Source organism: Cryptomeria japonica, unplaced genomic scaffold (assembly GCF_030272615.1).
Source record: "Cryptomeria japonica unplaced genomic scaffold, Sugi_1.0 HiC_scaffold_813, whole genome shotgun sequence".
In the NCBI taxonomy this organism is placed as follows: domain Eukaryota; kingdom Viridiplantae; phylum Streptophyta; class Pinopsida; order Cupressales; family Cupressaceae; genus Cryptomeria; species Cryptomeria japonica.
In genome coordinates this window covers 1-56,188 of record NW_026729560.1, presented here as the reverse complement: position 1 = coordinate 56,188, position 56,188 = coordinate 1, and the positions used below count along the sequence as shown (strand labels likewise).

The 56,188-nt window shown below is 34.2% G+C and overlaps 1 protein-coding gene across 1 annotated transcript; it reads right to left on the bottom strand.

Moving 5' to 3' along the window:
- Nucleotides 1–39,332: 39,332 nt before the first annotated feature.
- Nucleotides 39,333–42,701, bottom strand: LOC131040398 (receptor-like protein 47). Its single transcript, XM_057973309.2, has 2 exons — nt 42,321–42,701; nt 39,333–42,230 (listed from the first exon to the last, which is right to left on the bottom strand). The coding sequence occupies exons 1-2, from the start codon at nt 42,664–42,666 to the stop codon at nt 39,361–39,363; spliced, it is 3,216 nt and encodes a 1,071-aa protein (XP_057829292.2). The 5' UTR covers nt 42,667–42,701; the 3' UTR covers nt 39,333–39,360.
- Between the last annotated feature and the right edge of the window lie 13,487 nt (nt 42,702–56,188).

Here is a 56,188-nt window from a genome sequence, read left to right as displayed (position 1 = left end):
CCCATTTGTTGGCAGAGCAAGAAGCAACATGCTATTTCTCTCTCTTTGACTGAGGCTGAGTATCGAGCCACTGTTAATGCAGCGACTGAGACAATTTGGCTCCAACAGATTCTCACAAAGTTTGGATTCACCACTCCATGGCTGACAGTTCTACATTGCGATAATCAAAGTGTTATTGCAAACTCAAAGAACCTGGTCCAACACTAGCAGACCAAACACATCAAGATTCATATGCACTATATCCGAGAGCTCATTCAGGAGTAGGTCATTGATTTGCAGTATTGTCCTACAGCAGAGCAGGTTGCTGACATATTCACCAAACCTTTCACTGAGAGTAAGTTCCAGCAGTTGTGAGCTCTCTTGGGGGTGCAGGATGTGTCATTAGGGGGGGTCAGCTGACTTCTCCTTCCTCTCTTATGGGGGGGACTTTTTCCTCTTTGAGGTTTTGTCCTTCTTCTTTGAGAGTCTTTTGTACATTCATCTCTCTTTTGGGGGGGAGTTTTTTCCCACTGGGTTTTCTCCCTTTCTCCATTTGTGAGAGATTGCATTGCATTGTTTTGCTTGCATTTGCATATTGTACATGGGTACCTATCATGGCCTAGTAGCTGGGACCCATCTTGCATTGTTGACTTGAGTCTTCATTCCCCTAAGTTGCACTTAAGGGGGGGTGTTGGTGTAAATAAATATTCATTTTGGATATTATTACACTTTACTTAAGTTAACTTAGGATAATGCATCTCTTCGTAGTTTGGATTTGAGACACTTAGGGAAGTGTGCACATAGGGATAGAGCTTGTAGGAGAAATTCCACCTTTTGTGCTCTTATTTTGCTGTTACACTCCACATTCAGTGGGTCATCCACCTCTTGTGGAATATTATATTATTTCTCCTACCTACCCCTAGTATTTCTTACCTACCCTTGTTTCTCATTGAGCCACATGTCATAATTGTGTGCTCGTGCATCCATATGGCCTTGCCTATATAAGTAGGCCTATATTCATTGTATTGGTTAATCTAGTTGATTATTTGCATATTGATGAGAATACAGTTTGTTCTTATCATTCTATTGTCTCTCTTTTTATGCTTTTCATTGTCCCCTTGATCTTGGCAAAATCCTACAATATCATATGATTGTGCTCACATGATGATCTTATGATCATATCTTGGTTTATAGAGCAGAATGATCTTACATTTCAATATCTTATTTTAAGCACTTATCATCAATCCTTATATATTCTTACACTAGAAGGAGGATCATCTTATTTCTCACTTCTTTATTGATCTTATGTATGAAATATTTTATATTGATTTTAATAGTTGATGCATTTTACAAGAAATGGATTTATTAAATTGAATATATAATAGATTTATGATGTTTCATTGAAAGTTTTTATTAAGTTTTGTGCGCAAATTTTATATTTAAAGATTCAATAGTATGTACATGTATATTTTTTTAAGTTCAATTTTATATTATATATTTCATGTGTATCTCATTCAACAACATAGAAATGTTACTATTTATAAATGTTTTTTTTAATCTAGTAAAATAGATTCTTCTTTGACATAGAGTTGTATATAATTCATGTATATCTTTATATATGCAGGAGCTCTTTGTTATCATGTATGTCTTTGACATAGATGAACTATTAGGTAAAAATCCCCCACCACAACCCCCTCCTCCTCCTCCTCCACCTCCACCACAACCACCACCTCCACCTCCACCCCCTAGATTGGATGAAATTTGTTTAAGAGAATGAATTAATGAAAACCTACAAGTGATTGAACAAAACATTGCTGCTATCCAAAATGAGCAAATCACGCCACCCCATCTTGTAGAGTTTGCAAAATCAACGCAAATTGTTGTCAAGTCAGTTAGATCTATTGATTCTCAATTAGATCAATTTCATAGACAACGACAAGAGTTGTGTGATTTTTATGTCGATGGTTTAACTTATAGGCAAATCACTGATTTGAAAATAACCAAAGCTCATTTATGTCCATATTTTACCAACCCAAAAACAAGAGAACCAATGCAACCTAACCAGAAAAGAATTTCAATTAGGTGGTGTGTGCATCCAGAAATGGCTAGATACTTTTGGGATAGATGGTGGATGGTTTTTGATTATCCACCACATCGTAATTATGAGGTCCCTTTTTATTTTTTGAAGAAATTATGCTGTGAGTTTGTAATGAACCAAAAACCAAATTATTTTGACATTAAGTCATTCCAGGGTGTTGGTCATGGAATTCCACAGCATAGATTAGGGGCATGGAGTAATAATCCCCTACTGGATCCACCCATAGTTCCACTTGTTGCTCCATCGATTCCTGTAGATGTCTAAAATACATCATTCATTTCGACATTAGATGCTTTGACTTCCCTCACAGGTAACTTGAGTGAGCAAGTTGCTCACATAGCATCTTCTCCTTGATGGATGCCACATATGTGTTCTAGTTGTCATGAGACATGTGTAGGTCCTACTGCTACTGCAGGATCTACTTCAATTCCAGCTAAGCATGATGCAGTAGATGATAGTATGATGACATCTTATATGGATTTTCTTTGCTTGGATGTTCATCTTGACCAAGTATAGATATATATACATGTACATGTCAATATTTTTATACTTCATTAAATATAGGTATAAACTAAGTGCATCTCTTTTTTTTATACAGTCTAATACTTCATTAAAGAAATTTTGTTTATGTAGATAAGCACTACAAATAATATTAGAGTCAATATTGCATCTACTGGAACACATCTCGGCACACCTTATGGGGTATAGTATAAATTTCTATCTAGACATTGTACTATCTTTTTAAGTTAATATGTTATCATCGTATACTATATAAATTTTCATGTTGATACATCGAATGCTTCTTTCTCCAAGATTCAGGTCATGAGGGACCCTCTACATCACATCGAGAAGAGGGTCTAACTACTGTGACACCATCTATGGTATGTATCTTATAATTCTTAAATTAAATATGAACTCTTACAATATTGTAACTTAACTTGAAATTATTTAGTACACATATATATGTTCACTAAATATGATTTCATTAAATGCATGTATGCAGGTGGACACTACCATTAGGATAGGTTATACTCATAATTTTTATCAGAGCCAATTTGAATGCACATTGACATCCTTTGAGGTATTAATATGTAATACTTAATTTGATCTTATTTTGACTCTTGATTTTAGATTTAATTGGACACTTTGAATTTGACCTTGTGCAGGAGTTAGCTAGCACTACATTTGGTGTTGATACTGCTAGAGGATTTGATGAGCATGTGGTAAGTTTGTAACTTAATTTATGAATTCTACTATATTTGATAAATGATTCTTTTAATAGTTAATTTCAAGTAATATTTTAATATTATTTTTTTATTGTACAACATGAGACGGGTGGATCTGGACCATGTCCCCGGGACAAGAGAAATACTGCTAGAGGATCTGATGAGCATATGGTAAGTTTGTAACTTAATTTACAAATTCTACTATATTTGATAAATGATTCTTTTAATAGTTAATTTCAAGTAATATTTTAATATTATTTTTTTCTTGTACAGCATGAGACAAGTGGATCTAGACCACGTCCTCGGGACAAGAGACCATGTGATGTTATTGATGATAGCACTTAGATTTTACTATTTATATGGCTTTGATATGTACTTTTTTATGGACTTTACACATTTGTTTACACGTGCACATACTTTATATATATGGATAGTTGCATAATAGGATTAGATCATATATATTTTGTACATACTTTATATATATTGTGCACATTAGATATTATGTGGAGTGAACATCATGTTACCATCTAGATATATATATGGATTAGATATTATATGGATTATGTGGACTTGAAATTTTACTGTTTATTTGGCTTTGATATGTACTATTTTATGGGCTTTACATATTTGTTTACATGTGCACACATACTTTATATATATGGATAGTTGCATAATAGGATTAGATCATATATATTATGTGCTTACTTTATGTGTATTGTGCCCATTAGATATTATGTGGACTTGAAATTTTGTGCATACTTTATATATTATGTGGACTTGAAATTTTATTTATGGAAGTTGTGCTTAAATAACTTTATAGGCATTATGTGGACTTGTAATTTTATTTTTGGAATTTCATTTAAATAGTTCTTGTTATTAGATAAACTAAAGCTGCATACATCATGAACTAAGTATCGAAACATATCTTATAATTATAACATATTCTAAATTAAAAAGTATCAAAACAAATATAATGAATAGAACTTGATTAAAAAATAATTATCTCATTCATAAATTTGACCAATAGTCTCTCATTTATGTATATTGTACACAAAATGTAATCAAGAAGACATATCTAAAATAAAATAAACAGTCTATTTAAATTATAATAATAAGTATTTATATCTCTCAAAATACAACATAAAGTATGCACAAACAATAGTAGTCATTGAGGCCAAGTCTACTCTGAGAGACCTGGAAAAAATAAATACATATGATTAATTTTTATAATCAGGATGCATTGAATTTAAAATACAAAGGGATTTGCCTTAAGGGTACCAAAATTTAACTTGTAATTATTCAAAATGAAACATAAAGTATGCACAAATAACTTTGTTTTCATTGATGCCTTCTACTTGTGGTAGACCTGAAACAAAATTTTACTAGATTAGATTTTATAATTATGATGCATGATATAAAATGTTATATATAATATGCATCATGACTTTTAAAAGGGAGGTGGATTAAGGGTTTAAATTATAACTTACTTGATATTCATTCCATTATACCATCTGCATCCTCTCTCTTTTGCAAAGCATCTATAATTGTCTCGTGCTCTTCCATAGAGAGAGTCCATAATTGTTTATTAGCAGGCCTGCCATGATATCTATCCAATTTTATATTAGTTGCCACTACCAAATGCGAGTAATGTATAATTTTCTTCTCTAATTCATAATCTTCAAATGCGGGCAATCCATTCTTTCTTCTTAGATATTTGTATGGCCAAGTGCCAACAACAACCATAGATCCTATTGGATAGTCATAACCATCATCATCTACTCGAGGAGTGGTTAGCTTATGTTTTGGCTCTACACATTGAGCCAACCAATACTCTATCCCCTCTTCATTGTCATCTGGTGCAACAACAACATATACATGTCCTGCGCACAAAACAATTTTATTTTAATATTTAATGAGAAATAAAAACAAAAATATACACTGTAAGATTTCATAAATATGTGCTATTTAATAAATCAAAACAAATTTCAAGAATAATTTTACCTTGTTGTATAAGATCTGAAATGCGATCATAGTCATTTGATGCAAACATTTGATTCATATCTTCATTAGTTCTTTCATGCGGATCATTTGCATCTATGGGTGTCAATGATCTTTTTTGCCATTCTTCAACCCATTCTTTATTCTCACAAAATTCCCAATCTCTGGAAACACAAAATTGACAAAAGAAAGCAAGTTGCCTTGTGAATATAGTCCATGTGTTTGAATTAGAATTCTTAAATGAATGCCATTTAGTTGATCCAATGATGGTATTACAATCATGCCGAATAGGAATACTATCTTCCTCTATCAACCAGAAGAAATGTCGAATTGCAGAGTTTTTAGTTGATCCTTTTGACAACTTTGAATTGCACCAATCTACAACTGCACGAGCATCTCTGAATTTCACTACATCCTCGAATTTCAATTGTTCTCTAGCAAGAGCTCTTTTTATACAGGCATCGGCTCCATCATGTTCCCCCTTACCATGTCCCACTTCAAAAAAACTCCATAAATGTTGGACATTGGTTATCTTGTGAACTTTGCATAGCCAATAAAATATTCTTGCATTTTTTAACTGTCTAGTGCAGTTATCTGACCATATCATATGTTGTTTCATGTTAATTTCTCTTTCCTTGAGATTATCATAAAATACCTCAAAGCAATGTTGAACAAACTCTGAAGAGTGTAATCGATTATCACTAACATAGAAATGATACTCCCTCAAAAATTTTCTGTTATCTTCTGTACTGCCATGGTCATGTCTATATATAATGTGCACAAATATGGCCACTTGCACTGAGTTGTAGTATTGTGATTGAGTTTCCTCTTGTGGTTTTAGAGTATAATTTTCAGCAAAATCCACAACTGATACTATTGTTCCAACTGGAAATGTGTTCTTGCATATGCAAAATTGTCCATCAAGCCATCGGGCATGTTGGGAATGTTTCACATATTTTGGAACAATATGAGTTTTAAACTCACAAATAAATGCATTCACACTATTATGTTATGTAATCAATTCTAAACGTTTCCCCATCTTTCCATCCTTTAGAGGGTATTCTATATTTTTAAATCTCCTAACATCAACCATTTTTTGTCCAAACTCAGATGAAACATGTTCATGCAAACATTCACCTATTGAAGAATAGTTCCCACATAAATTTCAAAGGCTATAAATGCATGAACTAGAAAGAAATAATTGTTCATTAGGTGGTTTACAAAATAAACTTCTAATAAAATCTTTTATAGTTTCAGGTGGAACATAAACACCACAATCCTGCAGAAGATCATTACCATGTAAAAAATATTAAAAAGTACTACCAAATCATGTAAAAAATCTTTGTCAGTACGGATTTCAATGATAGTGTGGTAAATCGATGCAATCTTTTTTTTTTTTACAGTAACGGTTATTTAGAAACAGGGGCCCGTTATTTAAATAATGGGTCCCTGTTTTAAAAATGGGGGCTTGTTATTTAAATAACGGGCCCCCGTTTTTAAAACGGGGGCCCGTTATTAAATAACAACGGGAAAAAAATGGAAGGGGCCCCCATTTATAAAACGGGGGCCCGTTATGTAAAATTTGAATTCACAACCCACCACTTGCCTTGGGATTAGGCCCAAGATAGGCCTGGGATGGCCACACCTGAGACATGAACCTGCAAATTCAAAGCTCCATGAATGAAAGCACAAATATGAACTTTTGAAATAGTTTACGTGCCTCTAATCAGAGAATTTTTATACGAAATTGAAACCCATTTCAGATTATACCGTCTAGATTCTAAATATGTAAATTAATTTAAAAATTGATTATTTTAACTATTTTTCATTTAATTTATACTAAATCAGGTCCATAAATTTGAAATATTAACTAATTTTCTTAATTTAATAACTTTTTTATTTTAATGAATTTTGAAAAAAAAATTATATGTCATCAATCTACACAAAATTCTTTTCTACTTAAAAAAAAAAATTCAAAAAATGCTAAGTTTACGTCAAATTATGTGGGTCGTACACGTCAATTTTTTAAAAAGATAATTACAGCCATTAAAAAATTAATTAAAAAATAATAATTGAAAAAAAATACAAAAAAATATGCTCATCAATCTTCAGTGTGTTACAAACCATTTCCCAAAATGGTTTGAGAAAATAATTTTAATTGTGTCAAAAAGTGTGGGTCGTACACATGCATGGTATTGTCCTGAAACAGACATTTTAAAAACATAGTTTTTAGAACTCCATTCAAAAAGTTATTTTTTATTATGTGGGTATTAAAATAAATTTCATATTTGAAAAGTACACTCAGAGAGCTATCTGTTATATTACTGACTTTTTCCAAGATTCAATCTCTAAGTGTTTCAAAATTTAAGCTCAAATGAGATAAAATCTGAAAAACAGGGAAAACACTTCCACTTTTTGGCCAAAAAGTGGACTCATCTTCTTGCACTGACCCTATTGACCTTACTGTTAAACACCCAACACGAGTGAGAGGGGGGTGAATCAGTCTGAAACTTCAAAAACAATTATTATTTCTTATTTAACAATGACACTTTAACAATTAGCACATAAACATCAAGCGTCAACACATGAAAACATGAACACTAAATTTGCGTGGAAAACCCAAACAAGGAAAGTCCACGATGAAAATGTAACTCATAATATGAATTATAACAATGTTAACAACATTTTAGGCATATCACCAAAGAGCACCAACACCTGAAGGACTTTCAAAACTAAGGCACACAACCTTAGGAAAGATGCAAAGAGGACTCAAACAGCTGAAGAACACTTCTTCGGGACAAGATATAAAATGGTGTTGAAGGACTCAGTGCTATCAATCAACAACGAATGAAATAGATGAATTGAAATTGAGAAGTATTCTCCTAATCATGAAATTATCCTTGAACAATTGAATCAAGTGACCAACATCATGGCAAACATCTCTGATATTCCCCACTATCACAACACATTGTCTTGTAGAATATATTACTTTCAAAGCTCTTCTCAAACTGATTTTTACATTGTCACAAACTCAAATCTACTTGCAAATCATTCACATAAAATTCTCACATAATTTACTTCTCATCCACACATAATTCATCTATCTACACATCTTAAATATGAGATAAAACATTGAAAACCTGATTGAGGGTAAACCAAAATAGAATAAGCAATATTATACAAAATAAGGTACCCAGACCTAAAATACTTAGATCGGTCTACTCTAGGAGAAAGAGGGACACAAAACATATCAGATTAGATTATTCCATGAATGATCTAATAATTTGCAACCACTAACACATATTCCAAAGGGCATTACAAACTGTAACGTGTAGATACAATGAACCAGTCGGCCATATAACCACTTCCAATGCAAAATACTCCATGTAGATCTCTACATGCCAAGGTGAGACCCAAATTATAATCTCAACACATCTTTGAACACATATCCAAACCAAAAGAATATGATCCATTAAACTGCAATGCAATTAACAACATGTCCGAAGGGTACCAAAAACATTCCAAACCATCCTGAATGCAGGATGACACAACCAACACCAAAAGCATATATGGGCCAACATCCATCCAAATAATCAAGTTTGACATCAATGACAACCATACAAGCTCATGCTATCAACAAAATCTGACAATCTCCCCCTTTGTCATTGATGGAAACACCAAAACAATTGTAATACCAAAATAACAACACCAATGATAAATTGATGATCTCATAGAAACTCTCTCTTCCCAAATCTTACAACAACTCTCTCTCCCAAATCTTACAACAACTCTCTCTCCCAATCTAATAACAACTCTCTCTCCCACTTTCACAATAACGACAAAGGACGTCAAAAAAACCATACTAACCAATTTAAACCATTGCTCCCCCTGAGAGTAGCAACAACATCAATCCAAGAAACAAGAATAAGCACTAAGTCTCCCCCTAGAAAGATGCACCACTGAAAAATGCATCTGGTTAGAAAGGGGAGGGCCAGTAACCCCTAACTTCTGCCTAAGATACTAGAAAGCATCCTTCACCAAAGTCTTAGTAAAAATGTATTCTAGTTTGACTTCTTTCTTTGCAACCTTCTCTCTTAGAAAAAGATAACAGATTGAAATATGTTTAGTTCTTGAATGCATAACCAGATTCTTTGAAATTTTTATAGCACTAGTATTATCACACATAATAAAATAGCTTCATCTTACACTACTCTTAAAATATTAAGAGCTTCATCCATAAAACTTGAGTGTACAACAAGATGTTGTGACAATATATTCATCTTCTACAGTGGATAATGATATTGATTCTTGTTTCTTACTTATCCATGAAATCAATTTGTCTCCCAAAAAGAATGCACCACCACTAGTACTTTTCCTATCATCAACACTTCTAGCCCAATCAGCATCTGAATATGCCTTCAACATGAAATCTCTATCTTTCTTGTATCATAAGCCAAAATCCTGAGTACCTTTCAAATATATGAAAATCCTCTTTACTACTTGATCATGAGTTTTCTTCGAACTTACCTGAAATATTGCAACCAAACATACAACTTGCATAATATCTAGCCTAGAAGTAGTAAGATATAACAATCCTCATGGTGCAGTCATCGATTAGGAGAAACCTTGAAGAGATCAATCCAGACTAGGAAACAAGAGTAAACACAATAGAAACAAGAAACTATGATGTAGGCAATGTAGAACTGAATGAATTAGATCATGAAAATTGATTACAGATAACCGGTAACATCCGAGTTACAAGATCTGGCTCACTGGCCTGCTACAAACATGTTAAATTATAGAACAAGTCACTCCCAGACCTCCAAACCTAAGATCTATCTACTATAGTCTATCTAATTTACTTCTTACTAACTTATAATGCTAAATTATACAATCCAAGGGGATCCGGTTGGCAAAAAGGAATCAAGTGCCGAAGAACAAGATCAAACGTGTAAAACCAATTGGTCGGCCTCCACCAAAGAGATTCCTTCAAAAAATCTAAAGGATGAAGTGTGGATCAAAGGGAATGTCATTCACACACCAAGGAACATCAAAATCAATGCACATGGATCCACAAATTACAGAAGGGATCTGGTAGATTCACCAATGCAAATATGTCGAAACAGTTTCGGTTCCAAAAAACTGTCTTGGAATCTGGAATCAATAACTTGCCAGAAAATGATCCAAATGCTCCATGGTTTAGGAATAAGGACTATGATCGTGTCCTTAAGGAAAATCCAACTTCACAAGATCCAATGAGCTAATGCAAGAAAATGCAGAATGAAATGTCGAAATTGCAAAACAAAAAACAAACTAAAAAAAATTATTTTTTGGTTGATGCAAGATTGCCAAAAATCAAGGATGCTCCTACATTAGACATCTGGGGTTGTTGAAAAAAGTGAGTCTCTTACTTTGCCAAGGTTAGAGGAAAACCAAGGTGATCTACCTCTGCCTAAGAAATCCAAGATGAATCTTCAAATGGTATGTCCTTCCATTTTACAAGATGCTCCTTATACTGACTGCTCTGGGTGCTACCCCCAATCCTACTATCCAAAATGTCTTCAATCTGATATGGCTCCTTCTAGGGAAACTGTTTCTGCAAGTCTGCAATATTGTCCTCACTGAATTCTGGTTCATGATACTGATGTAGATCTAAAATGTTAAATGTAGGTGAAATACTCAAACTATCTGGTAACTCCACTTCATATGCATTTTCGGAACTGAACTTCCCCAAGATCTTACAAGGTCCAAACTTCCTCATCTGCAACTTGTTATAGGTTCCAACTAGAAATATTTCTTTTCTTAGATACACCATCACTTCATCACCAACTTCAAATTCCTTTTGTCTTCTCTTCTCATTTGATTTCTCCTTATACTTGTTGTTCATGTCCTCCAAATGCTTCTTAACCTGAATATGCAATGCCTTCATGTGATCTGCAAATTCTTTTGCCTCTACACTCTACTTGTCTTCATTACTAACATCTCTTAGTTTTGATATACCTCTAGGGTGTGCTTTGGTAACAATCTCAAAAGGTATTCTTCTGGTACTCCTATTCACTGAATTATTGTAGGAAAACTCTGCTTGTGCAAGAATCAAATCCCAACTTCCAATTTTCTCTCCAACCAAGCATCTCAACAAATTTCCCAAGCTCTTTTTTACTACCTATGTCTATCCATCAGTCTATGGGTGAAAAGTAGAACTGAACTTCAAATCTGTCTTCATCTTCTTCCAAAGTGTTCTCCAAAAATAACCAACAAACTTAGTATCTCTATCTGAAACTATGCTCTTAGGTAATCCATGCAACCTTACACTTCCTTGAAAAATAGGTCAACTATATGCACTGCATCTGATGTTTTCTTACAGGGTATGAAATGAGCCATCTTTGAGAATCTATCCACTACCACAAATATCGAATCATTCCCTCTATGTGTCTTAGGCAATCCAAGTATGAAATCTATGCTTATATCCTCCCAAGGTCTTTTTGTTACTATCAAAGGCTTATACAATCTCACATTCTAACTACTCACTACTGCCTTTTGTAACTTGATAAACACTACAACTCTGCACAAATTTCCTAACATAAATATGAATCTGAGGCCAAAAGTAACACTCACTCACCAATGCTATTGTCTTGTCAACACCAAAGTGTTCGACTGATCCTCTACTATGTTTCTCCTTTATTAGATTATCCCTCATTGAAATCTTAGGTATACACAACTGAACTCCTTTTAATAACATTCCATCCTAAATGAAGTAATCCAACCACTTGCTTCTGTCTACTATAATCGGTTCTCTACATGCTTTCCAAGGTTCTGCAAAATCCAAGTCATCATCATACAAGGTCTTCAACTCCACAAACCCTAATACTATCACTCTCATCTATGTCAGGAAATTTGATACAGAGAATTAGGAAACAAACCATCCATATATAACTATCACCAATCCTTTAAGTTCTTTTGAGTCCAAAATGCAAAATAAGACAAACAATCTTCCATTTTTTATGACTGAAATATTGTCCTAATTGTGACAGTCAACATAAAGGTCTTTTGTTGATCTCTTCTAATAAGTTCCAAAGCACATCAAGAGGGGTTTATCTGCATGAAAAATAGAAACTAATAGTGCCTTAAAATATTCATAAACATAGAGAGGTCCCCTTACAACAAAGTGAACAAACCAACCCATCATTGTCCCAAATCTTAATTTGTCTGATTTTCACAATAAAATGCAGACTAACAGTCATTAATATCTTTTGAAAATGGAAACATTTAGCCAATCTCTTCAACAAACCTTTAGATAACCTCAATACAGACCTTCCATAAAATTTATAGAAATATCCAACAGTTCAATCCAAACATATTGCATTGCTTGTAAAACTGGTAACCCTCATTGAAGGTTTTGTTAATTTTCACCAAAACGTGCATACCTTGCTTCAAAGTGATTCAATTGAAATGAAACCAAAGGGAAAAAAATTTAACTCATGACATTATCATATCCAATATATTTCCAATAAAGACAAAGGATTTTCCATAAAGAAAAACGTGAATGATCAGACATCAATACCCAAAAAACAATGTGCAATGTGTAACAACTTCAAATGTTATTCATTTCCTTCCTCCAATCATACACACCCCCATTGGATTCAACCAAATGATGGATTTTATAACCTTCACACATCCATATGGAAGTTACAACTTCCCAAGACCAATTACATCCCTGGTTTGCAACATTTAGAACATGGTTTGTTGCTTGAAAACACTTTACATCATTGACAACTTTCACATTTTAGAAAAATGACCTCTAAATTTCACTTAGACACTTAGAACACCTTGTAATGGACTCAAAACAACCTTTTACATCATTGATACCCTTTCATGACTCTTTTACACAAGATTGACCTCCTTGACCATATTAGGACCCAAATACTCAACTTGAGTAACTTGTTACAAATGAGTGGCATTGCCTTACAAAATGACTCATCATGCCTTTAATTACATCCAAATGACCTTAAAGACAATCATAGACTAAAAATCTTATGAAATTACTCATGACATGACTGTTGACAAGGTGCTCCTGCACTGAAATTCCTCCTTCTACTCAATGCATCAGCAAATTTGTTAGATTTGCCACTTCTATGCTTCAACACAAAGGTGTAACTGTGCAAAAGCTTTACCCATCTCATATGTCTCTGATTCAACTTACTCTGACTGTTCAAATACTACAAGGCTTGATGATCGGTATATAACACAAACTCCTTAGGCAATAGGTAATGTCTCCATTTCTTCAAGGCTTGAAGTATGACATAAAATTCCTAATCATACAGTGAATATCTTCTCCTGGAATCATTCAACTTCTCACTGAAATAAGATACTTCTCACCCTTTCTGACTCAATACGGCTCCAATTGCAGTTCCACTTGCATCACAATATACTTGAAACACTTTGTTGAAATATGGTAAAGCTAACATAGGTTTCTCAGACACTTTCTGCTTCAACAATTCAAAACTTTTGTTTACTCTGGTTGTCCACTTGAATTCCTTCCTATCTCCCCTCATTGTCTCAGTCATAAGGTTACAAAGTGAACTGAAATTTTTGATGAACTTCTGATAGAAACTAGCCAATCCATGAAATGATCTTACCTCTCCAATGCTCTCTGGTGTAGTCCATTCAACAATTTATTTTACTTTCTCAAGGTCCATCTTCAATCCATCCGCAAAATCACAAATCCCAAATAGACTAACTCTTCCTTCATGAAAGTACACTTCTTAAGGTTTATCAGAAGATTTTCTTCTCTCAACCTCTGCAAAACTTGTCTTAAATGCAACAAATGCTCCTCTTTTGTCTTACTAAAAATCATAATGTCATCCAAATATACAATAACAAACTTATCCAAGAATTTATTCAATACCCCATTCATCAACCTCATGAAAGTACTAAGTGCATTAGTCAACCCAAAAGGGATCACCAACCATTCATACAATCCTTCATTTGTCTTGAATGCTATCTTCCACTCATCTCCTTCTCTGATTCTAATCTTATGATATCCACTCTTCAAGTCTATCTTTGTGTAACATTTGGCTCTACTCAAGCATTCCATTATGTAATCCATCCTAGGTAAAGGAAACCAGTACTTCACTATGATCTTGTTTATTGCTCTAGAATCGGTACATATCCTCTGTTCTCCATTCTTCTTAGGTGCTAATAATGTTGGCATTGCACAGGGACTCAGACTTTCTCTGATCAAATCTTTCTTCAGCAATTCCTGCACTTGTCTATTCAACTCTTCATTCTCTGCTGGTGTCAACCGATGTGCAACTTTGCTAGGCAAACTAGCTCTGGGAATCAGGTCCATGCAATGGCTGGTACTTCTCATAGGTGGCAATCCATCAGGCACATTATCTGAAATGATGTCTTCATACTCTGTTAGTAACTACTTTATCTCTTCTGGTTGTTCTTCATGCTCTAGGTTCTTAGTCTTCTTTGGAACTAAGGCAAAACTCACATTCTCATGTCTCATTCCATCCATGAATTTCCTTCCATCCACTAAATAGATTCTAGCATTCGTACAGACTTCACTCTTCAGGGGTTCCTCCAAGGGTAACAAGGTTTGTTTCATACCATTTGCTACAATAGTGTATATGTTCTTTCTCCCATCATGTATTGTTTGTCTATCAAACTGCCAAGGTCTACCAAATAAAAAGGTGACAAATATCCATAGGCATAATATCACACAAGACTTCATTATGATAATTTCCAATTTTTAATTTCACTAAACATTTTCCACTTACTAACAGCTTATGATCATCTTGGATCCATGCTATCTGATAAGGCTTAGGGTGTTTCAATATTTCCAACTTCAACTTATTCACCATTTCCTCTGAAACAAGATTATCCAAACTACCACTATCAATAACAACTTTACAACACTTATCGGATACCTTACATCTATTCTGGAACAAATTTTGCCTTTGCAAGGGCTCCTCATCTTCTCTGGTATGACACAAAGCTCTCCTCATTATCAATAGTTCTCTAACTTCCCAATTGTTAGTTGATCCAGTGGGGCTTTCTTACACCAATGTTGTTTTCCCAATGTTCTATTTTTTCTTACATTCGAAAGCATGATGTCCTTCTTGTCCACACTTACAGCAAGTTCCTCTAAACACTCTTTTCTTGTCTTTTGTCATCCTTTGCAAAGTTTTCATTCTGGTAGCCATCATGTTCTATCCTCTGGTAGAAATTTATGTCATCCTTCCAATATGAATTACCTTCTTTGCTTACTTTCTTGTCCTTATTATGATCCATATAGGTTCCTCTTCCTCTGGCGTATCCTCTTCCTCCTTGAAATCTTTCTCCAAAAAACCTTCCACCTCTAACTCGTTGTCTTTGCTCATGTCTTTTGTTCAGCTTCTCTTCTGCTTTCAAGGCATACTGGTACACTTCTTCAACACTATGCAACTTGATCAAACTATGTTCATCTTGTATAGACATTTGTAGTCTATTCAAATATCTTGCAACCTGTTCAACCTCATCATCGACATGTCTGAATCTAATATTAAATTTGTAGAATGCTTTGGTGTACTCCTTCACACTAGATTCCTTCTTCTTCAAGTTCTGCAACTTTCAGAACAAATTTACTTGATAATCAACTGGAATAAACTTCAATTTTAACTTAGCAACCATCCGCTCCCATAATTTGATCTTCTTTTTACCTCTTCTCTATCTATCAACCTACAAATTCTCCCACCAAAGAGATGCATGACCTTTCAACTAGGTACAGGCATACTTCACCTTTCTTTCCTATGCAGTGTTCTAAAAATCAAAATACTTCTCCATCTTCAAGATCCAATCCATCAATTCATCTAAATCCAACTTTCTATCATAATTTGCTGGGGTAAAATATGGTTTAGTGTTCGCCCTACTCAAAACCCTCAAGAACCTTTCTTCATCTAGATCAATCATCGGTGGATTTGCTACTTGTTTTGTCGGGGCCTCTTCTTCCTCATCTTCGCTCACATCTTCAATATGTTGGCCTCTTCTCCAGGCTATCTCAACAGCTTCCAACCAGGCTACAATTACTCACAATATTTCCATCATAGTAGGGTCTGCATTCCCACGTGCTCCACCATTCCTATTTCCTCTTCACAGCAGTCCTTTGCAGCTACAAGTTGAATCCACAGTTTATCACCCTACAACAAAATTCTCAAGACAACGGAATCTCTAGAATGAAATCTCACTTTGATACCACTTGGTGCTATCACTGTAGAAGGGACCTCAAAGAGGTCAATCCAAATGAGGCAGAAAGAGTAAACACAATGAAAAAAAAAAACTATGATGGAGGCAATGTATAACTGAATGATTTAGATCATGGAAATTGATTAGAGATAATCGGTAACATCCGAGTTACAAGATCCAACTCACTGGCCTACTACAAACATGCTAAATTACAGAACAGGTCACTCTCAGACCTCCAAACCTCAGATCTATCTACTATATTCTATCTAATTTCTATATTACTAACTTCTAATGCTCAATTACAATGATTTATACAATCCAAGGGGATCCAATCGACCCAAAAGGAATCAAATGCTGAAGAACAAGATCAAATGTGTAAAACCAATTGGTTGGCCTCCACCAAAGAGATTCCTCCGGAAAATCCAAAGGATGAAGTGCAAATCAAAGGGAAGGTCAACCACATGCCAAGGAACATCTGAATCAATGCACAAGGCTCCACAAACTACGGAAGGGATTCAATAGATTCACCAATGCAAATAGGTCTAAATGGTTCCGGTGCCAGAAAACTATCTCGGAATCTGAAATTGATAACTTGCCGAAAAATGATCCAAATGCTCCACAATTTAGGAATAAGGAATATGATCATGTCCTCAATAAAAATCCAACTCCACAAGATCGGTGAGCCAGTGCAAGAAAATGCATAATGAAATGCTGAAACTGCAAACTAGAAAACAAACAGAAAAGAAATATTTTTTTGGTTGCTGAGAGATTTCCAAGAATCAGGGATGCTCCTGCATCATCTCCAATCATAGATCTTTACTTCTAAGATCAACATCTAAAGATGTATTATCTTTTCCTAGCTTCCATCTAACATATAAAGGGGTAGTAATAGGTTTGCAATTCTCTATATCAAACTTCATTAACATCTCTTTAATATACTTAGCTTGAGAAATAAAGATTTCATCATCCAACTGAGTAACTTGAAGACCAAGAAAAAAAGACATTTATCCAAACATAGACATCTCAAATTATTTTTACAAATTCTTTACACAAACCATCACTTCCTCCAAAAATAATATCATCAACATAAACAACAACAATCAACAACTTAATGCCTTCAACCTTAAAATAGATATTGTTGTTTGGAGTACCTTTCCTAGAATTTTGTTGTAACATATATTTGTCCATTCTTGTATACCAAGCTCTAGGTGTTTGTTTTATTACATACAATGCCTTCTTTAATCCGTAGACAATGTTTGGATCATCTAATAGTCCAAATCCATCTAGTTGTTCAATGTATACTTCTTCCAATTTTGCATTCAAAATTGTTGATTTAACATCCATTTGATATACTCTAAAGTTCTTATAGGTAGAAAACACAAGAAACATTCTAATAGCTTCCATCCTATCAACTGGGGAAAAAGTTTCTTCAAATTCAATACCTTATACCTAAGAGTAACATTTACATACCAACCTTGCCTTATTCTTGTGACTTGTCCTTGCTTATTCAGTTTGTTATGGAACACCCACAAGTAGCTCCTATCATGCATTTTTATTGTGTGGTCTAGGTACTTGCTCCCAAGCCTAATTCTTTTGTATCTAATTCAGTTCTTCTTCCCAACTTTCTTCTTTTCTTTCTTCTTCATATGATTTAGGTTCAATGAGTGAAAGAAAATAGCAATAATTTTTCTCATTTAGCTATGTAATACTTCTTCTTGTCTGAACTCCTTTATTCTTGTCTCTAATTATTTGATCTTCTAAATGATTCCTCTACACATATTCTGGGGTTTTGATTGTTTTCTCTAGTTCTTCTTTGTCTCCTTCTTCATCTTCATTTGATTTATCTTCATTGCTTCCTTCCATAGTTGACTTTTCTTCTACAATAGCAGGAATGGTCTCAAATTAAATCTCTTAAACAAGTTCAAGGGCAGTCTAATCCCATGCCTTGCATATTTTTACATTTGTACTCTCCACTATCTTGTTAAATATTTTATTGTAATACCAATAAGCCTCATTGTTCATAGTGTATCTTGAGAATATTCCTTCATTAGCTCTGGTATCAAACTTTTTGAGGTTATTTCTGAGGTCATTCTCATCTCTTTTGATATATCACTTAATCTCAAAGATTTTGAAATATTTCATAGTAGGTGGTCTTCCATACCACAACTCATAAGGTGTCTTTGTGTGACTTATTCTTATCTAAACCCTGTTAAAAATGTGAACAGCAAGGTGCACAACTTCTTTCCAATACACATTAGTCAAGTTAGCATCTTTCGTCATAGTTCTAGTCATCTCAATAATATCTATATTCTACCTTTCTAGCACACCATTATGTTGAGGAGTTCTCAGAGGAGAAAGATGTCTTCTAATACAATATTTCTCATAGAAATTTTTAAATTCATTTGAAGTAAATTCTCCACCTCTATTAGATCTCAAACATTTGATCCTAGCATCAACTTGATTTTCTATCATTGACTTGAATACTTTAAATCTTTCAAAAGCTTCATTTTTTTCTCTCAAAAATGTAATCCATGTCATTCTAGAATAATCATCATTGAGTAACATATAATACCTTTCACCATTAAGTCCACTTGTCCTTGTAGCCTGGCCACACAAGTCTTTATGAATTACCTCCAACAGATATGATGTAGAATACTCCTTGTTCTTGAAAATTCTCCTTGTTTGCTTCCCTAACTGACATTCTCTACACACAATGTCAATAGGCTTGATAACTCTTGGTAAATCTCTTATTTCCTTAAAGTTACTAATATTTTTCATGTTGTCAAATTTAACATGTCCCATCCTCTTATGTCATAACCACATTCGTTACTCTGACTCAAATAACAATGTTTCCACTTTTGTCCTTTATGTAATAAACATTTCCACTTAACCTAACTCATTTTGCTAACAACTTTATGGTTCTAACTTTTCTAGTCATATATACATCTAGTTTCTATAAACACAACTTCATAACCTCTATTGTGTGCATCTGACTAACACTCAACAAACTTTGTCTTAAACCTTCTACATAATAAACACCATCAATTTTATGCTTTCCATTAATCAAGATACTTCCTATTCCACAAATTGGTGTCACTTTCTCCTACAAATTTTATCGATTCAACATCGTACTTCTTCAAAGTGATAAATTTGTCTGTCTCCAGTCATGTGATTCTAGCATTTGGAATCAATGATCCATGATCTTGGTTTAACTTTAGCATGAAGTGTAATCTTCTCTTTTAGTCTTTTGGATCTTTCCTATTACTTCTCCTATATAGCCAGAAATAAAGATTCTTCATTCGAGTATTCAGTAATCTCTTCTTCAAATGAATATGCCTCCATAGAGGAAAAAACTCTTTTTCCCTTTATCTCTATCATATGTTATTTTCTTAAAATCATTTCTTCTATATCTACTTTTCTTTTCATCGTCATCAGATTTTGTATAATCTTCTTTGTATATAAATTTAGAACCACAATGACCAATTCTTCTACAATTAAAGTATTTCAAGGGCAAATTTCCTTTGTACTTTCTAGTTCCTCTCTTTTGTCTTCTTACAAAGTTTGCTCCAATCAAACACACTTCTTGGTGTTAGGTCTCGAAGACAAGTAAGAGGGGGGGGTGAATTAGTTGTCAAATAAATTCAAACCAAAACAACTTAACCAAACTTAATACTTAATACTTAATACTGGCAAACCAAACTTAATGCCGGTAGACAGTTTATTAGTTAAGTGTAGTACCAGTAAAGAATAATGCATGAAACAGAAAGACAATAACATCCACAACACATAACACCAATATTTGTACGTGGAAACCCTGTAAGGGGAAAAACCATGGTGGGAAACCTTACCCACAATCAGATGATACTACTGCAGATAGTATGTGTATATAAATGGGGTTTGCACATGCAGAAAGGCCAAGTGCCTAGAGCTCACTGCTCAAACATAAAATGGGAGTCACATTGACTACAATTGGATGGTTTCAATCCAATAAATATGTACTGCTCAAAATAGCATCTTTCTATGTTGGATTTAGTACCAGTGTAGTTCTGATATGTCTTCACAAAACCTTCCTTCAACCTTCAAATGATGTCTGTGTGTATAGCTCTGCTTATTCTCAAATATATTTTATTATTCCTTCCTTCACATTCACATTCTTATTCCCATCATGATCTTACAAATAAGATCTTACATTTATACCATAACCTAAGACCAATTTTAGTAGGTCGGCTCTAAAAGATATTACAATAAAAACAATTTATAAGTAAATCAATAACCAATGCAATATCCAATTCAATATGTCATCTTAATGCATTTACAATAATAATAAATCATCTGCATAGCGTGTCATGTTGATCTGGAATAGATAAGCCTGTCGGTGCTTATCCAAGACCCATTTTCTGGTAACAACAAATATGCAAATTCGAATATACCAACTAACAAATCTCCAAGACAAAGTGTCCAAAATGATGTCTTTGACATAACCAGGTGTTTTACATGTTATTCCAAGTGTTGGTGAACAATATATCCCATCGGTGTACCAGATACCAGTGACTGTGCATAAAGTCAATTGCTTGCCGGTGAACATTGTCAATGCTCCAAAGTGCCAGAGTTGATAAGTGCTAGTAGGTGTTGACATCAATGACAAAACCATATCAACATTACCAAAATACCAACAATCTCCCCATTTGGCATTGATGGCAACACAAGATGGAAAAACCATCAGAGTGCCAAAACAAAAATGCCAAATACTAAAACCCAACAATCTCCCAAAAGAGATCATAACCAAAAATCAAAATAATATAGATACAGAGAGTAACAATCTCTCCCCAAAAGATAATGTGTTTTTCGATAGATATCTCTCCCCCTTTGACATCAAATGCCAAAGCAATACAAAAACCAGATTCAAATACAAAATACCAACTTATGTAGTATACCAACTACTCTCCTTGAGAAGTAGCTCTCCTCTTTAAAGTCGGAATAAAAGATTTCTCTGTTAATTATGTCGGTTGATGACAAACATCAACTATCTAAGTTTCTATCAGTGGGGGTATGACCTGAAGCTGATCTCTGAGATATTCAAAATTTTCCTTAGGCAGAGGTTTAGTGAAAATATCTACAATCTTCTCTTTAGTATTCACATAAACCAGTTTTACTTCTTTTGCTTCAACATTCTCTTTTAGAAAATTTAGTTTGATAGAAACATGTTTGGTATTAGAATGTAGTACCGGATTCTTAGATATATCAATTGCTACAGTGTTATCACAATAGATAGTTATAGGTTCTTTGCATTTTACCTTTATGTCCTTCAACATTTGCTTAAGCCATAATACCTGTGTATAGTTGGTTGTTGCTGCAACATATTCTGAGTCAGCTGTTGATAAAGATGTGCAACTTTGTTTCTTACTCATCCAAGAAATTAATCTGCTTCCAAGAAAAAATGCTCCGCTGGTGATGCTTTTTCTGTCATCCACATCTCCTGCACAATTTGCATCTGTGTATGCACATAATTCAAAGTTTTCATCTCTAGGATACGATAAGCCAAGATTTGTAGTGCCTTGTAAGTACCAGAAAATCCTTTTTACTGCTGATTCATGATTTTCTTTAGGATTACTTTGAAATCTTGAAACAATGCATATTGCATTCATAATATCATGTCTTGTTTGTGTCAAATACAGTAGGCCTCCTATCATAGATTTGTACCTAGTCGAATTAATAGGTGTAGATTCATCCCTTAGAGATAATTTGTCATTTGTATTCATAGGTGTGCTTACCGGTTTAGAGTTTTCCATTCCAATTTTTTTAGTAACTCCTTCAAGTACTTGGATTGACTCAAGAATATACCTTTATCAGTCTGTGAAATCTGCAATCCTAAGAAGAATTTTATCTCTCCAATCATAGACATTTCAAATTCTTGTTGCATTTCAATAGAAAAGTCTTTACATAATCCATCTTCTCCTCCAAAGATTATATCATCAACAAAAACTTCTATAACCAAGATGTCATCATTAGTTACTTTATAGTATAAATTTATATCAGCATTACCTTAAGAAAAACCAATCTTCAAAAGACATTTATCCAATCTTCCATACCAAGCTCTTGGAGCTTGCTTCAACCCATACAAAGCTTTCCTTAACCTGCAAACCATATCTTTGTTATCTGTCAAAGAAAATCCAGAAGTATGTTGAATGTAAACTTCTTCCTCAAGATCTCCATTCAAAAATGCACATTTAATATCCATTTGATATACTTTGTAGTTCTTGTGTGCTACAAAAGCCAAGAATAATGTGACTGCCTCAATTCTGGCTACCAGTGCAAAGGTTTCATTGTAATCAATTCCTTATTTCTGTGAATATCCCTTACACACTAGTCTTGCTCTATTTCTGATTACCTTACCATCTTCATTAAGTTTGTTTCTGAATGCTCATTTAGTTCCAATTACATTTTTGTCTTTAGGCCGGGGAACTAATGTCCATGTGTTATTCTTTTCAATTTGTTCTAATTCTTCTTCCATAGCTTTAATCCAGTGTTTGTCTTCACATGCATCATTAATTGATGATGGTTCAATTTGAGAAATAAGACATACCTATTTATTTGCCAGTATTCCTCTTGTCATAACTCCTTGATACTTGTTCTCAATTATTTGATCTTCAGAGTGATTCAGTCTTACATACCAGGGTGTCTTCATTTGTTGTTGTTCCTCAGTTACAGTGGAATTTTCAGATGATACCAGTGTAACTAGATCTTCATTTTGTACCAGTGGGTTCAATGTAGGCTCATTTTTTAGTATCTTTGTTGTTGGTTTAGTGTCTATATACCTTGAAGTTCCTCTAAATTGTTCATCAATCTTCACATTTGTACTCTCAACAATTTTCTGCAATCTCTTGTTAAAACATCTATATGCCTTTCTCTTAGATGAATAACCAAGAAATATTCCTTCATCACTTCTAGGATCAAATTTGCCAATATACTCATCTCTTCTAATATAGCATTTGCTCCCAAATATTCTAAAATATTTAAGAGTAGAAGTAATACAAAACCATAGTTCATGAGGTGTCTTACCAGTTTCACCTTTGATGTGAACTTTGTTGAATGTATAGACTGTTGTACTTACTGCCTCTCTCCAATATACATGTGGTGTATTTGCTTCAGATAACATACTTCTAGCAACATCCAAGACAAATCTATTTTTCCTTTCTACAACTCCTTTCTGCTATGGTGTCTAGGGTATTGATAACTGTCTTCTGATTCCATTTACTTCACAGAATGTATTAAATTCCTTAGATGTAAATTCAGCTCCTTGATCTAATCTCAAACATTTGATTTTCTTACCAGTTTCATTTTCTACCATTGCCTTGAATAGTTTGAATTTCCCAAGTGCTTCTGATTTTTCTCTGAGAAAAGTAACCCAACACATTCTAGAATAGTCATCAATGATTAGCATGAAATATCTATCACCTTGTAAGCTTTTAGTTCTAGCTGGACCACATAAATCAGTATGGATTAAGTCAAGAGCATTATTAGATTTTTTTGGAATACTTTTAAAAGATTCTCTAACTTGTTTTCCAAATTGACATTCCTTACATACTAGATTGTGAGGTTTAACAATCTTAGGTAAATCTCTAACTGCCTTAGTAGTACTGATTTCCACAATGCAATCAAAATTTACATGACAAAGTCTCTTATGCCATAGCCAACTTTCATGAATGTTTTCAATCAAGCATATCTTTCAATTGTTATTCAAATGAAAGATATTACCTCTAGTTTGATTATCAGTTGCAATTTCCAAACCAGTTCTCTTCATAATTTTGCATTTCCCATTCTTGAATTATAACTGAAATCCTTTCTCAACTAATTGACCAACACTCAATAGATTGTGCTTTAGACCTTCAACATAGTAAACATTGTTAGTAGTATGCTTACCATCAAGAGATATAGTAATTTACCTTTGATCAAACAAGATTTATCATCTCCAAATCTTACTAGACCTCCATTATATTCCTGAAAAGTCAAGAATTTACTTTTATCACCAATCGTGTGATGTGAACATCCCGGATCAATGATCCATTCATATTTTACTTCAATTTAAGTTGTCAGGGCCTGCTCTACTAGTTGAACAGTAGGTGTCGGTTGATCTTTTGTTATAGCAACAAAGACCCATCCATTGTCTATCGGATCCTCATCAGAATCATCAGTGACTCCTTCATCAGAAAGATAACAAGATTTTTCTTTATTCTTCTTAAATCTGTATCTCTAATATTCAGGATTAGGCTTGTATGTCCTTCTAGCTTCTTCTATTAGTCTAGCATGTCTATCAGGGCAGCTTGAAGCCATATGACCAATCTTATTACAATTAAAACATTTAAAGGGTTCTTTACCTTCATACTTACTTCCAACTAGACCTTTAGGCCTTTTCCTTGCAAATAATGCATCAAGTTCTTTAAGTTCTTCATTTTCTCTCCTGCTTTCCTCAAGTTCTCTTGAATAAAAGGATTTCCAATTAGACTTGTCAAATGATGGTGCAGATGATGTTGATGCCTTAAAAGCTAAATTTGTCTTTATAGTAGCAATAGGACTGAATTCCTCAATTTCAAAAGATGAAAGTTTTCCAATCAATGTATCCCTAGTTACTAATGTATTAGGCGTTGTTCTTAACTCATTTATAGTAGTAACTTTCATTTTGTATGATGGTGGTAATCCTCTTAAAACTTTTGAGACAATTTCATCTTCACTTAAGGTTCCTCCACAACATTTAATACCCAAAACAATTTCATTTACTCTTTCCATAAAAGAAGAAATCCTTTCATTTTCTTCCATTTTCAAATTTTCATACCTGACCTAGAAGCATTCAAGTTTTGCAATTTTGACTATGGAATCTCCTTCATTCAATGTTTCCAAATGGTCCCAAATATCTATAGTAGTAGACCTATCTGATAATCCCTTGATTTGTTGATCTAATAATGCGCTTCAAAGTGCTTCTCTTGCTTTGCAATCATTTTCCTCATCTTTAGTCAAGTTAGGAAGATTAGGCTGATTCTGAGTAGGAGCAGTATAGCCATTTTTTGTAACTTCCTAGATGTCCTTCCCAATGTAATTCAAATGTGTCTCCATCTTGATCTTCCATATGCCATAGTTGGTTCCATCAAGTTTAGGACTGTCCTTCCTGAAATAGTTTGAAGACATTGGATCTCCTCAAGTTGTTAAACTTCTACAAAAAGAGGACTCATCTCTGATACCAATTGTTAGGTCCCAGAGATAACTGAGAGGGGGGGGAAGGGGTGAATCAATTGTTAAATAAATTCAAACCAAAACAACTTAACCAAACTTAATACTTAATACTGGTAAACCAAACTTAATGTCGGTAGACAGTTTATCAGTTAATTGTAGTACCGATAAAGAGTAACGCATGAAACAGAAAGCCAATATCATCCACAACACATAACACCAATATTTGTATGTGGAAACCCTCTAAGGGGAAAAACTACAGTGGGAAACCATACCCATAATCAGATGATACTACTACAGATAGTATGTGTATACAAATGGGGTTTGCACATGCAGAAAGGCCAAGCACCTAGAGCTCACTGCTCAAACATAAAATGGGAGTCATATTGAGTACAATTGGAAGGTTTAAATCCAATAAAGATGCACTACTAAAAATAGCATCTTTCTATGTTGGATTCAGTACCGGTGTAGTTCTGATATGTCTTCACAAAACCTTCCTTCAACCTTCAAATAATGTTTGTGTGTATAGCTCTTCTTATTCTCACATATACCGAATTTTTCCTTCCTTCACATTCACATTCTTATTCCGATCATGATCTTACAAATAAGATCTTACATTTATACCATAACCTAAGACCAATTTTAGTAGGTCGGCTCTAAAAGATATTACAATAAAAACAATTTACAAGTAAATCAATAACCGATGCAATATCCGATTTAACATGTCGGCTTAATTCATTTACAATAATAATAAATCATCCCCATAGCATGTCATGCTGATTTGCAATAGATAAGCATGTCTGTGCTTATCCAGGACCTATTTGCCGATAACAACAAATATGCAAATTTGAATATACCAACGAATAAATCTCCAAGACAAAGTGTCCAAAATGACGTCTTTGACATAACCAAGTGTTTTCCATGTTATTCCAAGTGTCGGTGAACAATATATCCTGTCGGTGTACCATATACCGGTGACTATGCATAAAGTCACTTGCTCGTCGGTGAACATTGCCAATGCTCCAAAGTGCCAAAGTTGATAAGTGTTAGTAGGTGTTGACATCAATGACAAAACCATATCAACATAACCAAAATACCAACACTTGGTTCTCCAATCTACTTCCCATGAGGAAGAATAGAGAGATAAGGCTATGTGTTGACCGTAGGGACCTAAATAGTGATTCACTCAAATATTATTACCCACTACCCTCTATGGAACATTCTTTTTCCTTTTCTCAGGTTTTGTGAGTTTCTCACTCCTTGATGGGTATTATAGTTATAACCAAATTTTGGTGAAAGAAGAGGAATTATACATGACATCTATTAGCAACTCAAGGATTAGAAGCAAATCTGACTTTAGGCTACCACAAATTATCTACAGTATAGAAATGGATCATCAACCAGCTTTAAGAGACATAATCCTTCATTGAAATTTCCATATATAATGGTTGTCAATTAAATCCAAAAGATAATTAAATGCTAATTCAGAGATATACTTTAAGATATGCATGAAGTAGAAAATAAGACTTGCATTTTGATGATGATCTATAGTTGTGTATTATGATGAAAGAATGTTTCTTTTGTTGATGATGATGTCTAAATGGTGTATTCTATTAAGTCACTTTTGCATATGATGATTTCCCTTACTATTCCTTCTGGGGTATAAAGTTACTACATAAAATATCTTTGGGGTACAAATCTTTGGCCTGTACTTTCCAACATTGGGGCAACATTTCAAAGAGCCATGGACACCAATATTTAGGGATTAATGAACAAGATTGTTCTTGTTTACATTGATAATATAACTATTTTTTTTAATGATACTAAAGAACATTTATTATCACCTGAAATAGGTCTTTGATATGTGTAGAGAGTATGGCATATAACATAATATAGAATATCACTTAATCTAAAAAAATAAATCTTTGTTTTCTATCAAATTAAACTCCTTGGCCATATTGTCTCAAAACATGGAATTAATATTGATCTAGAAAGGGTAAGTTCTATACTAACTTTTCCTTTACCCATTCATAAGAAGCATTTGAAAAGTTTCCTTGTTGATTAATTTTGTAAGAAGAAATATACTTGATATAGAAAACTTCTTGAAGGCACTAAATACTATGTTGAAAAATAATATGTCCTTCAACTATACAAGAGAAGGAAAGAGGAAATTTAAATCCACTCATGAAGTTATAGAAAAAGAAAGTACACTTATTAATCCTAATTTTTGTAAGTACTTCATACTATATTCTTTTGGGAGCCGAGATATCTTCTCAGCAATGTTAGTACAATAGAATGAAGATGTGTTGGATCATCCAATATCATTCTTCAGCCAAGGCCTAGAAGTTTATGAAGAGAGTTATAATTTTGTTGAAAATCATGTAGTTTTTGTGATTAAAAATCTCAAAAAAATTGAACATGTTGTTTCAAACAATAATATTTATTTGATGGTTTCTCACATAGGTGCCAAAGAATTCTTTTAGTAAGGGTTTGAGTGATAAAAGGGTAATTTGAATAACAAATGTAATGGAATATGACATGGAAATCAAAGTGACAAAGCTAGTAAGAGTTGAGGGTCTTTGTGAATAGCTAGATGTTTTGTTAGGAAGTGACCAAGAAAAATAAAACAGAGCCTTTCCTTTTACTTAATAATGAACCTCAAATTGATACATCTACAAATAATACAAGTTGGATACATGATATGGTTAATTATCTTCAAATAGTTGAATGTCCAAAGGGGCTAAAAAATATAAAAGAAGCTATTTGATATTGTAAGTGATTCCTTATTTCCTTATAAGTGTAATTTTATTTAAAATTTATTTTAATCCCGACTCTATGGGAATTAAGAGTACATTGATTAACAGTAGTTTGGCCTTAATATTTTTAATAAATAAATACATGTTATTTTTTTTATTCTCAATAATTCTAAAGTATTCATTAAGATCCATTCGTGACCATTACTTTACCTTGATACCATTGTACCCTATTATCCTTCGTACATTATTTTATGTCATACCATCGAAAATCATTATAATATTCTTCTTGACAAATCATGTATTTATGTCAATGTTTGTACCATAGTCCTCTCCTATTCGATAATTGACAGCATTCCTCTATGGAAAGAAATATTTAATAATAAAATTATATACTAGCGTATTACTATATTGTTATCATTATTCTTTATATTCCAATTACTATATATGATACATTTTGTATTAGTCATACTAGATACACCACTAGTATCTCCTCAATAACTCTTCACCATAGATAAATCATTCAAATTCTTCTAACATATATATTGGTGATGAAATGACCTCTGTAGAGTTTAAGCTTCTTATTCTGGTGAATGTAAGGCTTACTCTACTCATTTTGACATCCCTCTATAGATAATGGATCCACATTGTTATGATAAAATAACTTCATTATCTTCTATCAATTATAGGACTAGTACCATATATCATAATATATTTCATTTCAACAAGGCCAATTATGTGGACCCTCCTCTTTCTAAATTAGAAAATAATTACAAGCCTAGATTCAAAATACTTTTTAAACATGGATAAAATGGAAATGGCCTTGGGATCATAAGGTAAGGATTTAGAATCCTTCTATAGCATACTTGTATATTTCTAGAATTTTAGTTTAAACTACCAATTGACCTTCTTTTTTATCTAACATACTCTTTTTCTATTTGTTCATACCTCTATGAGTTCTAATTTACCTAGATCACACCTTTCTCCGTAGCAAGAAGTGTTAAATTCCTATTTCATATACTCCTCTTTCATCTAAATACTTGGATGATAATTCCTTCATGTAGATAGTTTATCCTCCTAAATATATCTTACCTATTCTTTGAAAACCCCACTTAATGACACAAATCACTAGTTCACATCATCAACAAATTCCTTACAGTTTAGTAGTAATAGGTGTCTAAATGTGAAGTTTTTTTTTCTAAAAATGAAAATTGCAGTGTCAAAAGTTGGCGAAAAATTGTAACCCACTCTTGTGGGTTCACCCATGAAGGACTTAGGCAGTGCAAATTACATTCTTAGAATGAGGATACATAGATACAAAAACAACAAGAAATTATGGTTGTCACATTAAACTTATGTGGAGAAAGTTTTGCAACACTTCAATATGCAGAATGCACAACTAGTTAGTACTCTATTTCCCATTTTTTATTAAATTGTCTTCAAGACAGTTCCCTAGCACAGAAGTAGAGAAGACACATATGTCTCATGTACCATACTCATCAGCAGTTGGAAGGCTTATGTTTTCCATGGTGTGCACCAAACCAAACATTTTACAAGTAGTGAGAGTTGTTAGTAGGTACATGGTGAATCCTAGTACTAATCATTGGACAACTATGAAGTAGATTCTCAGATATTTGAGAGGCACTTCAAATGCTTCTATCTATTACAATGGGAGTAGTCTTCAATTTAATGGGTATGTGGATACATATATTGATGGAGACAAAGATAAGAGAAAGTCTAGAATAGGTTAAATGTTTTCTCCTTCGTTGGAGGTGTTATTAGTTGGGTGTCAAAATTGTAGACAATGGTGGCATTATCTACTACTAAAGTTGAATATATGGCAACAACACAAGCTAGAAAGGAGGAAATTTGTCTTCATAGAATTTTGGGTGAATTGCAAGTGAACCAAGATAACATGGTCTTGCATTGTGACGATCAAACATGCTTTACACTTAGCACGTAACTCCACATACCATTCCAGAACAAAGCATATTGGTATTCAATATCACTTTGTTCATGAAGTGGTGGAAGGAGGAGAAATCTCCTTGGCCAAGATTCACACTGATGTAAACCCTGTAGATATTATGATGAAACCTATTAGTAGAGAGAAGTTAATTTGGTGCAAAACTTCTCTTGTTCTGTAGATTATGAGATGGTAGATATCATTGGCAATGGTCTTTCAGTAGAGGAATTATTCATGAGTTTGAAATTTGACTTCAATTGGGAGAATGTTGGAATGTGAATTCCAAATTGGGTTCTCATCTAGCAATGGTTGATTCATCTTGGATTCTCATCTAGATGTGGTTGAGTCATTATGGACAAGGACTCTGCAAATCGGTTGTTTTATGCTCCTCGAAGTCATGTTTTAATGTGTAGCTTTGAGATTATTGTAACTTTATAATTCTTGAGAATCAATATGAAAGATATTTTGCTCAAGGCTTTTTACTGGTATATTTTTACTAGGTTTTTCCATGTAAATCTGATTGCTATGCAATTTTGTTCTTCTCTGCAATTTTTTACACTTGTATTTTTTCTTACAGTAGAAATTTACTTGTTATTCTTGTAGTGATGTTGGATCATTTATTAAGATGCATGAAAAACATAGCAATTGAGTATATAAATATAAAATTAAGGTTCTTTCTTATTTTATGAGGTTCTAGGAATAATAGATTAAGAAAACTTTGTATGTGAGGAAGCATGAGATAATGATGGACCCCATAATATAGCTTAAGCAACAATGAAAATTATAAACATGAACTTAAGTAGTGTCAAGTGAATATTAAATGAGTTATTTACATGATTTGAGAAAATGTAGTAATAGTTTTTTAGAGGTTGAACATAATTTATGAGCTACTATTTTTTAAAATTAAAATCATTTCAAGAAAATTTAAATATTTCAATAAAATACTGCTAGCTTTAACCAAAAAAAAAACTAAGCACCATTTTGAGAATTTTTATTTTTTTTCGATAAAAGTGGGCAAGCCACTAAACTATATTTTATTTATGTTGAATTTTGATACAAACGGGTTCAAAGGGCATACCAGAAAGAAAGAACCCACAAGAAAACCTCCGGTGGTGGCCCAAAAAAGCAAAAATTTTAAAAAACCCATACACCCAATTACATATCTGATTTTGATCACCCTCCCATTACATGGCTTTCAAAGATATACATTTAATTATCCATATGACCCAAAAAAACATGAGAGAGAACCATCCAGCCCATGAGATATGATCTATAGAAGAGGTTCGTAGCATCAAGGCTTCCTAGGCTCGCCAAAAATTTGAACATATCAACTGATCAGAACCCTACATCCAAAAGACATCAACCCGTAGATATCTGCATAAAATAGTTAAATCTAAAACCAAGAACTTGAGCTCTCAATAGGAGACTCTCTATCCATGCTCGAAGGAGGGATAGTTTGTAAGGGAAATTCCATCCGTGGAGGAGCTGAGGCCAAAAAACCAAAAGATAGCAGAGAATGTAAACCCATAAGCACCACCAATGCTTTATCCACAAACTATGAGGGAACCGATTCTAACAAGGTTTCAAATGCATTTAAAGTGTCCCCCAATCTGTCGCATAATAAACCCATTCTCAACTCAAACAATAAATCTCCACACCTCCCATTATCCAACAGATTAGAACGAGGAAGAAAGCCCCCATAATAAAAAGAACCCAGCTCAAAATGATAATTATCCAATACAAACCTAACAAGCTCCCATGAGAAAATCGAGGGAGAGATGAATGCATGAACCAAGAGTTGGAGTAAATCTTTATCAAGCAAAATGTCATGGCAAATAGTAAGAAATCGAGACAAAATCTCAGAGCCAAGAAAGGAAGGACCAGACTAAGAACCTCAAAATCCACCTGAGGAGTAAGAAAACAAAACACCTTCCCAAGCATCGGAACCACATTATCCCCCTCAATATGGCACTTGAAAATGACCCTATATCTTGAAAGAGCAATAGCATTCGACATATGAAAAGAGCCCAACAAGATCAATTCAAATTTTTACTGCTGTATTGAAAATGATATTGGCTTTTAAAGACAAACAACCACAAAAAACATGAGCCGACCAGATCATACTACCTCATGAATAAAAAGTAAAGAAAATTAAAGAAATATTAAAGCTCATACGAGATAACACATAAATGAAGGACTTGGCATGATGGTGGTGGCTAGAGAAAGCAGTACTTCATATCCCAGCCAATGCCACATAACAAACTACTTACTCCACCATGATGACAACATAAAAAGTTGTGACTAATTACAACCAAAGCACATTCCCTACGTACAAAACATAACAATAAAACCTTTAAAACACTCGTATGAGAGCAGAGCAAATAAACAAGCCGAATCATAGTTGCTAACAGGGCACCACCTTAATACCATAATAGGTACCCACCCTTGCTGCCTAGGCCAGATCATAACCATACTTAATAGCCAACTAGGAGTTACCTACTAAGCATCCTTACCACCTGCGCATATACACCAAACATGCTTACCTCTCAAGGCATAAGGGCACTAATTTTTTTTTTATGATATCCATACTTAGGAAGAACCAAAAAGACTTATTGCTAATGTTTTAGGAAGGAAGCTGGAATCTACTCCATATTTATATCCCGCAAATTTGCATTACTATCAATGGCTAAATTTGCCAAGAAATCTGCAATTCTATTAATTTCTCTGAAACAATGAGTGATCAAGAAAGAATCAAAAAAAGCCAATTGTTGTAAAATTAAATCCAAAACATATTGTAATTTCCAATAATTAGATTTCTTCTTCATAACACATTGAATGGTTACCATCGAATCCCCTTCAATTACAAGATCCTTAATTCCCAATGATATAGCCATGTCCAAGCCCAGAGACAGGGCATTAAATTCTGCAAAGTTTTTGGACTTATGCCCAATAGCATGCAATCTAGCCTGGACAAAATTAGCATGATGGTCAAAAATCATCAAACCTACTCCTGCCAAACCGAGGTTTCCACAAGAAGCACCATCAAAATTCAATTTAAAATGCCCATGAGGAGGAGGCTTCCATATAGAAGCATTTATTTTGGTTAAAGCATCATTGTTTTTCAAAATTGATCCATGGGAAGGCAAGATAGATAACGGCTTCTAGACCCTAGTCACCCTACTACCCTAGTGCAAGAAAAAGAAAGATTTTCTAGGTTCCTGAAGATATAAGTCAAGACAACTTCTGAAATAGAAGATTTAATTTTCATTAAGATCTCCTCAAGAGAAGAGTTAGTTTTTTTAAAGATCCTATTGTTCCTTTCTAACCAAATATTCTAGATTAAAATAAAAGGAGAAATGATCCAAAGACAAGCATAGAAAGAAGAAGCAAACAGAAGGGGCCAGGCTCTAAAGTGAGAAATGAGATCTTTCCCTATAACAAAAGTCAGATTCAATTTATCAAAAAGCCACTGCCAACATTGAAATGTAAAATCACAGTGAAGGAAAAGGTGAGAGGAGGATTCCAAATTTTTGTTGCATAACACACAAGAAAAAACATTAGTGATACCAAGTCTATCCAAGTGCATGCATGTAAGTACCATGTCCTAAACTGCTAAATAGGCAAAAGCCCCGACTTTCGATAGACAGGCTGAATGCCAAAAAAGCTTATGTGGCCAAGAGGATGAGTCTTTAATAGACACGAGAATTATATCCATCTTTAACTGTATATTTGCCCGAGATGTTCCTTGTCCAAACAAGTTCATCATCGGAGTCAGATAGGATAATCATTCTTTCTTCCAAAACCTTTGCATAATGTAGTTTGAGATCTTGCTCAACATCCAAGAACTCAATGGACTTCCATTTAGCCAACTTAAGATCTCCACTATAAATTACCTCAAAGTAATCTGCCACAAAAACCCCCCAAAGGGAAGAAAGGGTAGATATCAAAGGGGACCAATCCTTTATATTTCATAAGGGAGTATGACCATTCCACACCTCATCCCAAAATCTAACCTTCTTCCCATTATGAACAATCCGAGAAAGATGTGGCAAAATGATATTCTGACATTTGTAAATAAAATTCCACATAACCGATCCTAAAGTTAAGTTTGAAATTTGAAAAAAATACTCCCTAGGTCCATTATTCAAATACTTTGCAAACATGATTTGTGCCCAAAAAGAATCAGAATTCTCATACAAATTCTAGAACAATTTAGCTCTCAGAGCCACATTCTATTTTTCCAAATTCCTAATTCCTATACCCCCCAGATCCTTGGGTAGACAGAATTTATCCCAAGCTACTAAAGGTAGTTTATTCCTCCCATCTTTATTACTATTCTAGAGAAAGGACCTAAGAGTGCCCTATAGGCTCACCAACACCGATTTAGGGGTTTTTAACACTGACATAAGGTAAATAGGGACTGCATTCAACACAGATTTGATCAAGACAAGTTTCCCTGCAAGGCTTAACCATTTATGGCTTGAAGATAAAATCCTCTTTGAGATGACAGAAATAAGTTTATCCCAAAAGGTTAGTTTGTCTTGTTTGATGAAAATAGGTATACCGAGATACTTACAAGGAAGGATACTAGGTTCAAAACCCCAAAAGGACCGCAATCTCTGTTGAACTAACTGGGATGTGTTAAGGAAGAATATTTTTGACTTCTCAATATTCACTTTTTGGCCTGAAAAAGATGCGTACTTTTGAATAATTCCATTTATAGTATTTTCCTCCCTCAAGGAAGCCTGACCAAAAAGAAGAGTATCATCTACGAATAAACAATGTGAAATAGGAATGGGAACCCCATGGATCACAATCCCTTCCATAATCCTTTTGACTTTGCAACCTTAATTGCCCAACTAAAGGATTCAGCTAAAAGTATAAATAGGAAAGGGGACAGAGGATCCCCCTATCTAAGTCCTCTGGAAGACCTGAGAAAAAACCACAAGGAGATCCATTGATTAAAACAGAAAATCTTGTAGAGGAAATAAAAGCATTGATCCATTTTACCCAAGCCTTGGAGAAACCTAACTTGAGAAGAACACAACCTAAAGCCCCCCATTCAACCCTATCATAGGCCTTCATCATATACAATTTGAGAATCATGGACAGGACCCTCTGAGTAGAGATAGAATGCAACACTTCATGAGCCACAATGGGTCCCTCTAGTGTTTCCCTACCAAGAACAAAACCACCTTGCTCTAAGGAGATGATTTTGGGAAGAATTCTTGCAATTCAAAAGGAAATTGCCTTAGTAAATATTTTATACAGCGTGTTGCATAACGCAATAGGACGAAAATATGCAAAGGGCTTAGTGACATCTTTTTTAGGGATAATAACAATCAATGTGGTATTAAGTTCTTTTAAGATTGACCTATTTGTCCTAGCCTCTTCAAGAGCCAAGAGGACATCTTTGCCCACAAAGTCCCAACACTTTTGAAAGAATCAAGTGGTAAACCCATCCGGCCCCAAGGCCTTGTCAGGATTCATATCAAAAACCACACATTTGACTTCTTCTAAAGAGAAAGGAGACATCAACATCCTATTATCCTCAAGGGACACTAAGGAGGGAATATTAAAAATAAAATCATTCGAACCACACCCACCCTCTGAGGACAATAATGATTTTAAAAAGCTAACTGCTTCTAAGGCAATGTCTTTTGATTCAGTAAGCAACTTCCCGTTGGGATCCTCTATGAAAGATATCCTATTTCGACTCCTTTTTAGCTTGGTGGAAGAGTGGAAAAACTTTCTATTTATATCCCCATCTGAAAGTCAAACCTCCCTAGATTTATGTCTCCAATAAGATTCTTCCATAGCTAAAACTTCTTCTAATTATGATCTTAAAGATTTTAATTCATCAAACACATGTGAAACCATGCCATGAGTAAGTACATGCATGTTTAAGCATTCAATCATATCTTTAATTCTTTGTTTCTCATGAAAAATATTCTTGAAATGTGAAGAATTCCACTCTCTAATAGTTTTCTTCAAAAAGCTAAGTTTCTTGACAATCTGAAACATTTGAGACCCTGGACAGAAAGGAGCAGATTCCCACCATATCCTAAGGAGGGGTAAAAAGGAGGAATCCCTAAACTACATGGGTTCAAATTTAAAAGAAGACTTAACACTAGGATTGACCTCCAAAATAGTTAATGAAATCAGAAAATGATTAGAACTTGACAAAGGCAAAATAGAGAGAAAAAACATAAAATCTGATTGTAACCATGATTCTGAAAGCAAGAAATGATCTAGCCTCTCTGCTATTTGAGAAAAAACCCTTCTCATATTTGTCCAAGTAAAAAACCCATTTTGAAACTTACAATCAAAGAGGTCCATTTCAAAAATAAAATTCCCAAAATCAACCATAGTTCTTTTAGACGATAAAATGCCTCCTCTTTTTTCACTTGAGTCTATGATTGCATTAAAATCTCCCCCAAATATGACTAAAGACCCCTACCTCAGGGGAGAAGCAATCCTTTTCAAATCACCCCATAACTTGGATTTTGCCTAAATCGTAGAAGGAGCATAAACATTAAATAACCAAATCTTAGCCTTAGAAATCTTACTAATAACCAAAAATAGCATCCAGTTTGCAGCCGAAGTTACTAACTACACATCTTTATTGAAATTATTCCATAGTAATGCTAAGCCTCCAGAAGCTCCATTAGCTAGATGAGAAACAAAATTCCACCTTTTCCAAGATGAAAAAAGCACATCAACGGAAGCCTCAGACAATTTAGTCTCTTACAACATAAAGATATCACACTTAATTAAATCCATCTTGGATTTAACCAAGCGTCTCTTGTTAGGGGCATTTAAGCCCTAAACATTCCAAGAGATAATCTTCATTGTCCTTGAGGGGAGACCAAAGCTCCCCTCTTCTCAACATCCAGAGCTTTATTGCTATTACTAAAACAACTTTGTAGGTTTCTTTTAATAACCCCTAACCTAGTCACAGGAGGACTGGTTAGCAGAGGCTTCCCCTTTTTCTTTTTCCCCTTTAATGGAATCGAGCTAGATTTTTTAGGTCTTCCTAGGGAAAGAGTCTTTCTCCCCTGACCAATACTAGGAGAAAGGGACAAAGTTTTTTGTAACCCTACATCAATTTCTAGTTGAGTCTGAGCTTTCTTAGGGGGTCTACCTCATCTAGGCGAGCCAATAGGTGGAGTTAAGAATAAAGAAGTTTGAACAATTGGAAAAGTCTTACCAGATTTTGGAGAAGCTAAGCCATCTACCATGACAGACCCCAAATCCTTAGAAGCTAGGATTTCAAAAGGGTTAGCTGTTAAATTAATAGGAAGGAAGAATTAATCCCACCTAAATCACTATCAATTGCATCAATAACTCTATCTGCAACTTCCCCTACTAACTGAGGGGCATGTTTAATAAACAAATCATTTACCTGTTCAACCAATTCTGTATCAGGCAAAATTACTTCCGACATCATATTACAACCCAAATTTACTCCCTTATCTAAAACATTTTGCCCCTGATGAGTAGGAGAAGAAGCAAGATTCTGAATTTCAGAAATTAGAACCGAATCCTGTGGAGTTACAACATTAGGAAACTTAAGATTAAATTATTTTAAAATAAAGTTATCTTCAAACTCTAATATACATTAAGAAAATATGAATAAATGTGAGAAATTTTTCTAACAAATGTTTTGTAAGTAAATAATTATTTATGTTTTTTTAATGTAACTTTTTCAAAACATTGACAACCATATTTTCAACCTTCCCAACTTTTTCGATTTCAAAAATGATAGAATGAAATGATAGTTGTAGATGCTTTTCAAGACATCTATCTATTAAGAATTTGAAGTTTGGACATATAAAAAATAATAATATTTACCCAATAAAATCATAACGAATCATATATTGTATTTTGAAATTTTACCAGTTTCCTAAACAAATCATTTTAATTAATCAAAATTTCATTAAAAAGATTGTCACCATTAGAAGTGAGGTGACGAAAGTCTATGAAGACTCCCAACTTATGATTTACATAGAAAAGGTAGGGTTGGCATTCCCAACTCGAATTTTACTACAATCTTGAAATAAAATTTAAAAAGATTTATAAGATAGAAATAAATATCCATTACTTACATATAGTTATTTTGAAAAATAAAGCATATAAAAGTATATATTTACATTTTTTATAACATTTTTACATATATTAAAAATATATTTGTGATAGAATTATAACATTAACATTTCTAAAATATATGATGTGCTACTATAATAATGTTTAATTAATTAACTTTAAAGATACTTCCATATCAATTAGTATTAATGTTTGTAGAAGTAATCACAACAATTAACTCTACTATATTATTTTACATGCATAAAGTCAACATTGGTTTGTCTGAGCTTTAAGACACATACAACATATGGTTTCTTCATATTAACACAAATTTCATCCTCGTCAACACATGTATTTGTGAATAACACAAGAAATTGAATCAAAATCTTAAAATAATTCACTCTATGATCGAATACATTCTAGGTGTCATCCAACATTTTATTTGAGTTAAATAAAAAATTATAGTCAAAGCCTCTTCCTAAAAAATGCTAAAATCTTTTTTTGCGCTTCTATTTCACATACAAATAAGTAATATCTTCAATGTTTAAGTTAAAATATTATAATATTTCAAACATAAAAGTGTACTTTATATTTTATTGATATACTATTTATAAAATTATAATATTTAATTAATGAATTAACTTAATATTTATTTATTCTTGTGTAAGAATTCAAATACTTTTAATACTTGTTTCATAAATTTGAAAAGAAAGACATCAAATTTGTCTAGTTATAATGAAATTACAAGGCAATCTCATTATCATGAGAAGAATTTGAGGATAATGATTTTACAATTTTTCACTATTGTTATCTATTTGTCAATCTACTCAATAAACTAATTGCCATCTCATCTAATACATGAATGAATCTTCTCCTCCAATTCCTTTTTGTAGCCAAGATTCCAAATACTCCCCAAAATCCAATAGAAACACTTGCCATCCACTCTACATACCAATGCCATGGAATTCCTTCTCCTTCATCATCTTCTTTCTTAAGAAGAGGAGTTAGAATGCTAGGATTTGACCTCTCTCCACATCTGCATGATTTATTGTTAACTGGGAATCCACAAAGATCACGGTTCCCACTGAAATAAGTAGAATTGAATGTATTAAATTGTCTTCCTTCTGGTATTTTTCCACAAAGCCTGTTGTTAGATACAATGAAAAAACTCAGATAGGAAACTTGTAGCATTTCATTTGGAATCCTTCCATGCAGTTTATTGTTTGAGAGATCAAGTGACTCTAACTCTGTAAGTAATCCAAAGCTTCTTGGAATCTCTCCTGTAAGACCATTATCTGATAAGTTCAATGTGTGGAGACTTTTAAGATTCCCAATTACTGAAGGAATATCACCTGTTAGATTATTTACGGATAGATCAATGCAGGTTATAAGTAGCATCACTGAACTGACATACACCATTTCTAATCCTTTGTTGAACACTTGGATCTCTTCTTTGTAATAATAGGAGCTACCATCATTGCCATGTGAGCTTCCCACTGTAGAATTCCTCATACTTTTCAATGCTGCTAATTGTGGTGGGATATAACCAATCAAACCATTATGTGAAATGTCTAAAACATGGAGGCTTGACAAATTGCTCAATTGATGTGGAATGTGCCCTTCAAATTTATTTGACCTCAAAACAAGTATCATCAATTCAGAGAACTGGCCTAACCAAGATGGTATGTTCCCAGAAAAGTGATTGTTAGCCAAATCTAAAATTTGCAAGCTAGAACAATTTTTAAGGCTTGATGGCAAGTTTCCCTTCAACATATTGCCATCAAGATGAAGTGATCTGAGTTCACTTAACATTCCCATATGATATGGTATCTCTCCCATTAAACCAGTATTTGCTAGGTTTAATCTTGTTAAAAAGGAGCAATTAGTTATGCTCGATGGTATTTTACCAAACAATTTGTTGTTTGAGAGATCTAAAACCTCCATCCATTGTAGAAGACCAATTGAAGAAGGTATATCACCACTTAGATCATTTGCTGAAAATGACAAAAACTGAATTGCTGGTAGAAGATTGCCAATATCCATTGAAATAAATCCTGTGAATCTATTCTGAGACAAGTCCAATAGTTGCATGTTTGATGTTGGTACTGAAGAAAAAGGAAGAGCACCTTGTAACATATTACTATGTAAGTCGATTGTCCAAAGATCTCTTATAATCAAATTGGAGGGAACATGACCTTGTAAGTTATTGTATGACAAGTTAAGACTTTTCAAATCAGGAAGCATCCCTAACCAATCTGGAATATTTCCAAATAGACTATTATTGGAGAGATCCAAATGAGACAATCTATACTGTGTGGAAAGGAATGGTGGAACAATACCCCCAATATTACATGAAGCTAAGTATAGATCATCAAAGTAAATTGTGGGCACCCAATCTGGTTTGATGATGACAGTCAACTCATTGTAGGATAGATCAAGTGAATTAAGCCCAGTCAAATTTTCAAAAACATTGAGAAAAAGATTTCCTTGAAGATTGTTTAAAGATAGATAAATACTTGTAATACTAGGAAGACTTCCAAATGAAATAGGAATGCTACCATTTAGTTGATTGTCACTAAGCCGAAGAAAATCTAGAGATGATAGTTCCCCTAGCTGGAAGGGTATATTACCACTCAATAAATTGGAGTGGAGATATAAATCCTTCAAAGAGGAAAGTTTTCCCAATTCGGAAGGTATATTTCCACTCAAGAAATTTGAGGAGAGGTCTAATTCCACCAAAGAGGAAAGATTACCCAACTCAGAAGGTATATTTCCAGTTAAAAAATTGGAAGAAAGATATAAATAAGTCAAAGATTGAATTTTACCAAGTGATGGTGGAATCTCTCCATTCAACAAATTGTTATCAAGAACTAAGGCTTGCAAGATAGAGAGATTACCAATAGAAGAAGGAATTGGGCCTTCCACATTTTTCATATCTCCCAAATTAAGATAAATGAGAGAAGAAATATTTGCAATACAAGGTGGCATACTTCCTTTCATATTGGACCTTGAAAGAGAAAGGACATTGAGTTGAGACCATTCCCCACATAATATTTGACTTAGGTTTCCACTAATTAAGTTTTCTCCCGTTAATGTAAACTCTTTTAGAGTAGGCAGACGAGAGAGACTCAAGGGAAACAAACCACTTAATAATGGACACTCATTAAACCAAAGAGAAACCAAAGTAGTCAAATTTCCTAACCACAAAGGTACCGACCCTTCAAAGTTATTGTAACCCAAGTGGAGGTGGGTGAGGAATGAGAGGTTTTGGATAGCATTGGGAATGTGTCCTGAAAGCATGCATCCTAAAAGGTGGAGTTGTTGGAGATTGTAGAGATGAGAAAGGGATGCTTCCAATTGCTTTCCTGTCATATCCAGCACCACTCCACTAAGAGACAAGTATTTTAATTTTTGCAGTTTTTCTGTCCACACTAAACTAGGGCTGTGCATTTCCCCATAAAAAAAAATTCCAATATCATCCACCTCTGCAACAGATAGGTCCAAAAATTCCAGCTGAGAGAGATTCCCCAATTGGTAGGGAATTGTACCATTGAACCGGGCCCTGGACAAGTTGAGATAAGCTAAATTGTGCAAGGAGGCAAATTGCTTTGGTATTTCACCTTCAAAATAGTTCCTACTCAAATCTAGATGTCTCAATTCTTTCAAGGCAAATAGACCTACATGGTAAACGAAAACAAAAACTACTCAAATTACTGTAAAGGGAAAGCTTAAATCAGAAAACATGAAAGATTGCTTCGTAAAAGTACCTTTGGGTAGAACACCACTCAAAGAATTGGAGCTTAGATCTAAATGCTGCAGCCGCTTTAATTGGAACAAATCTGTAAGAAGCGTGCTATTTCTCTCATCAGACCAGCGATGTCTGGAATGATGGAGTTTGACAACATTTGAGGTGTGGGAGCTACATTCCACTCCCCTCCATTCGCAGCAATTAAAGCCCTGCCATGAATGCAATAAAAATGCAGGATCCAATTTATTCATGAAAGAAAGAAGAGCATCTCTTTCATGATGCAGGCATGTGATATTGCAGCTTATCATATGAAAACAGCTTGCGAATGCAATTAAGCAGCATATGACAGAGGAGGACCGATCCATGGCAAGAATTCAGATTATTTCACCTGCAACAACAACAACAATTAATAGATAAGCAGAACAAGTCAAATGACGGGGAAGACGGGAAAGAAGGCCCACTCAAGTCAAATGAGAGATTGAAAAATTAATAGATAAGTTTTACTTTACATTTGTAAGAATTCTTGTTTACAAGGCATTCTATATATGATAGAATTAAAAAGTAAGTTACTTTTTTCAACTTATTATTTCAGGAAGTGTATATATTTATTTTATTTTATTTTCTAATAAAAAATTACTTTATGTTTTCATATTTAATTTTGTACTGAATTTTAAACATTACAATAATTTAGTTATTAATATACAATTTTACTTTAATTTTCATTAGGGAAATGTAGTTTTTTCTTATATCTTTCTCATTTATTTTATTTAATTTGTATTGATAATTTTTAATGCATGTTTTAAGCATATTTTTCTAGTTCTTTTAATACATTTATTATGTAATATTGTGTTATGTTATATCATTATGTTCAAAATATCCATGGTTTATTTTCTAAAATAATGTTTGTCTTGGATTACATTGCATCTATGATCATGTCCCTTAGGCCAAAACATTGGCTTGGAGGTTCATCTTTTGTTTTAGTAATTTGAAATTCATATATGTTAAGGTGAAGAATCTAGGACATGATCATTATTCACTAAGGTGTGTGTGAAAAAATTTGATTATTTATTTTGTCAATTAAATTTAAAACCGTCACTAAGGTCATTTTAAAACATAAGGTTAGTAAATATAGAGAGTATATAATCCTTCAAACATATTCAAATATCAAAACTTGAGACTTGCTTGTGTTTCCATTAATGGCATAGTGCAATGGTTGAGAATTAAGTTGTTTGGTTGGCCACCTAAAGTTTAAATCTATAGAGTTAAAATGATCACAAGTGTTATGCCCTTGCTTGTCTTTTGTACTCATGGGTTTGCACCTTTGTCTAGAAGTGCAAATTATGCATGCCTCATAACCAAGAACTTATTTGTGTCACATTAGTTGTGCGATTATTAGAACCTCTCATTACTTTTATAAAATTTAAAACACTTCTTGTTCCCAACAATTGACTTCTCTATGTCGCTAGCCAAAACCTCTATTATTTTTATGAAAATTTATCATTATTGACTTAGTTATGATGACTAATTACTAAACATGTGGTATTGTATATTTTTAGCTTGGGCACATGATTCTCTCACTTGAAGAGTTATAGTGTATCCTTCTATGATGTTACTTTTATCATTTTTCCTTTCTATATATATCACCAAAGTTGATCATGCTTAGTGACATCATAGTAATGTGAGAGAAAATACAATGTCAAAAGTTGTATATCTTATAATTATCACATTATGCTTTGAGCTTCCTTTGGTCTCCACCTCCCATAGCATATTCTAAGACCTTTTTAATCTAGGCTTAGCCTTTTAAGTACTTGTAGTGCTATCATTTTGTTGTTTTTTTGTGTGTTCAACATTATGTGTTGCAATGTGCTTTCCTATGTTAGTTTTATGTTATGTTTCCACCTTGTGAAGTCTTTGAACACATTGTATATGGACATTAGTGCAGTATGTAGATGTATGTGTGGTGCACTTCCATCCTTCAACTAGATATAGCCATATGACCTATAAAGCAACTATATGTAGAAAGTACCCTAACTTTAAAGTAAATACGTGAGATGTGTGTTTTAAAATACCTAAACGAAACAAAAATAATCTAATCAAAAACCATCCTTATTATATGACTAAAAATATAATAAAATTTTAAAATAAATGTAAACACAACCAAATAATAATAATTTTATTCCATACAAAATAATTTATGTTCGAAAAAATTACAACATAAAAAAATTGTAAATCTATGAGTTTCACTTAATCAACTAAGGGTATAAAGGTAACATTATTTCATACATTGATTTCATTGTTCACTAGAATCCAATCAATAATTCAATACTGCATTTACTATAATTCTAGCATTTCCTTTGAATATTCAGAGATGATTAATTTCAAATTGTCGTGCCGAGAATGGTGGAAAAGTATTTAAGTCTATCGTTTCCAACACGCAAATATTTGATTTGATTAGAAGTGACTGAAGCACAAGTAGTCAAACTGTCGTGTGGAAACTTAGAATTGGAAATCTTTGCTGGTGAAAAGTCTTTTATGAACAAAATATCATACGATATTGAAGGATAAAGGAAAGTCTTCGATGGACAAAATATCATGCAGTTTTCCTCTCATTGAGTTGATTAGAAGTGAGAGAGAGAGGTTGAGTTGATTAGAAGTGAGTGAAGGGTGTGGCTCGTGAATTTTATCTTCCATATAATATTCTTATTCATTGTAACTGCATCTTTCAAGAACAAAGGAAAGTTTTTTAATGGACAAAACATTAAGTGACTTAATTTAATCATGATGGTATAAGTTTGTTTTACACGAAAATTAATTATTTATTTATAAATTATGTTTATCTAATGTATATTCAAAATAAGGGTAACATTATAGTTTTAAGAAGTATCATTTTAGTCTACTATGTGAGCATTGAAGTTATAGATTTTCTTGATTCTAAGTCAAGTTGTATTGCTTTAGGCTTTCACCTAATACATCAGTAACAAAAATTAGATGAACATTATTTTTAATACATATGTAACAACAAACTTGTGACGTTGTACCAGATTGTCCAACCAATTTTGATCAATTCTACAGTATCAATCAAAAGAACAACACCACATTTGCATCATATCTCCTGCATAACCTACAGGTACTCACTAGCTTGCCATTTCTCCATATTCACTTTGTTTTATTCCATTCTTTCACCATTATTGTTAATTTCTTTTATTCTACCTATCCCCCAATTCTCGTTCTTTTTTCGAGAGATAGCTCGATTTTTTGAATTTTTTCGGCCCATCTCTCGATGGGGAATACCACCCACTAAATTAACATTTATGGGGCATATTTCTTCACACCTATTTTTTTTTCTTTGAAATGACACGATAAAACTGCACCGTCTCAAAGAGGGGCAAATATCAACACATAAATCTATCCACTTAATTAAATGAATATTTAGTATTTATTTGATTATTTAACCATCAATCAATAATTAATATTTAATTAATTCATCTTAACCCTCTTCTCCTATTAATTAAACAAATTATTCAATTTATTTGATTTAATTCACTTGACCAAATTCAGACCATTAATTAATAAATAAATCATATTTGTTTAATTAAATCTTCTTTCACATTTAAATAAATTAATATTTATTTAAATCCCCAAAAATCTCATCTCTCACATTTAAATAAATTAACATTTATTTAAATCACCTTTATCCTCCACCCACTTGTATTTTCCTACAAATGCAAGTTGCACAACTATTTATTTATTTATTTAAAATCATATTTATCCTCACCCACTTAAAACCTTTAATGGTTTCCCTTAAAGTCTTCAATCTCAATGGCTTCCTTCTAGAGTATTCTTAAGCCTTTAATGGTTTCCCTTAAAGTCTTCAAACTTAATAGCTTCCTTCTAGAGTCTTCTCAAGCCTTTAATGGTTTCCCTTAAAGTCTTCAAACTCAATGGCTTCCTTCTAGAGTCTTCTTAAGCCTTTAATGGTTTCCCTTAAAGTCTTCAAATTTAATGGTTTTTTTCTAGAGTCTTCTTAAGCCTTTAATGGTTTCCCTCAAAGTCTTCAAGCATTTAATGCTTTATCTTCATTTTTCTCATGTAAATAAATTAAGATTTATTTAAATAAAATCCAAAATTCACATTCATATTTAAATAAATTAATATTTGTTTAAATATCTATACAAATGCAAATTACACCATTTAATTGAAATAAATGATTTTATTTTAATTGAAAATCTCAAAATTCCTCCCACTTGCATTCTCCTACAAAATCCACTTGCATGCCTAAATCCCTTCTAGGTTCTTCTAACTCCTTCTAATTAGCCTAATCCTATTCTAATCATTGTCACATTCCTAAATAAAAGGAAGTCACTTCTCAAAAACCTCCAAAGTCTTCAATAACCATTAAAGGCTTTATGTCTTCAAATGGTTAACCTCTAGAGTCTTCCAAAACATGAAAGACTCTTACATAACCATTTATGGCTAACTCACCTTTTACCTTTGGTTAGAGACTTTCCTCTAACTTAACCATCCTTTTGACTCATGGGTCTCTTCAAAACATTTATTTCTTTGACTAAGGTAACCATTTAACCCTTGCACATTCATTTATCCCTTGGATAAAAGGAATATCCATTAACCTTACCCTACCCCCACCCCCTAGGGTAACCATCATGTCCCCTCAAGCATTTAATGCTCCTTATCTCTCCTCTCAAGCCTCCTCATGGTGACACTTGTCAACATGGGATTGGGTTGAAAGTCTCACATAGATTGAATATCTTTCAATCCTAACCCTTGTTAAGATTTCTCAATCTTAACACTTTGTTTCCCCATTTCTTTTATAAATAGAACCCTTCTCCTCAAGCAAACAAGGAAGAATTGGAGTATTGTTGATATACTAGTATTAGCATAGAGCTTTTTCATAGCATCACTATCTACACTTGCATAGCATTTGTTTATGATGAATACTAAGAGGGGGGGTGAATTAGTATACAAAAAAATACTTAACTCAAATACTTAAATAGATTAACAGATAATCAGTGCAATAGTTTGACTAATAAACTGATTAAGATAGATGCAAACCAAATAGCAAACAAAGCATTCACCCACAAGAGCACAAACACCACAACACAAGATATTTGACGTGGAAACCCAAATGGGAAAAACCACGGTGAGCAGAAACTAACAAGTAACTATCTGCAGAATAGAAACCAGACTGGTTAAGGTTAGACCGGTTAAGATCTTACAATGTTCTTCACCAGAACAGATCCTGTTAGGAATCTAGATCTCTGTTAGGAGATAAATCCTATTAAAGACTACCTTGTTAGAGGATTTTAGATCCACTATTGTGAACCACCTTGTTAGAGGATTTACAAAGGCTTTTCTGGGCCTACCCGGTTAAGGGTTTTAGATTTGTCGAAGATGTGAGTAATCAACAAGTGAGTGATCTAGCAAATAGCACAGTCTGCTTGATTAGATCCTTGATATCTTATTGTTAATGCATTTCAGCATTACCTCAGTCTTCAATACATCCACACTCTATCTCTTCTCACAGACCTAATCTTTTCTTCAATGATCACACTCTCAACAACTAAAACCCTAGACATGATGTCCTTATAAAGGAATCTGATTTCATGTCGGTCCAATAGGTTTTGACTACAAGTTCCTAGGTACGGTGCATCTAGACACATTTGGTAACCCGTCACAAAATCACCGCCAAAGTGTCGGCACTACCAAAGAGTCGGTGGATGATAACTCATCACACATTATAGTGATACCGGTTGGTAACTCATCACAAAGTAATACCGGTTCATACAATATACCGATTATCGGTTTGTCAAAATGAAGACTGGAAAATGTTTAACTACCACTTTGTTCCTTCGGACTGCTTAGGTCCTCGATCCGCTTGAGGTCTCCATACCGCTTGGATTCTCCATGCAACTTGAGATCTTCAGTCAAATTGTGACCAGTAAACATCTTTTGCAAAAACACCAATAGTCTAGAAGACTATAATACATAATAACATACAATATTGGTTGGAACAATTACTGGTTGAGCATAACTCATACATAAAGAAAGTGTGTGTCCATCAATGAAAATCACAACATCATCAAAATGCCAACAATCTCCCCCTTTGGCATTGATGGCAACACTTAAGAAAATTTTGGCATCTAAATGTTTTTACAAAAATATGCCATAATCAAAATTATTTCCCCTAAGCATATACACTATCCCTTTTTGCAGAAATTACAATGTATGCTACTCCCTTAAAGAGATAACATGAAAGTATACATAACATTCACCAAAATTTTGAAATACTACTCCACCTTTGCCAACAATGACAAAGTAATGCAAAAAAACTCTTGTTTCCTTATATATAAAGGAGTAAATGTTTATGACAATAAGTAGTGAAACTTATCAAAAAAATATTTGAAATCCTACATAAAAGTTTTCATGGCTAATGACCATGGCTCAAGCAAGGAGGTAGCAAACTCACTTTCGGTTTGCATCTAAGACACTTGTTCTTCCATGGAATCAATGGTACTCATCTCTTGAGTTACCGATAAGGCTTCCAAATTGAGAAAGCACTTCTGAAGAATTTGTAGTATGGGGAAAAGAACCAATTGAAGCTCCTGCAAATCTCTTGACCGGTTACTAACTTCCGATTCTATCCTGATCAACTAAAGTTGATAACGATGGATGGTTTTCCCATATGTAGTGAACGAATCATATGGCATCTTGAAATTTCTTATGTATGCCTATAGATTGGATTGAAGTTTATCTTTTTGTGTGAGCACATCATTGCAAAATAGATGAGATTGGCTGATTTTACTCAATAGAAGTTTTCCCTCATCCATAGCCATACGTATATCCTATAGTTGTTTCTGAAGTTGAGACCGGAGCTCAGTCAATTTCTGGACTAAGGCAATGTTGAGTGCCTTTTCATGCTTTTTCTATGCATTTGCTTTGGCAATTTGTTCCAGGCATTGTACCTGGTCCTCTACAATGGTACACAAAAGTTTTAGTTGAGACAGAGAGGAATCAGTACTGGGGAGATTAGTACCAGGAATCAAACTAGTAAGGGTGTCAACCACAGTTTGAATAACATCATGTTCCTTCTTCCTCCTCAATGCTTTCAGTCTTTCCTGGGCCAATTTGATGCTTTGAAGAAGCTTTGATTCATCTGTAGATTGGAGGTCAATAGGACTGGTGATGTCAACCGGTTTGGCTTGACCACCAGTTGCCTTGGGAGTCTCCACTTGTGCACTCTTTTCTACTTCCTTCTCTTCTTCCACTTTCTTCTTATCTTCCTCTTTCTTCCTTTGCTCCTCTTCCTACTTCTCCATTTCTTTTATTTTCTCCTCTTCTTTCTTCTTCTCCTCCGTTTCTTGTTTCCTCTTCTCTTCTTCCTCTTGTTTTCTCTTCTACTCTTCCTCTTGTTTTCTCTTCTCCTCTTCTTCTTATTTCTGCTTCTCTTCTTCCTCTTGTTTTATCTTCTCCTCTTCCTCTTGTTTTCTCTTCTCCTCATCTTCTTGTTTTCGCTTTTCTTCTTCTTGTGTCTTTTTCTCCTCTGCCTACTTCTTCTCCACTTCTTTTCTCTTCTTCTCTTCTTTCTTTTTCGCTACCTCTTTCCTTTTGTCTTCCTCTTCCTTTTCTTTTTCCACTTGCTCTTTTCCAGCTTGTTCCTTTTCATGTTTCTCCTTCTTTGTGTCTGGAGTAACATCCTCTACATCTAATACATCCATGTCAATGGGATCATTTTTCTCTGTCACTCTTTGTCCTTCACTGTTAAATACCTCATCCAGTTTGGCTGAGGATTGACCCAGTTCAAGATTAGCCTTTTTATTGGCTTCAGACACTTGGTAAGTATGGGCAGAAGTTTGCATAGGTAGATGTATGTCCTCTTCTACTTCATCAATTCTACCTTCTAATATCCAGAGTTGTCTCCTTCTTATGAAGAAGAGTCCTTTGTTCGTGTCCATGATTTCATATAGCTCCGAATTTAACACATCAGGAAAGTATTGGGCAAATACTTTCTCCCTTATTTCTTGTTCTTTCTCAATGGAAATGTGCTACTTGTTATCTAAATAATTGAATAAAGAATCAGGTGTCACCGATCTAATTTCTGATGGTGACCGGTCATTTACACATAGATATTTGATGACTTCTTGTTCAACTTCCTCGTTTTCATTATCATTAAAATCATCAAAGTGATCTATTAAATCACTTAGCACTTTTCTCCTAACATTCTTGATAGTCCTTTGACAATGTGTCAATGGTTTGTAAGAGGAAATGTCTATATTTACTGGTGTCGATGTTGCAGGTGAGTTACCGGTAGTTTTTGCCTTCTTGCTTGATTGTCTAGTCTTCTTAGGCTGTCCTTCCAGTTCAGTATCCTCTGACTCTGGTGGGCTAGATTTGGTTCTCCACTTCCGCTCGAAGACATTAGTAGGAGCAACCTCAGGTTTCTTCTTGGCAGGTGATCGCTTGGTCATTTTTGGACTTGCTAAAGTGACCGGTGCCGATACTGATGGCACTTCCTTGCCCTTTTTCTGAGTCGGTTGTTCCACCTATGTTACCCCCTCTAAGTAGATACCGGTTTGGTTTTTCTTGGCATCTAGCGGTGAGGCAAGCAAGGTAGAGGCATACCCATCCAACATGTCATACATTACTTCATACCCCATTGGTTCTACTGCTTCCTTTCTTGGTTCCACCGCTTCCATTATACATTTATCTACATTTATGGTGGAGCAGATGTCCTTTTCATATTTCTTTACAATGTCTCAAGAGATCCTCATCCTCTGGCTCATTTTCCACTTGAATTCATCAAAATAATTATTAAGAGCCTCAGGTTATCTGGTTCCCACTACTTGAAGACTTTCCCTGATTTGCTTGGAGGCCGGTTGGTCAGCAGACCATTAAACATCACCTACTCCAGGGAAATAGCCTTGAAAGTAGAAAAATAGGCCAACCAAAAGTTGTCCAAATCTAAACCTTAGAGCATTTTCCTATTTGATGGATTTTAGGTTCAACATCAGTTGCTTCTGCAAACAGGTACACATCACCTTAGAGCACTGTCCTGTTTGATGGATTGTAGCTTTATATATATCACCAAAGTTGATCATGCTTAGTGACATCATAGTAATGTGAGAGAAAATACAATGTCAAAAGTTGTATAGCTTATAATTATCACATTATGTTTTGAGCTTGCTTTGGTCTCCACCTCCCATAGCATATTCTAAGACCATTTTAATCTAGGCTTAGCCTTTTAAGTACTTGTAGTGCTATCATTTTGTTGTGTTTTTGTGTGTTCAACATTATGTGTTGCAATGTGCTTTCCTATGTTAGTTTTATGTTTTGTTTCCACCTTGTGAAGTCTTTGAACACATTGTATATGGACATTAGTGTAGTATGTAGATGTATGTGTGGTGCACTTCCATCCTTCAACTAGATATAGCCATATGACCTATAAAGTGACTATATGTAGAAAGTACCCCAACTTTAAAGTAAATACGTGAGATGTGTGTTTTAAAATACCTAAACGAAACAAAAATAATCTAATAAAAAACCATCCTTATTATATGACTAAAAATATAATTAAATTTTAAAATAAATGTAAATGCAACCAAATAATAATAATTTTATTCCATACAAAATAATTTATGTTTGGAAAAATTACAACATAAAAAGATTGTAAATCTACGAGTTTCACTTAATCAACTAAGCGTATAACCTCGCAACTCCAAAATCTTTGCAGGTGAAAAGTCTTTGATGAACAAAATATCATGTGATATTGAAGGACAAAGAAAAGTTTAGCAGTTGGAGAGGTTGACTTGATTAGAAGTGAGTGAAGCAGAGCACGTCAAACTGTCGTGTGGAAATTTAGAATTAGAAATATTTGTGACCTCACAATTCCAAAAAATTTGCTCGTCAATTAGATCTTTCATATAATATTCATATTTATTGTATCTACATCTTTCAATGACAAAGAAAGTCTTTGATGGACAAAACATTAAGTGGCTTAAGTTAATCAAGATGGTATGAGTTTATCTTACACAAAAAATAATTATTTACTTTTAAATCATGTTTATCTAATGTATATTCAAAGCAAGGGTAACTTAAAAAAAATTTGAAGTATCATTTTAGTCTATTGTGTTAGCATTCAAGTTCTAGATTTTCTTGATTCTAAATCAATGTTATAATACTTTAAGCTTTTACCTAATACATTTGTAACAAAAATTAGATGAACATTTTTTTCTAATACAAATATGACAACAAACTTGTCACATTGTACCTCTACATCTACAAGATGCAATGACATAACATAATGACACACCTAACATGCTTATGGGTGCACTAAGCATTGTGATACAACTGAAAGAGTAACTAGGCATAGCCTCAACATTGTGACTAAAACTAGCAATGGGACACACCTCAAGTACCTCAAAAGGGAAAAAGTAATGGAACACCCTCTCTTAGTTTAGACATTCAAGATGATACTACAAAAAGCTCATATTACCAGATAAATGTGCATAGATTAGAATTTGGAGTTTGAGCTCACATTTACATAGGCTTGGGGTTTAAAAATAAATTGAATCACCCTAGGAGTTTAATGTCTTAAGTCGCATTTTCTCTAACTTTAGAGTTTGGACTACAAGATGCAATCGACAATTCAAGGGTGAAATTCTAATCCCTTCTTAATAAAACTTCTCAAGCTTCAAAATTTGAATTCTAAATTAGCACTTGAGCATATTAGGGAAAAAAAATCTAAGACTACCAAATTAACACCTCAAAATTAGATTCCATTGAACCTCTTGCCACATAAACAATTTTCTAGATTACACTAAATGTTCAATTCTAAGGACCTAGGACCCACAATTTGGAGTTTATAGTGTGATCAATATTTTAGACTTCAAGATTTGGAGTCCAACTGACAAAACCTAGACTTGGACCTAAATTTGGTTAATTATGTGTGTTACATCCCTCTTGTTCCCAAATATTTTGTTATGTTTTAATGCATTGATATATGTTGTTCTATATCATTGAATAGTGATTCAAAATGCATATGTGAATGATTTTGTTTGAAAGTCATTAAGTTTAGATGAGTTATTTAATCATGTTTACACATGTTAGAGAAAATGATGCGATTCCATATTAACTACATTGTTTTGACCTAGTAGATATAGGAAATTCATTATCGTCCGAGAAGGGAGGTAAAGTATCATCAAGAATGGGAGGTAAGCAAGTTGGTTGATCAAGATTTCTATTTGAGCCTCCAAACCTGTAAGTGTGGTCATGTCATGGGGTAAGTGCACCAAGTTGTGGTACCAAAAAGGTGTCACTTCTTAATTTTTCATAAAAATGTGTCATTGGCATGAAAAGGTCATCCAAACCTATGGGTTGGATGCCCAAGGCAAATCCAACCCAAAGGGTTGGTATTCTCCCAATATTTGGCGCTCGCCAAATGGAAATTTTTGAATTTTCACATTTGGCGCTCGCCAAATGCAAAATTTGAATTTTCACATTTGGCGCACACCAAATTTGGCGCTCACCAAATGTGAAAAGTCAATTTTTTGCATTTGGCGAGCGCCAAATGTTCTGCATTGTCCAATGTGAAGGTTTTGTGAGTGTTTAGATTTTTCAATCTTGACACATGTTAAATCTACCCCCGAAGGAGAATATATACATGAAATATAAAATTTAAGTATAGCTCTATAGGACTTATAATGTAGATTCTAGTTTTTAGAGGATCATATAAAATTTCAGACTTAGTCAAGTTTAAATAATCGACATGTCAAATTTGAGTAATCAACATAATCCCATTAGCATTCTTTAGCTATATATCTCACTCTCTTTATCTTCCCCAAACTCTAGACCTATCTCTCTCCCTCTCTTGTCTCTCTCGCTTATTTATCCTTGACTCTCTCCCTCTCTCTTCTCTCTCACTCCCTTATTGTTTCTCTCCCCTCCAACTCCTTTCTCTTGGTCACTACCTATCCCTTTTATCCTCTCTCTCCCCATATCTAGGGTTGTCCCTCCCTCACTATTCACCTCACTATCTCTCCCTCCCTATATTATTACCCACCTTTCTCTCCCCCTCTAGGTTTCTCACTTATCTAATTGTCCACCCTCTAGTTCTCTCCCCCCCCTCCACCTTTCTCTCCCTTCTCCTTACCTCTATCTATTTATGAACTCTCTCCCTCTCTTATCTCTCTCTCTCTCGAAACCTTTCTATCTCCTCATTATCTAGGTCTCACACTCCCTCCATGTCTACCACTCTATCCATCTCCTCTTACTCATCTCTTTCTTCTTCTATCTCTTCTATTCTCCATCCCCCCCCTCTCTAGGTCTCTACCTTCCTTTCTTCCTCTCTCCCTCTCTATCTCCCTATCCCATTCTCTCATCTTCTCTCTTCCTCTCTTATTCGATATCTTCATTGTATAGGTCATTACCTCTCCATCCCACCCTATCTCCCCCTGTATGTTTCTCCCTCCCTTCCTCTCCACCTATATACCTCTACATATAGGTCGCGTTACCCACCTCTCTTTATCCCCCTCTATCTATCTCACTCCTCTCTAGCCATCTAGGTCTCTCACCTATCTATATGCCCCCTCTATAGTTCTCTATGTCCCTCTCTACCTCTCTCTCCCTCCTCCTTAACCCTATCCCTTTATGAACTCCCTCCTTTTCTCTTCCTCCCCTAACCTCTTTATCTCCTCTTTCCATAGGTATCTCACTCTCTCCATGTCTACCTCTCCATTGATCCCCTCTTACTCCTCTCTTTGTTCTTCTATCCCTTCTATTCTCCCTCCCTCCCTTCTCTAGGTCTATCCCTTCATTTCTTCCCCTCTCCCTCTCTACCTCCCCATCCATACATACCCCCATATATATCTCACTCCCCCACTTTTTAATTCTCTCTTCCTCTTTTATTCTCTCTCTCTACATTCTAGGTCATGAACTCTCTCTCACCTCTCTAGGTTTACCACTTCCTTCTTCTCCACCTATCTACCTCTGCATCATGTCTCATTACTCACCTCTCTCTCCCCCCCTCTATCTATCTCATTCCTCTCTCTTGTCATCTAGGTCTGTCATCTCTCTTTCCCAATATAGTTATCTCCCTCTCTCTTCCCCTATATCTCCCTCCCCATTTACCCCTATTTATTTTTGAACTCTCTCATCCTCTTCTCGCTTTCCCCCCACCTCTGCATCATCTCCTTTCCCTCAGTCTTGTAGTCCCTCCATGTCTACCTCTCCCTCAATCCCCTCATACTCTTCTCTCTCTTTATTATTTCATCTCTCCTCTTATCCCTCCCTCCCATTTATAGGCATCTCTATTATTTTCTTCCCCTCTCCCTCTCCCTCCTTATCACATCTCTCTCTCCCTTCCCTACTAATTCTTATTCTCTCTTTATTGTCTACATCATCATCTTTCCATCACACCCTCTCTAACCCTCTCTAGGTTTCTCCCTCATTCCCTCTCCACCTCTATACATCTCCATCCATATCTCATTACCAACCTCTCTCTACCCCCCTCCATCTATCTCAACCCTCTCTCTCTCTCACCCTATCTAGGTCTCTCATGCCTCTCACCCCCTCTAGGTATCTTATATCTCTATATAACCCATCTCGGTGTGTGCAGGAGCATGGTGGGCCATATAAACCTTTAGGAAACCATTACTATCTATCTTAGGAAACCATATGACCTCTTAGGACAACATATGGTGTCGGTACAAGTCATATGGTGTCATAAGGGGTCATATGGTGTCACTATGGGTCATATGGTGTTCTATGACCCCTTAGGATACCATATGATCTCCTAGAACACCATATGAGCCCTAACGACACCATATGGTGTCCTAAGGTGTCATATGGTGTCCTAAGGGTTCATTTGGTGTTGTA

Coding starts and splice junctions, on each gene's coding strand:
- LOC131040398 (XM_057973309.2), bottom strand. CDS start 42,666: ATGGATCGGTCCTCCTCTGTCATATGCTGCTTAATTGCATTCGCAAGC. Junction 42,231..42,320: donor GAGTGGTGTTCTACCCAAAG/GTACTTTTACGA, acceptor TTTACCATGTAG/GTCTATTTGCCTTGAAAGAA.